Raw genomic sequence first — 70973 nt, forward strand, 5'->3', positions numbered from 1 at the left:
ATGGAAAAGGCTAAGCATGATAGCACGTACCTGTAACAGGCACTCATGAGGCAGAGGCAAGCATTCCAGGACAGCCTGGTCTACAGAGCAAGTTCCAAGCCAGCCAAGACCACACTGTCAGATCCTAAAAAGAAGCATGGTGGTTATCTTAGACGGCTACTCTCCAAGCCTCGACAGCTTTGACTACTTGGAAGTGTCCCTCAACGGCCTGTTGCTATCTCTTCACAGAAGGGTGGGTTGGACCCTCATTAGACCTTCACCCGAGAGCCCAACTCCTTCCTTCATCTCTCTCCGGGCCATACGGAACTCTATCAAGGCCTCTTGTAGACTCTCGGAGGCTAGAGGACATAGTGTGTCTTCATTGGGTTAACTCAAGGGGATCTCCATCTTTCACAGCTCAGAGGGGGAGTAGGAGGGGCTCAGTGTCACAGTGAGTTCTACAAGTCAGCCCAACAAACCCACTGGTTCTCCAAAATGAACTCTGGAGGAATCCTTACTTTGTTCTGTTGGTGGTGCCCTGTCTGGGATAAATGGGCATTTTTTTTTTTTCCTGGTTCTTTTTTTCGGAGCTGGGGACCGAACCCAGGGCCTTGCGCTTCCTAGGTAAGCGCTCTACCACTGAGCTAAATCCCCAGCCCATAAATGGGCATTTTATCTCCCCAGGAAAAGTTCATGAAATACTGATGGACTTATGCAATCCTAGCCCTCGGGAGACAAGGGGGTTGTAAACTAAAGCCACCCAGAGCTAACTAGGAAGGTTCTGTCTGAAAGAAGGAAAGAAGAAAGGAAGGAAGGAAGGAAGGGAGGGAGGGAGGAAGGAAGGGAGGAAGGAAGGAAAGAAGGAAGTAAAAGAAAAGAGATGGGAGGTGGCCTTTCCATGTAGCCCAGGCTAGCCTGAAACGCATGCTATACCAGCAGTTCTCAATCTATGGGTACTGATCCCTTTGGGGGAGTTGAATGACCCTCTCACAGGAACCACAGGTAGATATCTTGCGTATCAGATATTTGCATTACAATTGAGTCACGGCAGTAGCAAAATTACAGTTAAGAAATAACAAAGAAAATAATTTGCTGGTCGGGGTCACGACAACATGAGCAACTGTGTTAAAGGGTTGCAGCATTACGGAGGTTGAGAATCACCGCTCTATAGCCATCCTTAAACTTCTAATTCTGCTTTATCCCACAGTTGTTTCTCAAACACATAAATAGGTTTGATACAGGCCTATAGTACCAGCTAGGAGGAAGCTGGTGTGGGAGGATTAACTAAGCCCAGGAATTCAAGACCAGCCTAGGCAACGTAAGTCCCTGGCTCAAAGAAAGGAAGAGAGAACATGAAAAGTGCCGTAGTGGTTCGAAAGTGCTTGGCCCATGAGAAGTGACACTGTTAGGAAGTGCGGCCTTGTTGGAGGAAGTATGTCACTGTGGAGGTGGGCTTTGAGGTCCTATGCTTAAGCTCCGCCCAGTGTAGGGAAGTAGTAGTCTCCTCCTGGTTGCCTTGGGATCAAGATGTAGAATTCTCAGCTCTTCCAGCATCATGGCTGCCTGCACACTGCTATGCTTCTCACACACATGTGCTTCTCTATGATGATAATGGACTGAACCTCTGAAACTGTTAGCCAGTCCCAATTAAATGTTGCCCCAGTTAAGAGTTGCCCTGGTCATGGTGTTTCTTCACAGCAATGAAACCCTAACTAAGACAAGCACATGACTGTAATCCCAGCACTCAGGACGTAGAGATAAGGTTGCTAAAGATCCAATGGCTGGCCTACAAAGCGAGAGTTGGGGAGTCGGAGAAGGGATGAGAAGAAGCTTGGTAGTGTGGTTACTGAATAGGCATGAAGGCCTGGGTGTGATCTCTTTTACCCACATAAACCAGGCCTGGTGGCCCAGATCTGCAACCAGAGGTAGATGCAGGAACATCACTGAGCCCTGTTTGTTTTACTTGGTAAATTCCAGATTACCCTGAGTTCTATAGTGAAACTCTCAAAACCCAACACCCCAAGTTAACCAGCCAAACCTACCCAAGACAACCTCCTCTCCCCAAACAGGAAGGGAAACTCCACATCTACATGCCACTGTATGACTGCTGCCACTTGTGTAAAACTCCAGGAACTGTGATCACACTTACAAAGGGGACAGTGGCTGAAGGGGAGAGGAGAGTGAGTTTTCTCCAGTTGTGTCACTCTAGGGGTCTCTCCCGACTCCCTGGGGAAAGTGTGGAGCCTGAAGACCTGCATGTCAGCACCTTGACTCTTTCCCACTGCAGAGTTCCCCTCAGTCAATCTAGTCAGCTTGACCCGGTGCATGGGTGCAGCTGGCGGCCCCTAGTGGCCAAGACTGCACACGGTTCCCTCTCTGCAGTGGGAGTCCTAGTTTCCAGCAAAAGCAGTAGACTTGTCCCCGTTTGTAAAGTTAAAGCATATCTTTCCACTTCCAGTAACACTGGTTGCAAAGAAGAGGGTGGAGTTCTTTCCCCTTACACCCCATACATAGTTCACTGCTCAAGACTTAGAGTGTTAGTTTTTTGGTTTTTTTTTTTAATTAAAAACTAAACCGGAGTTAGTGATGCACAACTGTGATCTATTTCAGTTTCAGGAGACCTGGTGCCCTCTTCTGGATCCACTGGTACCAGGCACAGACATGGTACACACACACACACACACACACACACACACACACACACACACACACACACACACACACACACACACACACACAGGGTAAAACATGTATACACATAAAATAAAATAATTAAAACTGTTTTTTCAAGACAGGGTTTCTCTGTGTAGCTCTGGCTATCTTAGAACTAGCGATAAAGACCAGGCTGATCCCAAACTCAGAGATCTGCCTGTCTCTGCCTCACAAGTGCTAAGATTAAAGGCATGTGCCAATACACTCAGAAACCCCTTAGCCAAAACAAACAAACAAAACCAGCCGGGTGGTGGTCAGAGGCCTTTAATCCCAGCCCTGCAGAGGCAGAGGCAGAGGAATCTGAGTGTGAGGTCAGCCTGGTCTACCGAGGGAGTTCTAGTATGGCCAAGGCTACACAGAGAAACAATGTCTCAAAAAAACAAAAAGGCAAACAACACTCCTCTCATTTCCATAGGGCACAGGAACAGCTCTAAGAACAGAGTATTAAGCTGCCCTCTGAGGCCTGTGTGCTGTTTGTTGTTGTGGAGTAGCATTTCTTTCTTTTTTTTTTTTTTTATTTATTCATTTATTATATATAAGTACACTGTAGTTGTCTTCAGACACACCCAGAAGAGGGCATCAGATCTCTTTACAGATGGTTGTGAGCCACCATGTGGTTGCTGGGAATTGAACTCAGGACCTCTGGAAGAGTAGTCGGGTGCTCTTAACCGCTGAGCCATCTCTCCAGCCCGTGGAGTAGCATTTCTTTATGTCCCCAGTCTAGCCTCCATCCTCCTGCCTCAGTCTCCCAAGGAGGTATGCTTACATGGGTGCTACACTGTACTCGCTGGTACTTAGAGGTAGCTTGTGGGGCCAGCCTGGTCTTCATAGTTAGGGGTGTGTTGAATGGCCCAGGCTGGCCTGGAGTTAACTTGGTATGACAGGCTCCTCTTAGCCCTCAGCAGTCCTTTTCCTCAGTCTCGTAAGTGCCTGACCACAGACAAGAGCCACACTGGTTCTGGCTTAAGGCAGTAGAGAGAGGATGGGTGCAGATCAGTGTAAAAGTGCTTGTCTCCTAAATATTTCACTGTATAATGCCATTGTCACATCTGCCATATATATTAACTCCTGAACTGTCCCCATGTGCTGAATTACGTTTGTTAGATTTATTTTATTTTGTGTGTTTTTCCTACATGTAGATGTGTGCACCATGTGTGTGTCCCACATCCATGAAGGCCAGAAGAGGGAGAGAGATCACCCTGGAATGGAGTCATGGATGGCTATGAGTCACCATTTGAGTGCTGGGAATTGGAAATCTGGTAAGAGCAGCCAGTGCTCTTAACCACTGAGCATCTCTCCTACCCCACTTTCTTCTTTTTGAAACAAGGTCTCCATAGCTCAGGCTGGCAATTCTTCTGCCTCAGTCTCTCAAATGCTGGGACTACCATCATATGCTATCATGCTTGGCTCTCAAAATGTCCTGGGATGAAAGGCATGTGCCACCCGCGTGCCTTGCTTTGTATTGTCTCTAATTAGTCCACGAGGCCGGCTTTAGCTTGAGCAGTTACTTCCTGCTGGGCTCTCGTCTGACTTTGAACCAGCCCTGATGTCTGCACAGGACTCAAGGGAGCTCAAGCACTAGGTGTGTCTTCAATAAGATAATCTTGAGCAGGAATGAAAAAAAAAGATATCAATCACAACTGTTTTATAAATTACAAAAGTTCAATCACAGATTTAATTTAAGCAAATGAATCATCTCTTCCATCTGGTACTACAGAGGATGGGCAAACCGTCCACAGCGTTAGAGAAAACCAAGTACAGATACTTTCGTGAGAAGAATTCAGAAGCACAGAGCTCGGCGGGCAGAAGCTGCTCTATAGTCCTCGGAAGTTCTGGAATGTCACTTCAGCCACATCAACATCACGTTCCAGGATGAGACAGGAAACAGAAGTTCATTTTATTTCAGGTCCGAGCCTGAAATAGGAACTCTTTGGTATTTGGAACATTCAGAATCACCGTTAGCTGGACAAGTGGGGATTAGCTGGCCTGAAGGCTGATTCTAAGCCCAGGATGAAGTTCTCACAACTCCAGGACGGATTCTGCTCACGACCACAGCAACCACGTGTCACACAAGTGATGTTGAAGGCTCTGACACAGACAGCACAGCAGACTCTGAGCCAGCTCTGCTCACTCTGCTGAATGCTGGCACACTAGATCCCTCCGGCCTGGCTCTACTGTTTCTATACCAGGGCACTTACCGTCTTCTGGTATCTAAGTGTTTGCTTACATATTTTGGTACTGTTTGTTGGGACCCTCCAGCTAGAACAGGAGTTCTATTCTCGAAGGGGTCATCATCGGTTGCTCATCTGGGAGACACTTAGTAAGCACTGAAGAACTAATGAAGGTTGCCAACAGTGGGTGACATCACCTGAAGGGCTGCCACCTCAGTGGGCCTCCTGGTTCAGTTTCTTGAACTCCACTACTTGGAAGAAGATGTGCTCAAGGATATGTTTGGCATCCTGTTGATCTTTTGGAAGTTTGCTTGTTACTCCAAGAATGTCACCACACTTCCTGACATAGAATTCCAGGTCTTCATCAGTACCTAAACACAGAACAGTCTGGTTATCCCTTAACTTCCACTCTTGCCCGAATTCAGACATTGTGTTTGAAGTGTTCCCTTCTGTTCATTACTCAGTTCTTCCTACAGTGATGTCATCATGGATGTGCTGCTTTCATAGATAAGGGCAAGGGTGACATATTTTGTCATTCTTCAGTGAGACAGTCTCATGTCATAGCCCAGGCTGGCCTCAAGCCTGTACCAGTCTTCCTCCTTAGACAAGTTCCCTGAGTGCCGGGATCAGGAGGGAGCGGTAAGCCCAGCCTGGTCTGTTCTAGCCTCCCCAGCCCTAGTCAAGCCTGGTGCACCACAAAGCACAACAACGACCGAAGGGACTCAGGGCACCAGGTCCTAAATCCAAAGGCCACAGTGAAAAGGTCAGATACAAAGTTTACAGTAACATTTATGCCGACCACGGGGGTACATACCCAGAATCCCAGCATTTGGTTTGGTTTTGTTTTTTTCTTTTTTTTCTTTTTTTTTCCGGAGCTGGGGACCGAACCCAGGACCTTGCGCTTCCTAGGCAAGCGCTCTACCACTGAGCTAAATCCCCAACCCCGAATCCCAGCATTTGGGAAGCTGGGGAAAGAGGATTACAGATCTGAGCCTAGCCTAGGTGACACAGGATGACGCTGGCACATAAAAGAACCAGACCAGAGCCATGGCTGAGTGGTAGAGAGAGCACTGCACTGCAGTACTGGGGTCCAATCTCCAGCCCCCAGGGAGGAGGACTGCATTTAGAGAAAAGTGAGGTTGTGGGTTCAATCCTTAATAAACAGAAACAAACCCCCACCATTTACTGTACATTATCAGAGAACAGCAGGGCATGACACAGGGTGGCTCATACCTGTCCTCACAACATTGGAGAGGCTAAAACAGGTGTGTCATGAAGTTGAGGCCAGCTGAAGTGGCCCAGCTGAGTTTCAAGAGCCAGTTTATAATATATTGTGAAACCCTGTTTCAAAAAGCCAAAAAGAAGGGGTTGGGGATTTAGCTCAGCGGTAGAGCGCTTGTCTAGCAAGCGCAAGGCCCTGGGTTCAGTCCCCAGCTCCGAAAAAAAGAAAAGAAAAAAAAAAAGTTTCAAAATCGCTAATATATAAAAAGCCAAAAAGAAGCAGGGCCTGATGAGAGATGGATACAGAGAAGTCGGAGTTTAAAGTCAGTCTCGGTTAGCTATATGAACCCATCTCAACCCTCATCTCGGCCCCAGAAAATTAGAAAAATACAAAGAAAAATTTACCTGTCATAACAACAGTCTTCTATAAAGCCATTCCTAGTATTCCTAGATCTAAGTTGTGTAGTCATTACTGTTCTTCTTGAGATAGGATAGCACACTGGAGCCAAGGCTGGCCTTAAACTCAGTGATCCTCCTGTCTCAGCCTCCTGAGTGCTGGGAATATGTGAGCTGTTCTTACACCAAGCTCCATACTACAGATTAAATGTGAGACAAGTGACTCCCATTCCTTTGCTAGTTGCCATGAAGACTATTCCCAACTTCGTTGCTCTTTTTTCTTTGAGGGATGGGGTCTCTCACATAGTTCTGACTGTCCTGGAACTCACAGATCTGTCTGCCTCTGCCTCCTGAGTGCTGGGGTTAAAGACATCATTATAATGTACAGCTGGCTGTATTTTTAAAATAAATAATTTCATCTGTGCATGCTCATGTTTTTTCTTAAATTGTATTTTTAGAAGTGGGACCACTGCTTGCAGTGAATGGTTAATTTTATCTCTCTTGCCATTTGAGTGCAGGCTTTTTTGCTGTTAGAAGTAGAGCCTATCAGGAGGACCAACAGGCAGAAAGACACTCCAATTTGAAGTCTACAGAAGTCTTTTGGCCCTGACTCCTTTTTCTGTTCTTGTTTTTTAAAACGATACTTAATTGTTTTATTATTATTACCTGAATGTGTGTGCTGGGACAGTGGTTTGTTCACGGCACACATGTGGAGGTCAGAGGACAAATTTAGAGTTGGTTCTCTCCCTTCACCTGTAAGGGTTCCAGGACTGAAACTCAGGTAATCCAGCTTTCTCTACAAGCTCCTTTACCTGTGGAGCCATCTTGCCAGCCTGTGAATCTTTCTAATCTAAATGTTCCTGTGACCAGTGACCCAGGTCTACCAGGTAGACACCAGGGTTAGTATTCAATGTGGGTCATTTAGTCCATCAGAACTAAGAGGCTAAGGGGGTCAAAAGTGACCCTTCAGTTTTCGGCACCATGCTGGAATGCTCTGGATGAACTGACCTCAGAGGACCACATTCCCATGCAATGAAGACATGCTCAGCTTCATCCATCTACCAGATTCAGTTCTGCTGGAACCACCTTTAAGCTTTCTCTTTGAGCAAGTCACAGAGGTTTGTGGTAAATAAAATTCATAAGAGAAACAATGTAACCGGCCAGTACTCACACTTGTTGGTGATCTGAGCAAGGCGTGCCTTCTCAGAAGAGAACGTTTCATCTAGGTCAAACAGCTCCAGGGGAGGGGGTGGCAACTCCCGGAAACTTGGAGGGAAGACCTAGGGGAGATGCAGTCTTTCAGCCAAGAGTCTCTCAGAGCCTAGCAGTGATGCGAGCACAAGTAATGAGAAACTGACTGAGCCCGTTCCCTGTGAGGAACCGTCCCAGCTTCATCATTTCATCCATTAGGCCCAAGTATGGCTGAGTCTTCAGTAAGCAACCGAGCAGAACCAGCTTTAACCACACCACAAACTGACCAAGCCACTATAACAGCGCATGAATTCAGCCAAGCCTGGCACTCAGGGCTGTGTGGTGATGTCACAACTTGTTCCTATACACTCATGCCTTTCCTTGTTTTGAGACAGGATCTTGATATATATATATATATATATATATATCTCCATCCATTCATCCATCCATCCCAAGGTGGCCCCAAACTTCCGAGCCTCTTGCCACAGCCTCCTGAGTCCTGAATTACAGGCGTACCTCACTACAGTCAGTTAGCTCTTGTGTGTTCTTTAGGAACAGAAGTCACTGGGGAAGCACATGTATATTAGCATAGAAAGGGCTAAACTTAACATTCCTAGGTATGGACCATTGGTGAACTGGTAACTACCAGCTCTCATGACAAGTAACCTGACCTGTAGGATCTGCCATTTTTTAGGATATAAGCATCAGCATCACCAATTTCAAGCTAGAAACTGACCAATTAGCTCTTTAAAATCCCAGAATGTGTGCGTACCTTTAAGCCCAGAACTAGGGAGGCAGAGACAGGTGGATCTGAGTTCAAAGCTGACCTGGTCTACAAAGCAAGTTCAGAAAAACGAACAACCCTCCCCCCAAAAAAGATGAACAAACAAACAAACAAAAAGATCCCAGAATGTATGGGGCTAGGGAAAGATAGTGAACGTTCAGTTAATGCTGTACAGATGGCTGTTGTTCTATAGCTGTTGCTTCTCAACTAAAACATTACCCCAAGAAAGGAAAACAAAGACTCATAGGAGTCAGGAAACTTACAAGGTGTAGGAAGTTCATGAAGTTACAAGACTCACCAATCTATCTGGAGGTTAAACTAACAATAGAATGTGGGGGAAGGTGGGTGTTACTCTCAGGTGGAACTTCCTTGGGCAGACACTCCAAGATGCAGCTCGCTGAGAAGTCACCCTTTCCCTGACCTCCTGTGAATAACTCCTCACCATGCTCATGTAAGTAACTGATTAAAAATCTCTCTGGTTTACTAAAGTAGACTTGGGTGGAATCATGTTTCTGGTCTGTCATCAGTGTCCTCTAGGGTGAACATGGCTGTTCGTGTCTCCTCAGCAAGTCTGCAGCTGCCCCCAGGCTGTTAAAATCAAACTAAGGGTCTGAGTGCCCAATGCCTGGGAAGGCATCTCAAAGACTTTCAACCTCATTGCCCAATGTGGTGGTTTGAATGAGAATGCAACCACAGGCTCATGCATTGGTGTCCTGGGTCCTTAGTTGCTGGAACTACATTGAGAAGGATTAGGAGGTACGCCGCTGTTGGAGGAGGTCTGTCGCTGAGGGTTAGCTTTGAGGTTTCAAAAGCCCACACCAGGCCTGGTCTTGTGCTCTCTGCCTCCTACTTGTGGATCAGATGTAAGCTCTCAGCTGCTGCTCCAATGCCATGCCTGCTTGCAGACTGCCACTCCTTACCATGATGGTCATGAACTCGCCTTCTGAAACTGTAAGCAAGCTCCCAACACAATGCTTTCTTTCATAAGTTGCCTTAGTCAGTGTTTCTTCACAGCAATAGAAAAGTGACTAGGGCACGCAGGCAGTCTCATATATGCCTTCCAACCCCATACCCTCAAGGTGGAAAGGTTCAATAGCCAGGAAAGCCCATACTCTGAGGCTCGGGCACTTTCCCACACGGAAGCCCCTACAGCAGGCTAACAGATGTGGTGTCTGAGTGTGCTTAGAGGGCGTGCATTGGAACTCCATGAGGGCGCCATGCACAGTACAAAGGTCCACAGGGAGGGCAAGCAGTGGAGCTCTGCAGCAGGCACCCATGACACACTCACCGCAGGCTGAAGGGCTGGCAGCGGCATCTCAAACTGAGGTTGGACGAGCTGCAGTGGTTCATGCTTCACATTTAGCTCCTCGTGAGCCCTGGGTTAGTGAAAAGACAAAAACATGGGAATACAGGTAAGACCTGGTAAAGCACAGCTACCCGCTCACACTGTGGGTGCATCAACACTATGCAAAAAACGCACAAAGTGTGTCTGTCGTTCTAAAGGGCTTAGAAAACAGCTCAGTAACAGGGCCAACACATGTGAAGCCTCACTGCTTCCAGAAAGCCAAACAAAACACCTGTTCTGGACTGATGAGATGGCTCAACAGGTAAAAAATCCACACGGTAGAAAGAGAGAATGACTCCTGTAAGTTGTACACACACACACACACACACACACACACACACACACACACACACACACACACCCGCCATGTGGGAAGACGCTATTGATAAAGGAAGTCCCAGCCCGCTGTGGACTGTACCAACCTCTGAGCACACTGTCCAGGGTTTTTTTGTTTTTTAAGATTTATTTATTTATTATGTATAGTAGCTGTCTTCAGACACACCAGAAGAGGGCATCCGACTCCATTACAGATGGTTGTGAGCCACCATGTGGTTGCTGGAAATTGAACTCAGGACCTCTGGAAGAGGAGTCAGTGCTCTTAACCGCTGAGTCATCTCTCCAGCCCTGATGTCCAGATTTTTTTTTTTTTTAAAAAGCAAGTTTGCTGAGCATGAGCCAGAGGGAGCAAGCCAGAAAAAAAAAAAAAAAAAAAAAAAAAAAAAAAAAAAAAAGAAAAGAAAAACATTCCTCTGTGGTTTCTGCTTCAAACTCCTTTCTTGAGCTCCTGCCCTGACTTCCCTCAGTGATGAATTGTGACTTGGAAGTGTAAGATTAAATAATCCCTTTCCTCTCCAAGCTGCGTTGGGTCATGTGTTTATCACAGAAACAGAAACCAAACTATAACATACAAAACTAGATAAAATGTAATACCAAGGAAAAGTAATGTAAGAGTGCTACTCTCCAGAGTCATCTTTAAAGACCTTCTCTTTACTCCCACAGTCCTGTCTGAGCTGAGAGAGCTCCCTTTGCCGTTTAATCCCATCGGGCTTTGGTCGTTACCCAGGTGCACGGTGAGCCCTGTAGCTCACGGCATTTTCTGACTTGGTTTCCCTACTGGAGACCGTGGTCCAGTATGAACTGCTTCTGGTGAGTGAGCACACTGAGGATATGAACTCCCATGTGTTCACTTTCCTCACAAGTACTCACTGCATGTCTGCTGTGGACCAGACACAGCACTGTGGCAACAAGAAACCAAGGAGGCTCCTCTGAGACTTAGACTCTAGAGAAGAGACACAGGGCACACAGAACACCAGGTAATGCACCAGGTATCGGTGAGTAGTATGAAAAACACCAACCAAGGATAGAGAGACAGAAAGGGGGCTGAAGTAGGGCTGGTCAGAGGAGTCTGAGTAAGAGAGGGGGGGAAGTTACCTTGAAAAGTATCCTAAACTGAGTCAGGCATGTGTAGCCCATGACTGTAATCCCAGTACCCAAAAGGCTATGGCAGAAAGGTCATTCAAGGCCAGCTTGGGCTACATTTTAAGTTTTAGGCCAACCTGCAGCACAAAGTAAAATTAATTTTAAGAAAAAGAGTTTAAGGAGGCAGCAGACTAGGCAGACAGGGCTAGAGTCCTTCATCGTCACAGCGCACTGGAGAACAGTGAGGGGGCATTAGAGACTCAAGGGCCAAGCTCAAGGGGCTGCTATGGCTTCTGCTCTGTCTTCACTGTCTTTTTGTACTGTAAGGTGATTCTGCAAGCTAACTCCTAGTCCAGTCTACTCTGTCTCCTTTTCCTATTCACTTGGGTTTTTTGAGACAGACTCTCACTTGTCTTGAACATGTAATCCTCCTATCCCAGTCTCATAAATGTGAACAGGCCTGGCAGCTCTGTGCCTCGCCCCACACGAACATGTGATTCATATCTGTGGCCTTTCAAAATTAAGTGAGAGAAGCACAAGCCAGTGAGGGACAACTTCAGGCAGGAGTGAGGTCTGTGTCTGTAGAGAGGTGATCAGCTGAGTTACTGCTACCAATCACTGCCTCCGTATTCTCAGGACCAGAGGGAGAACCTGTCCTAGGAATGAGGATTACGGGTTCAAGACAAATCAGACACTGCCTCAAACAACTGAAGGAACAGAATAAGGAGAAAAGTCAAAGTGGACTAGGAGTTGCGTGAGCTCGTAGTTACGTATAGTAAAAAGGACACATTCCCAAGAAGGGAAGACACCTGCCTCCTACATGCCACACGTTTGACCCTGTACCCAACTCTCTTTATTTAGGCCTCAAGACACTTTTTAGACTGTGGCATAATTCCTGAAGGTAATAGGTGTGGGGACTTGAAGTAGCTTCCAAGGCTGATTTTTAAGGACAGGCAAGATGACTCTCCTTATGTAGCTTGGGCTGAGTTTGAACTCAGTCTTCCTCCTCCAGGCTCTCCACAGCCCATGCTGATTGAGATTCCAAGGCTGGACCAGCACATCCTGCTCAACAGTGCTTCTTTAACCTGTGTCTGCTAAGCTGTGCTCTGCGTGCTGTCTGGGATGAGAATGGTTTTAGGAACTGAATCCACTGGGATAGGGCACTCTGGGCAAGCACCATTGTCTAAGCAAAGGCCTGGAAATTTTCCCTTGTGGTCTAAGTCCTGGCAAGGGAACAGTTGAGATGCAGGGCCAGGGTCCAATCTTTGAGAAACTAGGAAAGACCTCTAGCACAAGTGCACGCTCTAATCTGTTTTCCAAAACCAGACAAAACATTTTTTTTCAGTATCAGGAATAGAACTGAGAGCCTTACGTGTTAGGTGGGCGCTTTTGCACCAAGCTGTACACACAATCCACACCAGTCTGTCACTAATCACTAACTGAGTAGATGAAGAATATTGATGGGTGGAGCTAGGAAGTGTAGCTGAGCTTTAAAGGATCTCCAGGAGAAAGAGGCCACCAGCACGTGCCTAATAGGCTGTGATGAACAAGCCCCAAGAGCCTCAGCGGTTTCTGACGTGTTTAAGTGCTTCTAAGGAACCACACACATCTGTTACTAAGTTCCTGGAACCAGGACTCTGTTAACCCAGAAAAGCTGTTGGCAAAGTGTTAACGGCTTGGCTACTCTAATGCCCTACAGTTCCTGGAACACAGAGGATTGAAACCAAGAGCAGTCCTCCTATGTCATCCATACACCCAACACCAATTTCCTTACTGGCTTCCACAGATCTGAGAATGTCATCCTGCTACACTTGTGTGACCTAACTACTATCGCCACCCTCATGTTTTCAAGCCAAACAGAGTGGAGTGCAGTGGACAGCCCAGGCAGCCTCAGTACTAACTTGATGACCTTGGGGAGGCAGGTGGTGTCCAGCTGGTAAATGGACAGGTCAAAGAGGGTGGTAAAGTCACGGGGGTTCTCATCGCCTTCCTGGAGACACACTCGGAGCTGCTCTGAAAGGGTGGCTGTGTCTGGCACCATCGTGTAGTCGGAAATCTAAAAGCCAAGAGAGAGTTCCTTTCAGCACAAGTAAATGGGAGTTTAATCTGTCGAGCATCTACCATCTTGAGTCTTAATCTACAGAAACTCTATTTGCTTGCCGAGAGACCCCCCCACTAGTCATCACTGACAACTGAACCTTCCATCAGCCACCACTTTATGCAGAAAAAGAACAAAGCTCGCTGGGCCAGCAGAGTCCAAGTCTCCAACGACTCGCACCGTGAACGCAGCTGGAGGCAGGCTGACTGACTGTACCCCTTTACTGTCATGGTCATTCTTCAATTCTTGGCAGTCAACTCTTGCTCTCAAAGGTACTCACATCTTCACCTTTATCCATCAACATCCTTTGTAATCACTTCAACTTTGTCGAAAACAATTCTCCTTACGGTTATTTTAATGAACAGCTTTTTTATTTTTTATTATGGTGAGAAATTGGAAGTGATAAGAGAAAGCTCATAAACCCCCACTACAACATATACACACCGCCCGCATCTGGGCTGGGCCTGCTTCCTCCCCTTGCACATCACATCTAAGTCCTTCTCCCCAGCCAAGGATATCCCCAGCACTGCTCAGAATCAGAGCTGACATGTACTCCGAGCCGGTAATGGTAAAAGACCAGGAGAATCAAAATCTCCACTCTGGATTTCCATCTCAACAGGACACTGTTAAATGCAGTGCTCAGTGCTGAGAACTTTTCAGAGGACTGGAATTTGGTTCCAGCACCCATGTCAGGTGGCTCCCAAACAGTTGTTACTCCAGCTCCATGATGCCTTCTTCTAGCTCTGCTCCCACCTCCTGCATGCTGGAACCGCAGGTATATGCCATCACGTCTAGCTCCAACAGTAATTTAAAGGTGTGAAGTAGTGTACTTACAGTGTGCGCAATATCACCTGCATAAAAGATGAGGGAAGAGAGTGCACACATAGATGAGCCTACCTAAGTATCAACTGTCTCTGAAGAACCTATGGGACATTATAGTTGATCATGTGAGGGAAATGTTAAAAGGGCATGCTTGAAAGACAGAAGAAAGGCTGTTCACCGTGTATGATCTTCTTAACTCAGAACTATGTGAATGCATCACCTATTACTGTATGCCTGCAACCTCATCACTCTGAAATAGTTTAAAACTGCGCTCAGGCTCAGGGAAGCTCCAGGAAGAGGGAGCAGAAGACTGTAAGAAGCTATGACTTTGTTGGTTCCTCAACAAAGTAGTAACCTAAGTAAGACCTGAACAGTGACAAGACCAATAGACAGGTAATTTGGAAGGGGTCCCATCTAACAAAGAACTGCAGAGAGCAGGAGAATTAGCTGGTCCCAAGGTTGAGCTCCCTAACTGTTTATCCAACCAAAAAAACATGTGAAACTTAAACAAACAAAAAAGCCCTGATATGGAGCCAGATGTGACAGAACAGCCTGTGATCTCAGCACTCGGGAGGCTGAGACAAGAAGACTGCTGTGAGCTCAAGACAAACACTGAGCGTGCAGGGACACTCCATCTCAAATAGAGAACAACAAAAGCTCTGGTCGTCTGAAGGACCCCGATGGACGGCTCAGACATTGACAGGTTAGCATACAGGAAACTCCACCACGAAACAAACAAACCAAACAGCTAGACCTGTTTCACAAAATCTTTAGCTTTAGCACAGGAGATTAGACTGAGCATTATAGGAATAATAAGATAGATTCACTTTTTTTTTTTCTGTAGCCCTAGGATCAATTTAATCCCAGTACTTGAGAGGCAGAGGCAGGTGGCTCTCTGTGAGTTCAAGGATAGTCTCCATTTTGAGTTCCAGGTTAGCCAAGACTATGCCATGAAACCCAGACTAAACAAAACAAACAAACAAACAAAAAAAGGAAAACAAGCAAACAACCTCTCCCAATCCTCAAACTTTTTTTAAATAAAAAAATAAGCAGATAAATGCCCTTCCCAGCAACATGTGACCTCTTTAGAGACTGAGTCTCTGACAGGATGGTGGGCAGAGTAAGAGTACTGACAAGGAGGCTAACGCCTCCATGACACATCCCACCACACAGCTCAGAGACGGCAAACAGGCCTTCCATGAAATCCTAGCTCAGAAAGTTTTCAAGGCTTAGACATCCAAACAGAAACATCAGAGTGCTCCCCGATGACTAGTTGTCCTAACTTGCTCTCTTTTTACATTTATTTTGCACTTTGTTTATTTATTGTATGAGTGGGGACCCCTGTGCCAAGGCATGCACGTGGCAGTAAGAGGACAATGTGTAGGGGCTGGCACTCTCCTTCCATCATGTGGATTCCTGGGACTGAACTAAGGCTGTCAGGCTTGGCAACATCCCTTTAGCTGAGCAATCTTCCAGAGAGCAAACGTTAAATCCTGGTGTTTATATGGAAGCATTCAATCAATCCTATTACTAATTAACTAGTCCCCAAGTAGCATCTCTTTCTTTCTTTCTTTTATTTATGTGAGTACATTTAAGAGGGCATCAGATCCCATTACGGATGGTTGTGAGCCACCATGTGGTTGCTGGGAATTGAACTCAGTACCTCTGGAAGTACAGTCAGTGCTCTTAATCGCTAAGCCATCTCCCTAGCCCCTCTTCCAACTGTCTTAGGAGTAAGTTAAGAGACATCTTTCTGTTCCTTTGGAAATGTTTCTAAGAGGCTGACCCCATTTTCCACTTCAGTCTTCTATGGTTCAGTCTCCTACCTCTGGGTCCTCAGCATCAATCTGATTTAGGTGGATGTCTCCTGTTGTAAGCCACTGGAACACAACATCCTGCATTTGAAACGATAAATATAGTTAGACCCCCTAGCTACTTGGGAATGCTGAAGGTCAGGCTAGACAAAATAATTATGGTGGGGGGGAAAAGACAATGAAAATTCAAAATAGGATGATCAGCCTTCTATTGGTAAAATCTTGTGAAACTAGTGAGAATGTTGGTTTAAAAACCCAGTCATGTTATGTGAGAATTTAGTTTTAATCGTAGGTCTGGGATAAGAGGCTGCTTCACAGCAGGTGGTTATGATTTGCCTCCTGCACTGGCAGGGATGTGATTTGTGCCAGCTGCAGATAGTTTAATTGTGGGGACTCTGTTGAGGGTATAAATGGGAGAGCCCCAAGAGGTCCTGGCGGCTGCTGCTCCTTCTGCTGGTTCCTCTTGCTGTAGTTTGTCGAGTGGTCATGAGTAAAGAGAGAAGAAGAAATCGGAGATATCCTAACGAGAAAATTGGATTTGCCCCAAGGAACCTGACACCCCTAAATCAACAGGAAGTAGTCTAAAGTATTCTACACACCCTTTCCCCTCTAACCTTTCTCTTCTAACTAGTGTTGGGGGTTGGAAGGGAATTGGGTGGAGAAAGTTAGAAGTGTGGTAGGTAATAAGAACCCAATAAAACAGACAGAAGAGTATGCCAGCTAATGGATGTTCTTCAGTCTAATGCTCCCTTTATTATCAGACACTTACCACTTACCTCAGAGCATTCTAACATGTAACAAGTCCAAACTTACTAAACGTTCCCAATCCTAAAACCACCTCTGTTTACTGTGATAGTCTAAACTTTTAAAAACACACCTTTTCATCTCTGGCAACTGCAATATGACAAAATCATCTATATACACATACTATATATATATACATACTATATACATATACATACTATATATATATATATACACACACACATACTATATATACATACATACTATACACACACACACACATACTATATATACATACATACTATATATACACACACACACACACACACACACACACCCAGCCTTCAAAAGCAAACATTTAGGTTTCAGAACACAGTGAGAGTCACTGGAGCTCCAGGCAGACCTGTTAATCCACCTCCCACTACTGTAAGACTAGAAGGGCTCATTCCACTAGCAGAGTCCAGGCACACACCCTCCTGTGGCAGGTGAGTTGCTACAGTTCCAGTGTTCAGGTCTAGCAGCTCTAGGAAAATGCTTGCTTCCCCATTATCATCCTCACAAGCCATGAGCTCTTCCAGCCACGCTGATAGCAAAGCCACACTCTGACCTGGTTCCTCATCAGTGATCAGCCCTATACATAACTCTTGCTACCCAGGCTGCCACCCTCACCACCTCACTAGTCACCACCTTCATTTAGTTGGCATCCTCGCCTGCCTGCCTGCCAGCCTCTGGTTGGCCTCTCCCTGTCTACCTTCCACACAACAGAGGGTGGTCTGAGTACCACCAGACAGCGTGAAACCCCAGCGGAGCTCCGGAGGTTAGTCAAAGGCTATGTACTGTAATGCTAAATTCTCACATTTACAAGCTTTTATTGAGTGACTTCTCCTGTTTACAAGCTTTTGTTGTGCAAACTTGTTCCTTGATTTATAACTCTGGGTTAAATTAAATTGCCTGCAGCCAATTGGGGGGGGATGTTGAGGGGACTAAAGGTTTGGAGTGACCTGGTTGGAGGAAGAGAAAAGAGGAGGAACAAGAGAGAAGGAGGAAGCCACCATGAGGAGAGAGGAACCATGAGCACAAGGCCAGGAGAAACAGCAGTATCTGGGGTACACCGCTGGGGAGGTAGCCAGGCCTGCAGTTAGAATAGTAGATTAGGGGATGACCCCCAGTAATTGTCAAAGCCAAATAAAATAACCATTTATTTATAAGCTCATTTATTTATAAGCTCAAGGGGGATATGCTGAAATTGTATGTACCACATCTCTGAGCTTAAGCTACTCAATGTACAAGTGAGACCCCTCTTCCTCACCACTTTCCCAGAGTCAGCTACCTCTCTAATTCAGCAATGCTTTTTCTACATTAACTCATCTGTATGTCACTGTCAGTGAGCAAGGCTATGGCTGACTCAACTTTGTATTGTCAGTGCCTACCATCTAATATGTTTAGCATATTATGAGTAATATATATACTTATCAGGACTTTCTTTTATTTAAAGATTTATTTATTATACAGAAGTGTACTGTAGCTGTCTTCAGACACACCAGAAGAGGGCATCAGATCTCATTACAGATGGTTGTGAGCCACCATGTGGTTGCTGGGAATTGAACTCAGGACCTCTGGAAGAGCAGCCAGTGCTCTTAACCACTGAGCCATCTCTCCAGCCCTCATCAGGATTTTCTAATGATATGGAAGTCATACTTACATAGTGTGATTACTTTGATAAAAGAAAAAAGCTTACCATAATTTTGCTATTTTCTTCTTTATCTAAATATTGGTCACTGAACATATGACACGAGCCCAGCACCGCCAGCTTTCCAAAACCTTGGTTCTGTTGGTGACAAAGCCATGTCAGATACTTAGATCCCAAACACAGTGGTTGTATCATTTATCACATCAGCAACCATCTGATACACCAATAAATGCCAATGCACACATAGTTAACTTTTAAAAAAATCAAAACAATTTCCCTTTACTGTTATTTCTATTGAAAGACTTACCCATTTTTCATTTATGTACATGAGTGCCTCAGCTACAGGAAAACACATGCAGCAAGTGCATGTATGAGTCTGCAGGCTGAGGAGGGCATCAGATGCCCTGGAACTGGAGGTAGGTTTGAGCTCCCAAGTGGGCTGTGAGCCTCTAAGTGGGTTCTGAGACCTGAATGGGTCTCTGCAAAGGCAACAAGTGCTCCTAACTACTGAACCATCCCTCCACCCCTACAATATGACAAAGTATCTTTGCCTTTCTGATGAATATGAAAAAGTGGTGATCACCAGTGTTGGTTAGGTCTCAGTGAGCGAGTCTTTCACCACACTGCTACTAAAATTGTCAACGTCTGCAGCTGAAGCTGGAGAGCGCTTGGTGGGAAAGGTGCTTGTGTGAGCACCACAGAAAGCCAGCTGGGGTAGCTGTCCATAAGCACAGCACTCCCGTATGCTCATCGGGGTAGAGGTGGAGAAAAGAAAATCCCTGGGCCTCTGTGAGCCGACTAGCCTGGCAGACACAGCAGGAACAAAACGAGACCATCTCCAACCCAGGCCAGGTGAAGGCCAGCTTCCAAGCTTGTCCTCTGACCTCCATGTGTGCCATGGAACACATGTGCCATATTCCCACACACACATGCAGATACATGGGGCATGCACGCGCAGGCATCCCCCACACCCCATACATACATACATACATACATACATACATACATATATACATACATACATACACACACACATACACATAAAGGCAAAACAAAATTTAAAGAAGAAAAAACCGAAGCCCTGCAACCGACCATCTGAAGCATACGGGATTCTGTGTGATAATCGTAATTATGAGTAATAGAAATAGACCCAATTGTTCAGTGGGGAAACAGACTCCAGCGGCTGCCTCATTAAAAGCAAATGCTTCACAGGAAAACTACAACTATTTTGTTGTTGTTTTTTGTTTTGTTTTTTTCTTTTTTTCGGAGCTGGGGACTGAACCCAGTGCCTTGCGTTTGCTAGGTAAGCGCTCTACCACTGAGCTAAATCCCCAACCCCTGTTTTTTCTTTTCAGGGCATCATTATGTGCCCTTGGCTGGCCTGGAACTCCACTCGCAGAGCTCCGTCTGCCTCTACCCCCGTACTGGGGTTAGAGTCGTGTGCCTTCCACAAAGTGGTTCTATACTTCAACAACATAGCCATACCCCGTATCTAAGAAAGCAATACCTTTGAGTGATAGAAAGCCAGAATGGGCCTGTTCAGTGGGAAGCAGACAGAGCCTGTGGACAGAACAGCCACCGCTGGTTTCATGACGCTCAATGTGGCACCATAAGGGTAGACAAAGGTGAGAGCCCTGTAAGAAAGCAGACACCGAGTGATTGCACAGTGGGTTTTCAGAGCAGGAGATGGCTCCGCAGGTACACTTGCCTCCAATCCGCAGAGCCCACACACAGCAGAAGGGCAGAAGTAAGAACGGCAAGCTCTTCTCTACGTTCCACACGCATGCTAGTATACATGTGTCTACCCACCGCACAGACAATAAGTAAAACCCCCGTGCTCACGGCCTGACACAAAGAGACTGAGGCCAGCTCACACACGACATAGCAGGTTCCAGGCCAGCCGGTGACACAAAGCTTTGTCTAAAATTAAAAAAAAAAAAAAAAAAAAAAGACTCTGGCGCCTACTAGGTGGGTCTGGATCTAAGTCTGACAATACATTAGACATGTGAGGTCGGACAATTACCTCTACCTCCATCACTGCTTAGATAAGTCAGAATGCAGCCAATCCAATCCCGTCATTTAAAAAATAAAGTACTTAGATCATTATATTCAGGGAAGACCTAGAAAACTCCATCCTCATAAGATACAATGACCCTCTCGGGGAGGGGCACAGATTTTCAGTGCAGAATCACTACTTTGCTTCCTTTGGAGCTATATCATGGGTCGGGGTTTCTGTTTTATTTACATCCCAACCTTAGTTTTCCTTCCCTCCCCTCCTCTCAGCCTTCCTCCCATCCACCATTCCTCAGTTTCTCTTCAGAAAAGGGTAGGCCTCTCAAGGAGATCAACCAAGCATGGCGTATAGGTCGTAGTAAGACTAGGTACCTCCCCTGTATTAAAGCTAGACGAGGCAACCCAGAGACATTACCTCAGAGTAAAGGGTTAGAAAAAGATTTTCCAAGCAAATAGACCCAAGATGCAAGCTGGTGTAGCAATTCTAGTATCTGTCAAAATAAACTTCCAACGAAAATTAATCAAAAGAGATGGGGAAGGACACTTCATACCAATCAAAGGAAAAATCCACCAAGATGATGTTTCAATTCTTAACATCTATTCTCCAAATGCAAGGGCACCCGTATTTGTAAAAGAAACATTACTAAAGCTTAAGTCATACATTGAACCCCACACATGAATAGTGGGAGATTTCAATACCTGAGTCTCAAATGAACAGGTCATCCAGACAGAAAGTAAACAGAAATGAGGGAACTCACAGTGACTGAAACAGACCTAACAGCTATCTACAAAACATTCATCCCACAAACTGACCACATACTCAGTCACAGAGTAAGTCTCAACAGGGACAAGACAACTGAAATAACTCTATGTTCCTCAGATCGTCATGATTAATTACAGTGTTTCCCTTTGGTTTTAGCTGTGCATATGCATGTGTACAGTACCCACAGTCCAGAGCAGGACTTCAGATGCCTTGAGCTGCAGGAGACTGCGAGCTTCCTGACATGGAAGCTGAGAACCGACCTTAGGTCCTGTAAGAACTGTATGCTCTTTTAACCATCTCTCCGGCTCCCAATTTGGTTTTTGTTGGTAATGGGTTTGGCGTTCTTTTGGTGAGAATTACTTTTATAAGCAGAAAACTCTTCATTTTGAAAAAGGCAACTCTTGGGAGATCAAGTGCCTTCCTCCTCAGGGAGCTGCAGAAACACTCACTGGGCATTGTTTCCACTGTTCTCTTCATCAATGACTCCAGGCACAGCCTTCCCTGCAGCTCGGCTAATCTCTCTAAAAGAAAAACATTAAAATCTAATAAGCAAAAGGTTGGGGGACATCACACTGCCTTTATCAACAGTAAATGTGTACAACACAAGGACTCTGTACTTTGGCGGTTTTTAAAAATTGATAAAAGCATACCCGCAAACCTACATTCTTCTCAGATATTTGCAAAAATTTAAAGAAATTAGGCTTGAACCAGGCATGGTGGTGCAGGCCTTTACTCCCAGTACTTGGTAAGCAAAGGCAGATGGATCTCTGAGTTTCAGTCAAACCTGACCTACAGAGTGAGTTCTCAGCTACCTAAGGCTAAAGGTATACAATGGCTCTCAAACAAAAAAGCAGGGCAGTGGTGGTGCACACCTCTAATCTCAGCACTCAGGAAGAAGAAGTAGGTAGATCCTTATGAGTTGGAGGCCAGCCTGGTCTACAGAGCAATGGAGTCTGAGGTACAGCCAAGGCTCCAGAAATAAACCAACAGAATGACAGTAACAACAGGAACCCAGGCTTGGGTGGGATATAGCCCAGTTGAAAGAGTGCTAGCCTAGCATGGTCCAGGCCCTGGGTTCAGTCCCTAGGAACACATACACAGGCTGTGGTGGTACACTCAACACTTGAGAGTGAGGGAGAGAGGCAGAAAGATTGGGAGTTCAAAGCTAGTTTGGGCTATGTGAACCTGACTAAAAAACATGAGAAAAAAACTAGATAAATGTTCAGTTCCCTTGCTGTGCTTTAGGAAGAGGGTCTTACAAAAGGGAGGACACAAAGTTGGGAGGTGTGAGAAGATGGGTGGGTCTGGGAAGAATTAGGGGAGGAGTTGGGAGGAATATGATCAAAGGATAGTATATGAAATTCTCAAAGAATGAACGTAGGAAAGGGAGGGGAGAAGGAAGTCTTTCCATGTAGCACTGGATGGTATGGTTGGTTCTCACTATTTAGCCCAGTCTGGCCTCAAAATGAGACCAGTCCTCTACAGTAGACTAAGTGTGGGGATCCCAGGTGTGTATAACCATGCCCTCAGTTCCTCCATCTTGAGTCCTGAGGAAAGGTCTGCGACCTGAGATCCACATTCTACACTGTATAAGCAAGGTCAGCAGAGTACCCACATGCAGCAAGTTCAAGTGTGGGATGAGTAAATTACCACACAGGAAGTAGCCATCAGATACAGCCATCTCAGACACTCACTTCCTAATTCCCAAAGCCCCTCGTCTGTTAGGATTTAGAGCAATAAAAGCTGACTCGGTCTCGGTCTCCATGAGGGGAAATCAGGGTCAGTCCGCAGTGGGCACGGGGCCTAGGATGGCTCAAACAGCAAACCTTGGACTACTCTTGAGGGAATGGTGAGACCAAATCATATTACGCTATCTCTAGACAGTGTGGCAAGTAGCCGTGAGTCGGGGAACTGTTAATGCCTGCTGCAATCTGGCTAAAGCAGCGCACACTTATAATCCAAGTACTGGAGAGAGTAAGGCAGGAAGTTTGAGGCCAGACTGGGCTACAAATGGAGACCTAGTTAAAAAAAACTTTTTAAAAGGGGGCAGGGGGAAGATAATGACTTTTAACAGACAAACCAACCAAGATCTTCAGCTACCCAAAGAGGAATGCAAATCTGAGAACAATGGGGTCCTTGTGCTGTGACTCCTTCAGTCTGTCCATACTCCACCCTACCCTGCTTCCAGGCTTTCCATGGTTTAATCCCACTTGGATGGACTTTCCTCTTTCTTGGAGTGGAAGGTACCCTGACCAAAGGTAAATGAGCAGCTTTCCAAAGCTGGAAAAATATCATTTGAGGAATAAGAAATAAATAAGCGGGCTGGGGATTTAGCTCAGTGGTAGAGCGGTTACCTAGGAAGTGCAAGGCCCTGGGTTCGGTCCCTAGCTCCAAAAAAAAAAAAAAAAAAAAAAAAAAAAAAAAGAACCAAGAAATAAATAAGCAAGAGGGCTGAGAAGCGAGGTGTGGCAGTGAGGGTGTGTGAAGGGCGGAGGCTTCAACACTCTTACCTGTTCAACACTCCGTCTGAAACCAGAGCTTCCTTAGGATGGAAATACTTGTAATACACATTTCTAACCACAGCATCTTATGGAGCAAAACAGGAAAATACATTTTAGATTAGAAAGAAGCCTGACATAGAGACTCATTCAAATTTTGTAATGAAAAAAAACAAAAACAAAAACAAAATCAAAACTAGAACTCTGTCCAAAGACCTTCCATTTTCTCAAAGGTCCAGTCTACTGTAAGCTCAGAATGTCCAACCATGTCACCCTGGCAAGAGGTTTTTCCCACTATACCAGCAGATCAAGAGAGCAATGATAAAATACTAAACAGGCAATCAATTCCTTTGTTTAATAATTATCGAACCAAAGATGGCTCAGTGAATAGGGGTGCTTGCCACCAGGCCTGAAAGCCTGAGGCTGAACCTTGAAATCCACAGGGTGGAAGGAGAGAGCCAACTCCACCCCGTTGTCCCCAACCTCCATACATCCACGAGGCACACTCGTCGACAAACCAACAAATAAAATGTGGTAAGATAACACTCACCATTATTAACCATGATTCCATATTCTTCTAGAAGGAAGTTAATATTGGTATCAAATCTGGATTCTCCCCCTTCTCCCAGCATCACAAGGATGTCCCCACCACTGTCAAGGTACTTCTTCAGGACTTCAAACTACAAAAGGAAAAGACAAGGAATACAGTCAAAGGATTTTTGTTAAAATACCTACACCATGAATAACGTATTAACTTCAAATCATACTTCAAATCTGCTAGCCACTTAAATGGTCATAGGACAGTATAAGACTTTCTCAATATCATGGTTTCAGACCCTTGCTGGCCCTGGCCTCCCTTGGTGTCTACATGAACATTCCTTACCTCTGCAGCAGTAAACTTTTCCCTTGGTCCAGCTGTGATCCATAGTTTCACCCCAATTAACTTCTCAGAAGTGATTTCATCTTTTAAGCTGGAAAGTGATTTTAAAAATAAGTTAGAGCCATAATTTAAGCCAACTTATGAGTTACTGTAGCCTTTTGACTATTTAGAACCATAAAGGTTGAGACAGAAGCTTAGAATAGCCTATGTTCAGAAACTCCCAATAAGCAAAGAGTTCAAGTTAACCCCCACCTAAAGTACAAAGAAATCTTCCAAATTCAATCAACTCTTCCATTACTTTATCTATATTTTAAGACAGAGACTTACAGCCAAGACTGGCCCCAAACTTAAGATATAGCCAAGTCTAACCGTGAAGTCCTACTGCAACCTCCCAAGTGCCGAGACCCCAGGCACAGGCCACAAAGCCTGGCTCTAACTTAACCTCATACAACTACATGTTTTCACTCACTAAAGACAAAACCAAAGCTGTAACTTAGTGGTAGAGTACTTGTATAGGGTATGAGGGTCAGCCTTGTGACCACAAGGGGGGAAAGACATTTAAAGAAAGCACATTGAAAAACAAAGACATTTCCATTTATTTCTCACTTTTCCTTCCCTAAGCTTAAGTGTTAAACAAACTTAAAATATGTCTGTCTCTTAGCCAAAGTTAAGTATAAAATACAGAGAGAATGTCTGATACCTTAAAATATTATATATGCATAATTATAATGAACCTTTGTTTTTTATTGGAAGGCAACTTAGTAATATGCTGACTAATCTTCAAACTATTGACGAGGTCCACCATCAGGCCACCATTAACACTCAGAAAGCAGTGCCCAAGATCATGATCACCTCTGAATCTTCCAATTACTCCGAAGTCTTTTCTGCAAAGATTTGTAGCCAGTGTTGGTGGTAAACACCTCCTTTTTGTATGCATTGAAAAGAATGGTACTCCTCAGCTCCTTCTCCATGGTTACCTTCGAGATAAAAGACAAACCAAAGAAGCAGGCATTTAAAAGTGCCCTCTAAAGCTGGGGAAGGACACACAGCTGCACATACCTTTAAACCCTAAAGATTCTCAAAGGCTAAGAGTGAAAACCAATGGCCAAACCCAACGCAGCCTGAACCTCGCCTTAACTCTCAGGCTGTACCACCGGCTCTCGTGCCTGCCGCCTGTCATGACTTTGCCTACCATCACCCTCCTGTCCTATACCAAGACTGCTCACTACTGACAAGTGTAGGGCAAACCTCTCTAGATTATTTTAGGCATAACTTACAGTTTATTTTTTAAAATAAGATCTTACCATAAATGCTATTCTAAAACACTTTGTATATATGACAACCATTTATGTATGCATCAATTTTTCCAAATAACTACATAGCATTCTGTTTTAAGGACATAATACAACTATTTAAACCAATCATAAACTTAATGAATTTTTTCAATTTTCTTTGCTAGTAAAATACTAAACTAAACTTGTTTTTTAATTTTATCTAGATTCATTTTAAAGTTTTGTCTGTATGTCTATCTCTCTATCTCTCTATCTGAGACAAGGTCTCACTATGTAGCTCTGGCTGTTCTGACACTCAGTATGTGGACCAAGCTGGCCTCAAACTCACAGAGACCCACCTGCCTCTGTCTCCAAATGTTGGGATTACAGGTCTGCATCCACATGCCCAGCTACAGTCATTTAAATTTTACTTATATATGTGTATGTGCATGTACATGTGCCAGAAGGCAGATTCCCTAGAAGAAGCAGACTTACAGACGGTTATATGCTACCTGATGTGAGTGCTGGGAACCAAACCAGGGTCCTCTGCCAGAGCCACCTGTCCATTTCCCTAAAAGCATATGAATGTGGTGCTCTGTGTATTTTGCAGCATTAGACTACTATCTGTTGAATGGTTAAAGAAATGTACAAACAACCCCTCGAAACACTGATAACTCATATTTCTATTAACCATTTGTTTCCACATCACCACTACTGTCCAGTCTTTGTCATCTTTAATCAACAAAACAGCAAAGGCTCCTTATCCATTGCTTTGCTTTTCAAGGGGGTCTAGTTTTACCAGAGGCTAAATATGGTCTGAAATTTTAAATGGAAAGTTCTAGAAATAAGAACCATTCTACAATCTCAATCTCTCTCTCTCTCTCTCTCTCTCTCTCTCTCTCTCTCTCTCTCTCTCTCTCTGTGTGTGTGTGTGTCCTTGGCTGTCCTGGAACCAGCTATGTAGACTAGGCTGGCCTCAAACTCAGCCACTGCCTCCTGAGTAGTAGAATTAAAGGTATGTCCCTTCAAGCTTTTATGATCAAATCTTAACACTATCCTACACTACCTTGCCCTGGACATGAGTCATATCTTTGTGTAGCCTATGCTATACATATTACCTAGCTATTAGTCACTCAGTTACCAATTCTGTCAACCAGGTTGATGGATGGTCTTGGTATCATAGGGCTCTATTCAATGCCACACAGGCACTGAATTATCTCAACCACAAGGGTATGCCTAGAATAAGGTATTTTGAGAGGAACTTTATTCATCTAACTTTTGCTTTGTAATATCAGTTTGCTTATTTGTTTATTCACTTAAGAGTGCTCTATCTGCATGTATGCCTGCATGCCAGAAGACATCAGATCCCATTACAGATGGTCGTGAGCCACCATGTGGTTGCTGGGGACTGAACTCAGGACTTCTGCAAGAGCAGTCAGTGCTCTTAACCACTGAGCCATCTCTCCAGTCCCAGTATTATCAGTTCTTATAAACACACACACACACACAATTTGATACTCTTTGTAGTCCCAGGCACCTTAGAATAGCTGCTACAGATAAGGGGAAACTACCACACTGGCCATTGGCCATTTGTATTTCTTCTCATTTTCCTGTCTGCCCTCTAAGGCATTTTTTTCCATGGGGTTTTATAATTTTCTAATCAGTCATCAAACAAGGTTTTCAAAAGTTTATTTGCGGGGTTGGGGATTTAGCTCAGTGGTACAGCGCTTGCCTTAGGAAGCGCAAGGCCCTGGGTTCGGTCCCCAGCTCCAAAAAAGAACCAAAAAAAAAAAAAAAAAAAAAAAAAAAGGTTATTTGCCTTTAGTCTTGTTCTAGTAATTTTTTGACTTAATTTTGCAAGTCATTCATTTTATTAATCCAAAAGTACTAATCTTTCTCCTTCTGGCTTCTGGATGGCACGATGCATCTAGAAGAGCTTGCCCAGTGGTAGGATTTTTAAGTGTTTCTGATGATGTTTTTTTCTTGGGCTTTTGTGATATAATTCCTTTTTATTAAGACTTTCATTAGCACCTATTAATGAGACAATTTCATGAATGCACATAACGTGTTTGTATCATCCATCTCCCTTTGTACTCTTCTCCCCTCCCAGTAACTCCCTTCTTCCCAGACAGTCTTCTCTCAACTTTCATGTCTTTTTTTAAAAAAATAAGTTTGGTTAGGTTTGCTTATGGGAATGTGAGTAATGTGTGGAAATGCTTTACCATCGAAGAAAATGTCTTCGCTGCCACAGCAACTTTTAAGTGCCCACAGGGCCTCAGTCGGGGACAAGGCAGTACTGGGATATATAATATATACATACATACATATATATATATATATATATATATACACACACACACATATATATATATACATATTTACACACACATATATATACACATATATACATATATATACATATACTTTTGAGACGTATTTGGGGCGGGAGCAGATTTTTGGGAAAAGTGAGTAACCTCCCTTGAGTATTGAATGGCTCTTAATGGAAGAATACACTTTGCGGTAACAGTTTATTATAGTTTAGCACCACCACCACCTTCTGAGGGAGCAGTATATTTGGGGCCCCGTCTTATTAGAATTAGAAATGAGTTTCCCTAAGAATAGGATAAAGCTTAAAAATCAATAAAAACAAGAATATTAAAACAATATTTGGGTAACACTGTCCAACCATTCTCTTATTTTCTCTTCAATAACCTAGCAAAGTATATTAAATTTTGCCAGGGTGACGAAAAAACAAAAACAAAAAACAAGCGTGGTTGCAATGACAGCTGAGTCTGACTTGACGACTCCTCGCCCAGGGTTTTTTTCATACTCTGCAAGACTACGACAAATTCGCGCAGTCTGAGGAGCTAGAAATTCTACATCATTTCCAGGACCAGCTCCTAGCCCATTTACGCGCCCTCATATTACCTCTACCGACCTCGGGATTCCCACAAGGTTGGCCTAGGGGTCTCCAGAGCGGCATGGCGAGGCCATCATCATCTCCAGCCAGCCCAACGACCTGGCGGCCCGTACAACCCGACCTCTCCTTACCTGAGGCCAGAGGCCGCCAGGTATCCAAGGCCGCGCGCCGAGAAGGCGTGGCTCCGGCCCCGAGCGACTTCCGTCGCGGTGTGATGACGACAGAGCGACAGAAGGGCTGTGCCAGGTGGCAGGGAACTCGAGGGGGCTGTTGGGTAGGGGTCGGGGCTAGCGCCGGACTGGCTCGCTTCCCCGGTGAGGGATGTCTCCAAGCTTAAGGAGTCATTTTTCAATAAGAAGCTCATTTTGTTCATTTACTAACATGCTATTAAAGACTGATAAAGATGGTAGATCCCCAGGCCGCGAGCTCCGGCCTTCCCGTGGGCGGAGACTGCTGCAGCAAGCCACGCCCCGGCCTGGCCAGGACTGCGGCGCTGGACTTATGGTCAGGCTCGGAGCAGGTACCTGCAGAGTGGCTATCAGGAGACCTGAAGTGCTAGATCTTACCAAAACTTAGAAGTAGAAACTGGCGTGGGGAGTTGTGAGGCGCCGGAGATGTAGTGGAGCTGGGGAAGCGTTTCCGCCAGAGGTAGTTGCCTGTGCAAATGATTGTCATGGTAACGGGAAACACGCTTGCATCAGCAGACACTTCACCGAGAAGGCTGTGGATTTGTGTTCAAAGCGGCAGCAACCTCAAAGCTTGGAGCAAGTACATGTAGGAAGCCCAGCAGTTTTGATTTTCGTCCTTGTCTTAAAAAGAGCACTATGCGTTTAGGATATTAAAACACACAACCCGTCTGGCACTTTCAAAACTGTGGTTACGACGATTTTAGAAAATGGGAAAGAGTGTGAAGGAGAACTATCTCTTCTCTCCCACTGAAGATCAAACCCAGTGCCTTCCACATCATGAGCTGTACCATTAAATTAATCCCCAGTCTGGAGACTATTCTAGAGGAGTGCTGCAAAATTGAATGTAGTGTGCAGTTAATGCAAATGAACGTGATCTGGACTTGGGCAGTAAGTGTAGTAGAAGTGCTAGTTCACCAGAACGAGAGCACCTCCTAGAGCATTCCTTGCACTGTACCAGGTTGCAGAAGGAGCTCGAGAGTTTTAGAGTCAGCTACTCCAAAGTCCAGTTTCTGAAAATGACTTGTATCTGGCGAACTTGGACATGCTGCTTGATCTGAGTACGTCTACACGAAAATTGAAAATAAATCCTAAAGGTTTATTCTGAGGATTATATGGAATTGGGATGGAGCCTTTGAGATGGCTCAGTGGGTAAAAAAAGGCTGAGTCTGACACCCCAAGTTAAACTCCCCCGAGTCCCACATAATGGAAGTAGAGAAAATAGTCCTCTAACCCCTACATGTACTCTGTGGCATGTTTATGCACACACACACACACACACACACACACACACACACACACACACACACGCGCACACACGCACACAAATACAAATTTTTAAAAAGATTTACTATGTATACAGTGTTCTGCCTACGTGTAAGACTGCACACCAGAAGAGGGTACCAGATCTCAATATTATGAGTCACCATGTGGTTGCTGGGAATTGAACTCAGGACCTGTGGAAGAACAGCCAGTGCTCTTAACCTCTGAGCCATCTCTTCAGGCCCCACAAATACAAATTTTAAATGGGATATTCTAATATATATAGATATACATCTCACAATCAATTTCATAGTGTACTTGTTCATTTTCTATCCTGGTAACTTTAAAATCTTAGAACAGAACCAGCTAACTGTGGACTTTTGACAGCATGTTCAGGTTTCTGACAGTCACCCTCCTGTAAGAGGGAAGATTTGTCCCTTCTGTGGGTCCCACCTCTAGCCGTTAACCCACACTAGGTAAGATAAAAATCAGTTCCTTTCCAGTATCAAAGCTTAAGAGTAATTCTTGCCTGAGCTTTGATCTCCAGAACAGTGTTACTGGTGCTTTCTATGGTGGTTTTTATGTGTCCCACCCTTGCCTCCCCTCTTAATTCCTAGAGCAGGGACAAAGGGGACAACACTGAGAGGAAAGGAGTAGGACCAAGTATGGAAGAAAAGCCAGTAAAAATCACCAGCATACACTGATTCAAAGAAAGTCCTCCCATTGTCCCCAATCCAGCGGGCTAACAGGGCTGCCCTGAAGTATGTGCCAGGAGTCAGTGGGAAAGAAATGAAGCAGAATAATGTACCCAACATGGGCAGTGTCCTGAGCACACGTCACATGCCCACGTCTGGCTAGTGAATTACCTTCTGAAATGATGAATTGGGAACGCCTATTGCTTAGTCGCTAGCCAGGGTATTGGCCTCCAAGATCAGCTCTGCCCTTAAGGTAAAGCACATGAACTTGATAACCAGGCCCAGACCTGGAGTGAGGGTCTCATCAAGACCCTTCTTTATCACTCTCTGGTTCGTTCTAGCCAATTCTTGCTTTATTCTAAGAGAATTTCTTTTTTCGAGATACAGTCTCATTGAGCCCCCCTGAATGCCTGGAACTCACTTTGTAGACCAGGCTGCCCTGGAACCCACGGATCCACACATCTTGGCCTCCCTGGTCTTCCGGGCATGTGCACTATTCCCATCCCCCATGAGAAATGCTGACTTATTTCTTGGCCCTGAGAGCCCAAGGGAGGAATAGACCTGACACAGGTTACAAGGTAGAGCCCTAGGTCAAATATAATTCACCATCCCAGCCTGATAGTGGTGTGGCTTCCAAGCCACAGGAGCAGTTTTCCTGACCTTGTCTTTTCATTGGAGAAAGAAGGGGACGTAATCACGACCTTAGGGTCATCTGGATGAAGACCGCTAACAGATATGGACATCAGCTCTACAACTTGTCCAAGAGACATGCTCTGAGGCTGACTTTGGGCAACTAAGTAAAAAGGGAGTGTGTTAAAGACTTTGAAATCTTTGAAGGAAAGCTGGAGGCTGCTACAGTCTGCACTGTTGGCCCTTGTTTACAGTCCCATCCTTGGGCCCAGCTATGGCACACATGCATCTCTGGACCACAAGCCTCACTCGTGCTAAGAGGAGGATGAGGCAGAATCTACCATTCCCTGCAGTTCTAAATGGAGGTTGTCACCCCCCTCCCCGTTCTGAGACAGAGGCTCAAAAGTAGGGAATTCCTTGACTACTGTAAGGTGTTGAGGCAACCATACCAGTAACAAATATCCAGTGTGTTTAATACCACCTCAAACAAAGACACCACCCACAGAGCAATGTGAAACCGAAGGCAACACATGACAGGCTCGCTACATTTCATCAATTTATACACCGAAATAAAAATCCAGCTACCAAGAGGTCCTCTCCCAGAGTGCCAGTCGCCTCCGCCACATTCTCCCCTCTCCCTCAGCATTTGAACCCTCTTACTAAGAGAGGTAGCTTGTGCCCAGGCTCCATTCCAGTAGAGCTGGAGAATTTATGACACACTAAAAGAAGCCACCAGACCCGGCTTCCAGGCAACCCACTTCTGTCCCATTCCTCCTTTTCTCTTGCTTAGAACACAAAAGTGACCGGCAGACCACTTTGTGATCTTGTAACCCAATATTCAAAGCCACCGTGCTTCTGATCTGAAGTGTTTTCTTTTTTTTTTTTTTTTTTTGGAGCTGGGGACCGAACCCAGGGCCTTGCGCTTGCTAGGCAAGCGCTCTACCACTGAGCTAAATCCCCAACCCCTGAAGTGTTTTCTGATGGTTGCCGTGTTCAGCTGATAAGGCCTTTCGTAACTGATTGGATCACTATGCAATGAGGGAGGGGCTCAGGCTTCCTCAGCAAGTTAGTCCATTCACAGATTTGTAATTTTATAGCACGGAGAGGTGATAACTAGGACATGGGCCCCGCTGGAAGGGAGTGGGTCACTCAGAAATATCTTATCAGAAGGTATCTTATTCCCAGCCCAGACTCAGTTTCTGCTTCCTGCTAGGCATAGGGTAAGCCACTCCTTCCAGCAAGATGACTCAACTTCGGCTAAAGAGCACAGCAATGGGTCAGCCAACTGTGGGCTGAACCTTCTGAAACTGTGAGCCGAAATAGATGTTCTTTACATTACTTTTCTTACAGCCTCAGCAACAACAAACAAAACCAAAAATGAAAAACCAAGCACAGAAGTCATTTCTCAAGAAGGGCAAGTCACAACCGCAGACGGCTGGGTACTCGGGAGCCTAGCCAGCCAGCCTGAGCCCTGCACTGTTCTTTTATGGGATGGAAAACGCTCCCCTCTTCCCTGAGCTACCGCGTCTGACTTCTTCAGGACTCGTCGTGTCTTAGTGCAGCAGAAGGTAGTTCCTGCAGGTCCCAACTGGGCTTGGTGGCTTTCCAAGCATTTGGCTCTCAAGAGTCCAAGATGTCATCATCATCCTGTGCATAGGAGAATCCGAGGAATGCACTTGAGGCCCCAGAACTGCTGGACATGGTGTCAGGGGTGCAGCCAATGGACTTGGACACAGCCTCCTGGGTGAACTCTGGGTCAAAGTGTTTCAAGTCAGCGGGTCCCTCCTGCCAATAGAAGTCAAAGATGAGAAGGGAGGCAGGGATCAGAGCCAACTAAGGATTTCAGAGCTGGGAGAGGGGTGTCAGGCCTTCCTGTCTCAGTGCCTCCTGGTCCTTCCTATTTAAGAGTCACTGTCTCACACTCCACACCATCGTCAGATGGGCCATTACTCATGCATATGTCTCTTTTTTTTTTCCTTTCTTTTTTTCGGAGCTGGGGACCGAACCCAGGGCCTTGTGCTAGGCAAGCGCTCTACCACTAAGCTAAATCCCCAACCCCTCATGTATATGTCTTAAATGCTTGCTGTATGCTCAGCTCATATCACCGGGGATATGAGAGGACAAAGCAGAGGAAACCTCTACATTCAAGGAAGACATATGACAGAGGAGAGTAAGAGGGATCATTTATAGGGCGGATAACATCCTAGATAACAGAGGCAAAATAAGGCAATGTGGTAGAGATACTGGACTGCTAGGCCATATCGGAGGGAGATCTATAAAGGAAATGGGAAAAAAAAAAGATCACAGACAAACTGCTGAGTGTGGTGGTGCACATTTGAAATCCCAGCTCTTGGGAGGGGGAGGCAGGAGGATCAGAACTTCCAGGTTATCCTTGGTACAAGGTAAGTTTGAGCTTATCCAGGTGTACATAAGATATTGTCTTTAAAAAGACACAATGCTGGCCATAGTGGCTGTACACCCTTAATCCAAAGACTAGTGGGGCAGAGAGGTGGCTCCTTATGAGTTTCAGGCCAGCTGGTCTACTGGTCTACCTATATGAAGAGTTCTAGGACGATAGCCAGGGACAGAGATACATAGTTAAACCCTGGGGGATGGGGGGGGAGAGAGGGAGAGAGAGAGAGAGAGAGAGAGAGAGAGAGAGAGAGAGAGAGAGAGAGAGAGAGAGTAGGTTCTCCATTTTCACTAAAGGGATAGAATATATATTTCTATCTTTTTGACATAGGCTAGTCATTTGACTGCCCAATCAGGTTTGAAAAAGGTTGGGGGTTGTCTCTCTTGATACTCTAGGGCCACTGTATACACAAACTCAGAACTGGCTTGATGGAAGTGAAGAGGACTCAGGAGAAAACCACAAGTGAGATAATTCCAGACCATCGGCGTCAACTGTTTGATTGCTAGCCACAGATTGAGGCACCACAGAGAGATGCTAGCCTGGTATACTCTGAAAAACCCATAGACTCCAGGTAGAAGCTTGTTCAGGGGCCAGAGAGATGGCTCAGCAGGTAAGAGTGCTTGGTGCTCTTGCAAAGGACTTAGGTTTGGTTTCCAGCACCCTCTGAAAAGCTACACAACCACCTGTAACTCCAACTCCAGGGGATCTAATGCCCTCTTCTGGCCTCCGCTGGTCCCTGCATGCACGTATCCACCTACACATGGACTCAGTTAAAATAAATAAACAAAATCTTTTTAAAAAGATTGTCCTGGGGGTTGGGGATTTAGCTCAGTGGAAGAGCGCTTGCCTAGCAAGCGCAGGCCCTGGGTTCGGTCCCCAGCTCTGGAAAAAAAAAATGGTTGTCCTTCAGAGGGCAGGAGCAAAGCACTACTGTGTTCCTATAGAGGCGGCGACACTTCTCCTGGGGTTTATGACATAAGCTGGTGAGTGGGTAGTGGAAGGATCTGCAGGTCTACCTTAGCATGCTGGTCTTGGATTGAGGAAACAAACGAGCCATGCTTCTCAGAAGGGCCACAGGGTGCAGTGGTCCAGCCCTGGCTCAGAGTTCCTAGACCAGAATGTGAATTCCTGTCATGTTCCTTGCCTACTATTAGCTATGTAGCTTTTGACAGCCAAATAGTTTCCAGTTTCTACAAATGAAGAATGTGGTATTAAAGAGGTGTGTACAAGGTCTCATCAGTAGTAGCAGAACCAGGAGTCCTCCCCCGTGTCTCCCTCGAAGGCTCATACATCCTTATATTTTCCTTTATCTCTTCCTAGGATTCTGCGAGCATTCCCTCTTGTGAACCAACATTCCTGATAGGAACTGTACTTCCCGTCGGTCTGATTACCTGATTATAACCTCAGCAATTATGGGGAGGTTGGAATGTTGCAGGTCTAGAGCCTAACTACAATTTACCTTGGGCTATCATTAGCCACTCCTCTCCCTTATCGTCATTCCTTAGCCCACCTCTGTCTGACCTAGCATCCTGTGGCTAACAGATAAAACTTTTGGAATGTATAAACACCATAAGAATGTCTTCAGGGGGCACTAAGGCCTATGGCGGAGACTTCCCATCCTGCTGCAACCCACATACCGAATGTTTTCACCAGAATATTTGAAGAGTGCCTTGATTTCTGACTTTCTTTGTTCTTTTATTATCAAATGTTCATGAAACTGTCACCATACTATCTTCGTTATCACTTTAAGTCCCAAGAAATAAAAGACTGGGGTGTAACTCACCGATAGAGTACTTGCCTAACATGTGAGGCTCGGTTCCATTCCCAAGACAAAAATAAAATCGTAAAAGAAAGTAACGGCTCAGGACCCTGTGCTATATCCTAACTGACCATTTTTTTTTTTATCAAGAACCTGGTGCTAGAACCTAGTCCCCAACAAGCAGTGTCTCGGACTGGTGGCCTTGTGTGAGCCCTGGAGTCTGCAGTCTTTCTGTTAGTCAGGACGAGCCAGACTAGTCAGAGGTGGACAAGACCGACTCTTCAAAACTGAGTATCAAAGAGAAGAAAACAGTCCAGCAAAGAAAACGCCAGGAGGAGAAAGCATCCAGACATCATCAAACGATCTTGTCTCAAGAGCAAGCCTGAGGCGGGGCGGAGGGGGCTTGGTCTAGGTTTGTCTTGGAGACTGTATTTGTAGAGATTTTAGGAACGTGATCATAGCTTCACATCTATGCTGTCAGGCCAGGGGCAGAAGCAGCCCTTGTTTTCAAACACCCCAGTGGTGTGTGAATCCCACTGTCAAGAGTCTCACCGTTGTTGGTCTTGGCGGGTGTAGTCCTTCCTCTCTACAGGGCAAGCAAACCTTAGCCTGTGTGGGCACCTTCAACTGCTGTCATCTTCATGAAGTTGCCTGCTTTTGCAGCTCCCCTCCTCAAATTCATGCTCATTTCCGATGTATCATTGAATTAAATATAATCCCATGCAAAGAGTGGTGCTGCTTGCCTTTAATCCCGGCGCTTGGGAGACAGAGGCAGGTGGATCTCTGACTTGTACATAGTGAATTTCAGAATAGGCAGGGCTACATACAGAATCCCCATCTTAAAAAATGTGTATGTGTGTGTGTATGTATGTATGTATGTATGTATGTATGTATGTATGTATGTGCACACACACAAAACTGGTGCTAGCTGGCCACAGTGCTTGGTTTGAAGCCAGTCAGGCATACATGGGGTGAGATAGTATCTAGACTCCTGGAAAAATAAGGAAAAAATAAATCTAGTGTCATATTCGTGGGCAGGAACTTCCACAAAGGAAAAATGTAACTAGTGAATGAATCCCAGTAGTGTTTGGGTGTGGAAGGAGGTCTGCCAACGGTGGTTTCTGTTGTCTGGTGAGATACCAAGCCGTTTCCCCATTGCTGCTTTCAGTTTCGTTAGACACACTTTGTACAAGACATACATGTAACTTTCATCATTAGGAAAAGGTCTAAAGATACGGCTCTGCCTGGGTGTATTGTTGTGACACAGAACACTATAAAACTCTGTACAGGTACTGGGTGATGGTGGCAGGTGCCTGTAATCCCAGTATTTGGAAGACTGCATGGGAGGATCTTACACTGAAGGCTGATACATCGTATCAGCTTTGTGGGGTTACGGTGCTGGATTTGAAACATGAAGGAGCAGTCTGTGGTTCATTCTCCTAAGGCCGAACTGGCCTCCAGAGGCTAACGCGAGTTCTGATTCTTGCTACTTTGCACAAATCAATGGGACTCTCCAGTCCTTGGCTTTACCAGCTATATAAAGATAGTTGGCCTAGATTTTACCAGCCCTGGGAATCAAGAAGCCAAAATCTGGAGAGACCCCTGTGCTTGCTTACCACGTTTGGGTTGAAGGGTGGAGTCAGTCTCTTGTGGTACAGATCATCCCAATTTATAGGACTGAAGAACATGTGGTTCTTTATGTCGAGCTGCGGGAAGAAGACACTGGTCAGAAGCAGTCCTCGCCACAGCTGCTCCCCTACTGGCACCCACTATTGGTCACCAACTAGTTAGACCTTTGCAGCTCTGGCTAGTCTGCTCAGCCAGGAGAGCATTCTGTCAACAGACATTTCACCCTCCACATCATCTCAACCTAAATTCTTCCCTTCAGCACAGGTTCCTTTCACAGTTAGATCTCAGCACCCATACTGTACCAGGGTCTGGAGACATTTCTGTGAGCAAGGCTGCGGAACTGGTTATAGAAGGCTAGGGTAAGCAGAGGGGGGGGTTGCGCTTGAAGACAGCCTCCCACTTCCACGAGCGTTAATACATCTTGACTCTTCCAGAATGCAATTCAGAAAAATAGAGCAAACCCACTCACTAATGAAGACATGAGGACTAAAGGCCCAAGAAGAGCTGCAGATTTCCCGAGACCCAGAAGTGAGGAGTGAATCCTGGGCATGATTCCCCAGTTCTTTCCTAACCCCGCTTCCCTTCCGGCAGGGTCCTCCCTCTGTCTGCTTCACTCTGAACAGTTCCATAATTCCTTCCATCAGTATGGCCTTCCTGAAGTTTGATTTATGCAAACACAGCATAATTTAATCTAAAGAGTCACAGGCATGTTCTTAGATGCAAACTCCTCTTTGGAAGGAAGGGATCTGTCATCATAGAAGTCTGGAACTTCAAGCCAAAACGTTCCCACACATCACAGTTCCTGGCATGAAGACCTTTTAGTGTATGTGATGCTTACAAACCCACGTTGTATGCTAGACATGGGTCAAAAGCTGTGCTATTCATAGAGGTGTGTGTGGGAGGCAGTCCTGGCCTTTAGATGCTGGGGCTGTCTGGACTGCAGTCACTTCCTCCTTGCTTGAGACAGATCATACTCTACAGCATGGCCAGTCTTTTTAGACCAGGCTGGTCTAAAACTCACAGAGACCTGACTGCCTCTGCCACAGGTGGAGGTCAGAGAACAACTCTGGGGAGTCAGTTCTCTTCTGCTATCTGGATCCTGGAGATTGAACTCAGACTCAACAGCAGGCACCTTACACCCGAACTATCTTGCTGGCCCTGAAATGATCTTACAGGGAGTAATGAATAAGGTTGTCTTTAAAGTGATGCCTTAAATTTTTTTTAAAGAAACATGCATGTGTGAGGGAAGCAGATTATGCACTCTATGAATTATTTGTCTCCATATCTTGTGCCCAACGGGCGTCTGGCAATGTGGATTGCTCAGGTATTTATGAAAAGCAAGATATCTGCGAAGTCCCCCTCCGTCCGGAAGCAGAAGAAGGAAGCTTCTAGAAAACTTAGATCATACCATTCCTCTGCCCAGCAAACACACGCTGCTTCTTGCCATTCTCCTTGTTCATACCACAGGACTCTTGCACATGCTGTGCCTATGGCTGGGGAGCCTTCTGGTTCTTTGCATGGCTCCTCATACTCCAAGTTCAGCCTGTCGCCTCCTTAGGGAGGGCATGTCCGGCCACACCAGTGTGAAGTAGCATGGTCCCCTTACACTCTTGTTTTCTATCTCTGCTCATCGTCCATCCCCTTTCTGAAACTTCCTGTCACACTTGGTGACGACTGCACAGAGGTTCTGTTTTCTGTCGGTCTTCTTCCACCTTCAAGCTTAGCCAGGTCTGAGACCCAGGCTATTAAATCCCTAGCACCTAGCTTGATGCTGGTACAAACGAGGGTTTAGCAAATGCTGGTGGGCTACAAAATTCTGTATTCTTAAAAACACAGGGGCTAGAGAGATGGCTCAGTTGGTAAAGTGCTTGAGGACCCAAGTCTGCATCGCTAGCACTTAGGTGAAGGCTGAGAAGGAGGGCTTATTCTCCAATCTCAGAACTGAGGAGGCAAAGACAGGAGGCTCCCCGGGGGCCACTGGGCAGCCAGTGTAGTGAGCTACATGTTCAGGAAGAAGCCCCAACCCAAGAAATAAAGTAGACAACTGGAGAAAACAATTGACATCAATGTCTGCCCCACACACACACACACACACACACACACACACACACACACACACACACACACACACACACACACAGAGAGAGAGAGAGAGAGAGAGACAGACAGACAGACAGACAGACCGAGACAGACAGACAGACAGACAGACCGAGACAGACAGAGAGACAGACAGAGACAGACAGAGAGAGACAGAGAGACAGACAAAGAGAGACAGAGAGAGATAGAATTCATTCATTCAAATGGCAAAAAGGTAATTTCTAGGCAAATGCACTAGCAGCCCCTAGGTTTACGGGGCAGCAGAAGACAATCCCACCCCAGGTCCTTCTGAGCTGTCTCTGCAGGAAGGGACCAGTGCTCTTCTGCTTGGTCACCTACAAAGTCTTCCTTGGAGCCCAGCCGCTGCCTCTGGTCCTTGTGGAGAAGACCCTGCAGGAGGTCACAGGCAGCCACTGTTCGGCCTCCAGGGATCTGTAGCGGCTGATGCAAAATGTTCTCATACATCTGGGCCACGTCTGTGTTGAAGAAGGGGGGCTGGGGAGACAGGGAGAAAGGCTGGAGGTTCAGTCATGAAGCCATGGAAAGGGGTCTCATAGAGTGTTAGAGCAAGCTGGATAGCATGGAGGATGTGTCCAGGCCTGTGTCCAGGGCCACAGCTCATGGGGCAGGTAAAGGACTCCAGCGTAGGAGAAAGGATTGCTGAGAAACTCACAGGGTTTCCCCATCAACGGAGGCTCCCGGAGGTCCTTGGACCACCTGTGCACCAAGTATTTTACTCTCTCCTTCCTCAATTCTTCCTGGCCTCACAGCCATCTTCTGCCAGAGGCTTCCGGCAGATGAGAGAAGACAAGGCTAGAGACCGTTAAACCATAGAGCTAAGAAAAGAACAGGGCGGGCTGGAGAGATGGCTCAGTGGTTAAGAGCTCTGACTGCTCTTTCAGAGGTCCTGAGTTCAATTCCCAGCAACCACATGGTGGCTCACAACCATCTGTAATGGGATCTGATGCCCTCTTCTGCTGTGTCTGAAGACAGCTACGGTGAACTCACATACATAAAATAAATAATATTTTTAAAAAAGAAAAGAGCAGACCTCTAAACTACCTTCACAGTCTACCTCTCTTTACTCTTCCTCCGGCTCCTCCACCCCCTGGTCCTTCTACCTACTCAGAGCTGACTCTTTCTGCAGCACCATGCCATGCTGGAGATCCCAGCCCAGAGGAAAGCCAGCCTCAGGAAGGTACACACAGGATTCCACCCAAGCAAACAGTACAGGGTGGTTCCCAGTCTATCAGCACTGTGACCTTTCAGCCTCAGTTTCCCTCTCGGTACAATAAAAGTAACTCCATACTCTGCAGAGGGGTGGGTTATAAATGGAAGATGCTAAAATCACATTATTTTTTTAAAGATTTATTTTATGTATGTGAGTACACTGTCGCTGTCTTGCTGTCTTCAGACACACAAGAAGAGGACATCGGATCCCATTACAGATGGATGTGAGCCATTATGTGGTTGCTGGGAATTGAACTCAGGACCTCTGGAAGAGCAGTCAGTGCTCTTAACCAGCTCTCCAGCACCAACATTATTTTAAAAGATATTTATGTTCCTTATTTTCTTTGACCTCATCTCTACCCCAGGGTGGACAGATAGCTCATTTAATTCCCCATGCAAAGCCAGAGTAAGCTACATAAAACGGGGACCACCCTCAGCTTTCCCAAGCCACACGTGCCCTGTAGACACAGATGTCCACTCACCAGGCCGTGCAGCATCTCGTAGAGGACGGCCCCTAAGCACCACCAGTCGACTGCTCGATCGTAAGGCTCTTTACGAAGGACTTCTGGAGCCAAGTACTGTGGAGGAAGTAATAGTTATTTGAGGACCCCTAGCCTCCATTTCTCTATCTATAAACAAGGCACTCAAAGGAGAACATCAGCAGGGGTTGTTCCTGCCATCAAACGTCATAGCTTTCTCCTGCGTTCATCAGTATTCGCTCACTAGAGGTCTGGTTGGTGACGAGCCCTTTGCAGTGTACTGGGACGTACCAGGAATCAGAGAAGACTGTAGTGCAAGGTTATGCATGTTTCACACCTCACAAGAGAGCCAGCCAAAGGGGTAAAGGGAACCACAACCTGTCTGTTACCTACTCGCTGATCAGATCTGCAGTTCAGAAGCCTTCTTATTTGTATGTGGTCACCTGTAGGCTACCTGTGTCCTCAGTCTGGAAAATCCCTGACAGCACCTCACAGTGCATCGAGGTGACAAAGGGGCAAAGCTAAAGGAATGTGGCGCACCCTTGTTCTGGAGACCTTAATGCCAGGGGAGAGGGTCAGAAAGAGAGAGGTGCATTCCAGGCCATCCTGATGGGAGCAATGCCAGGGAACCATGCCTGGCACAGGGAAAGAAACAGGCCTTGCTGCATTTCTGCCTATGCCAGGAGCTTGGTGATCTCTTAGCCTGGAGTTCTTTGCTGCTAAGGAATGGAGTCCCGGCAACAGACACAGCGGCCCTGAAGGACTCTGTGGATCTGTGGAAAGGGAAGAGAACCATACAGCCCTGAGCCGTCTTCAGTGTATGGGTCTAAGAGCATTTGACCTGCCAGAACTTTGGCTTCCTTATCCTTCAATGGAAAGATGATCAAAGTGGTAGCCACAGCAGTCACATACAAGCCAGGTGAGATGGCTTGCCTTTGTAGCTCCAGTGATATGGCGTAGGGTCAGGGTAGGTAGAAGCAGATTGTCAGGGTGGACACAAGATTGTCGGCCAGCTAGCCTAGCCAAACGGGTGGACTCCAGGTTCAGTTTGGAACATTGCCTCAAAAGAAGAATGTGGAGAGTGGTTAGGGAGGACACCTCACGCCACCTACTGACCTCTGTACGCATGTGCACAGGAACCTGTCCATATCCACATGAATATGTATGTGCCCATACTACACATACTACACATACTACACACACACACACACACACACACACACACACACACACACACACAGACACGGAGTAAAAAAAAAGTGGGGGGGACATGGAGTCCCTACTGGGGACACAGGAGGAACAAAGGTAGGAACTCTTGTCTGTGTGCCTGGGACTTCAGCAGTGACATTTCTAGAAGGAATATCTCTTACATGAGTAGCAATTCCGTATCTCTCTGTCCCCTGTTGCTAGTCGTACCCAAGAAAGGACTGACTGCTGTCAGGCTTTGGCTTTGGGGGTCAGCCTCATCCAGCACCCCATGTACAAACGCAGCTAATGGTCCCTGCTGGGAGAGGTCACCTGACCATCAGCTCCCTGAGTACCAACCGGAGGAACCCATCTGAAGGTCCAGAACAACTTTGCAGGTGAATGGAGACAAAGAGGGAGGCTCTAAGTCCTGCCCCAGGGTGAACAGAGAGGAGCAGCTCCACTTTGTAGCTTCAACTCTTTCCTCTCTGATGCCTGCTCGAGTTACAGGGGCCCTCCTGGTTCAGGGTTCAACATCCAAGACTGGTGGATACTCAAGGAAAGGTTTATGCCCAAAGCAAATCAGATAGACATATGAATTCCTGCACAGACATGCAATATTTACTGATCGATTGATCAATTGATCGATCGATCGATTGATTGGTTGATTCATCTGTGATCCTGGAGGTTGAACTCAAGGCTTCATGCATGCCACACAGCCTAATTATTATGTTGAGGTAGTGTCTTACAATCCCCCTGCCTCATCCTCTCAATGAGGGTAAGAGTGGGGGTGGGGGTGGGGAATACAGAAATTCAAACATTTTAACTTCCTAGGATCTCAGAGAGAGGGAGGTAGACTTATGTTTAATACTTCCAAACAGTACCATCCAATACAGTAGCCTCCGGTCACGTGTGGCTATCAAACAATTGCTTTTGCAGACGATGAAGATCTGCGTCTATTGAAATGTGACTAATCACTGCTGAGGTGGACTGTAAATGTAAACCATTCTCACATGCTAGATTGTAAGCAGAAAAATTCATCATTTCAACAATTTTACATTTACGTGTGCGTGCACGCGTGCATATGCATATAGAGAGAGGCCAGAGGACCAACTTAGAAAAATCAGTTCTAAGAACCTACCGTGTGGGTTCTGGGTATTGAAATCAGGCCCTTACATTTGACGAAAAGTGCCCTTACATGTTAAGCCATCTTGACAGCCCTAGTTCACAAATTTATACTGAGTATGTGTTAAAATGAGAATATTTGATATGTATTAAGTGAAATACATTGTATTATTAAAATTAGTTTCACCAATTTCTCCTTACATAAAACACACACCGAGGCAAATCCTAACTACATAACCTGGCTGGCCTGGAATCTCTTGTGTAGTCCAGGCTGGTCACAGAGATCCCCCTGCCTCACCTTTCAAACTCTGGGTTTAGCAGCACGTGCCAGCATGCCCCAGCACTACCCGTTTCTTTTTCCTTTGTGTGTGTATGGGGTGCTGGGAATCTAACCCAGGGCCTTGACAAGTGCTCTACCAGCAAGCTGCAGTGCCGTTCCTGTCTCTTTTGCTTTTCGTAAGGATTTATTTAATTTTATTTTATGTATATAGGTGTTTTGCCTACATGTATGTCTGTGTACCCCATGTGTGTAGTGCCCACAAAGGCCAAAAGAGGGTGTCATATTGTCTGGAACTGGAGTTACAGATGGCCGGTGAGCTGCCATGGGGGTGGTGAGACCCAATTCCTGATCCTCTGTAAGAGGGACAAATGCTCTTAACTTCTGAGATATCTCTTCATCCCTGTCTTTATACATACATACATACATACATACATACACACATACACACATGTACACACACACACACACATACATATATATGATTTATTTCAATTTTGTATGTATGGCTGTTTTGCTTGCACCACTTATATGCAGCCCCCTGGAGGCCAGAAGAGGGCATTGAATCCTTTGGACCTGAAGTTATAAACAGTCAAGAGCTGCCATATGTTTGCTGGGAACCAAACCCAGGTTCTTTGGAAGAGAAACCACTGCTCTTACCACGGGACCATCTCTCCAGCACGTCATTTTACTTTTTTTTTTTAAATATATAGTTTCCTAGCATGCCCGAGGCTCTGAGTTCAACCCCTAACATCACGATAGATAGATAGATAGATAGATAGATAGATAGATAGATAGATAGATAGATAGATAAGTTTACATGTATTTGGTTTTGGTTTCATGAAGTTCCCAGCTGACCTGGAACCTACTATATAATTGAGGCTGGCTTCCTGTGCCCTCTTCCCAAGCGTTGGGATTGCGGGCGTGCAAGCCCACATCCAGCTATAGTTGACCTATTTCCTCTAGGCGACAGCTGAATTCACCAGAGGTAGCTGGGTCCCCAAAAGCTGGCTCCCTGACATTCACAAGGAAATGAAAACTGAGCACTGGGTTGGTTCAGGGAAGAGCTTGGGAGAATAAAGTAAGGCCCTTCCGCTGTAGCATGGTTGTGTTTAGAGCCTGCGTCCTCAGCCATTCATAGTCTGCTTTCTCCACAGATCTTCCACATACCTCAGGGGTGCCGCAGAAGGTGGATGTAGTCTCCTCGGGCTCTACACATTCCTTGCAAAGGCCGAAATCTGTCAGTACCACGTGACCCTGTGTGGGTGAGAGATGTGGTCAAAAATCACACTCCACACCCTAGAGCAGTGACACAGTATGGTGAGGAGACACAAGCTGCGTGCTTTATGCTGACACAGAGTTTGTGGCCCGGATGCCAGGAGACCTCAGGGCACAGGCCGGGGACATGGCGCTCTGCGATCTTCCCTAGTTCATCATGATTCAGGCCTGTTCCTCCAACAGTGGCAACTCCAGGATGCTCTTGTTGGGTAGCAGTCCTTTTGATGGTGGGCAGGAGTCAGACAAGCCCTCCAGCGCTAGCTGGATGTGAGGATGGAGAAGGCAGAGAGATACTGAGGGGCTCTTATGAGACTCCCGGAGCTGCCTTGCTTAATCCTCACTGTTGGGACTGTACTGTTTTCCAACGTTATGCTGCCCCCTAGAGGACAATCCACATCCAGCAACTGAGCGCTGAGGGTACTGGAGGCCCTTGTCTCAATTTATTCCCATCCTAAAGAACAATCCCTGCTTAGGCCTCAATCCTCTGAGGTTTGTTGAGAGCTCTCTTGCAACCACACTGTGCCAGTTCTGTATATGCATAAGATATGGATGTAGAATATGTATATGTATATGTGTGTATGTGTGTGTATGTGTATATTCTGCACTGATATCCGCATATGCACAGACTCCTGTACACATAAATCTATACATACATATGTACAAGATTACATATGTAAGCATACACACACAAGAATGAATGCTACCATGTGCATCCATAGGTAATACATAAATGCCAATGTATACAGACCATGTTTAGAGAACACAGATTTGAGCTTCATGTATAAACACACACGCACACGCACACGCACGCACACACACAGCTCACATACCTGGCAGTCCAAGAGAATGTTTTCTGGCTTCAGGTCTCTGCAGGAAATAAGAAAAAACAGCTATTTATTGAGTGAATTGGGGACTCGGGTCCTAACAGGAGAACTACTCACGGAAGCTCCCACAGGAGAATAAGGAAAACCCAGGGAGGCTAGGTTGACTCTGCAAATGGAGGACAGTCTCGGAAAAGCTTCAAAAAGAGGAGAGTCCTCCTCAGTTAAAGGACCAAGTTCACTGGGGCGTCATGGCCCACACAATCCCTGCCTGGTGGAGCGAGAAGGTTCTGGGACTGATCACGAGGCAAGAGCAGGCTTCACCTGTAGATGATATTGAGAGAGTGAAGGTAACCAATGGCGCTTGCCACCTCTGCCGTGTAGAACCGGGCCCGGGGCTCCAGGAACCTGCGTTCCCGCTGGAGATGGAAGAAGAGCTAGGAGAGAGGAGAGAGGGATGGTGGCTGGATTCCAGCTCCCGCTGCACAAGACAGGGGCAGTCAAGACCCTCTACTTTGCGCAGGCCACTTGCCCTATTCTAAACTGCAGTGTAAATGAACCAAGAGACGGACGGCATGCTGACTCCGCCCCTCGGGGCACTTGGGCTCTCCATGGCTCCAACAGCATAGTTAATCAGCTACTGTGTTCCAGGCTGCAAATCAGGCCCCTTCATGCCTTTTATTTAATCCTCATGACCATCTTCAAGATCTCTACTGTGATGTCCCTTTCATGTCAGAGAAGGAGGAGTTAAGTGTTTTGTCTAAGGTCCCACAATTCTGAGTTGACAGAGCTGGAACTTGAAGCCAGGTAGTTCAAGACATAATTTGTGTGTGTGCATGTGTGTGTCGGGGGCGGGTGTGTTAGGGCAGGGAGTAGACTCTATGTAACCCAGACTGGCCTTGAACTCACAATCCTCCTACCTCTGTATCCCCTGCGTTGGGATTACAGGGGTGAGGCACCATGCCCAGCAAAAATGTGCTTTTCCTCTCATCTAAGCATTAGATGTCACACAGCTCAGTTTAGATCTCCCTGTCTTTGTAAGTTGCAAAGCCATCATTTAGGGATGTGCAGGATGAAGCCTCCCCTGCTGAACTCAGGCTGAAAAACATTTCGTTACAGGTGAAACCTGGTGCAACTGAGGAGAGCCCCACTAAATCTTGGCCCTTATTCAGGGAGACAAAGCAAGGCCCAAGATTGTGCCCAGCTTGTCCCTGCCCTGTTTTGGGGTTAGCAGGTGGCTCAGGTCTCTACTGAGGCAGTGACATCAGGATAGAGAGATGACTCGGAGGTTAAAGTGCTTGCCATGCAGGTATGAGGACCTGTGATAGTTCCCATGTGCTTGGCCCAGGGAGTGGCAGGATTAGAAGGTGTGGCCCTATTGGAGTAGGTGTGTCACTGTGGGTGTGGGCTTTACGACCCTCATCCTAGCTGCCTGGAAGCCAGTATTCTGCTAGCAGCCTTCACATGAAGATGTAGAACTCTCAGTTCCTTCTGCACCATGCCTACCTGGATGCTGCCATGCCCCTACCTTGGCGATAATGGACTGAACCTCTGAACTTGTAAGCCAGCCCCAATTAAATGAGACTCCTTATAAGAGTTGCTTTGGTCATGGTGTCTGTTCACAGCAATAAAACCCCAACTTAGACAGGACCTGAGTCCAGATCCCCAGAAAACAATTTAAATGCCATGTGGTCGTGGCTGCCTATCTGTAATTCTAGCCTCAAAGATGGAGACAGAGGGACATCAGAGTAAGCTGGCTAGCAAGACTACCTACAATGCCAAGCTCTGGGTTTGCTTAAGAGACCCTGACTTGATGAAAAAGATGGATGATAACCTGGAGGTGACTTTTGACATCAATCTCTGGCCTCCGTGTGCAAATGCACATACACTCACATGTTTGTCCTGCACATAAAAATGCATGTGTGCAGTATACATACATGGAAATAAATGAGATTTTTTTTTATTTTTCCCTTTTTCTTCTTTTTTTCCCCTTTGTTTTTTCAAGACAGGGTCTCTGTGTAGCCTTGGCTATCCTGGAACTCACTCTTTAGACCAGGCTGGCCTCAAATTCACAGAAATATACCTGCCTCTGCCTCCCAAGTGCTGGGATTAAAAACATGCACCACTACTGCCAGCTAAGTAAGATTTTTAAGGAAATGATAGTGATAGTTCATCTCTATTCTGTGGCCTGGGTGTGGGAAATATCAGCATTGGAAATAATGACCACTCGTTTCCCTTGGAGGTGACCTTTCCTAGAGTCTATGGGAGTGAGTCTGAGCCACCTTGTGTGGGAAAGGCAAGAAAGTAAAACAGTAGGCATGAAAAGGACCCACGTGGTATAGACTGGGTTGTCTTGAGAAGTGACCTTCTGAGCTCAGCCTCTGTTTCTTGGGCTACCAAGTGGGTCTGTTGTAGGGGTGCAGTGGGGTACACGGTGGGCATGTGGGAGAGCAGCTCCCTTCACGCGGTCCACTCACCTCTCCCCCGTTGACATAGTCGAGCACAAAGTAGAGCTTCTCTGGGGTCTGGAAGGAGTAGCGCAGGCCCACAAGGAAGGGGTGCCGCACGTTCTTCAGTAGCACGTTGCGTTCTGCCATGATGTGGCTCTGCTGTGGAGTGACAGACCGGCCCACGTCACAGTTCTGTACATTCCAGGCGGCTTTGCTTATGGAGGTGTCCTGCCCAAGACATTCTCCTTGCTTTGGTTCAAATGCCTACATGGGCTCTTAATCGTCCCCAGCCTCCTTGTCTAGTACTTAGAAGTCAGTGTCCTGAGCCTCGACCCTCGCCACTTCATACCAGTGTAACTTCAGAAAGCCCTGCCCTGGGTGACAAGCAAAGCACATACTATGGCGAGACTCATGACTTTGATTCTGCTATTTTACCCATCTGAAAAGCCCGGCCTCCCTCCCTCCCTCTCTCCCTCCTCCATGCTCTGCGTCTGTGTGTGTTCCAGAGCATCTGTAGTAAAGTTGATGACAGATGCTTCCCTCACCCCCTCTTCACCATAGCCTTTGAGACAGGTTCTCACCGGACCTGTCTCCCTCCACAGTATTGGGATTACAGAGAAACGCTGCCATGCTTAACTTTTTACGTGGGTTCTAGATTCAGGTCCTCCTGCTTGCACAGAGAGCCCTTTCCTGCCTTAGCTGGCCTCCCAGCCCCTGAACATGCCACCTTTATTTCTCAAACTATCAGAGTGCTATTTACTGTCAGGGTCCAGTCAAGGCCATTCGTGCAGGAAGACCTCCCTTCCAAGCTGGCCGTGCTGAAGGGTCCTTTGAAGAGGGTATGGTGTGAGCCTACAGTTGGGAGCCTGATACCTAGAGAGGGCAGAGAGTTGATCCATCAGAGGACCCTGTTAATGATAGGCCTTCTCATCCTCTGTGAGGCTCCTAGGGTGCCTCCCTAGGCTGGAGGTCAAGAAGCAGGAAAGGAAGTGAGCTTTCTCGAGCTCCGGTACCTCTTTGTTCTTTAAGATGGACTTCTTCTGCAGCACCTTCACAGCATAGAAGGCTCCGTCTGACTTGCGCTTGGCCAGTAGGACCTAAAAAAAGAGTAAAGTTACCAGACATCAGGGATGATGGGGCTCCCCTGGCAGTCCCTACACCCATTCTGTGAGAGGTGGCACAGGAGCCTTGGCTTGCCCATGCTAATGGAGACAGCAGGCAGGAGGGAGAGGGCCAGCCTCCCAAGTTCTTACTTACCCTCCCATAGTTCCCTTTGCCAATGACTTTGAGGAAATCAAAGTCTGTGGGTCGGGCACTGTGGACAGGAGAAGAGCAAAGATTAGCATTTGGAAGCGCAGACAGCCGGGACTCTGGTTAACTTCAGACCTGGAAAAGGCAGGTGTCTTGGCAGAAGCCTCATGGCCTTGCCACTGAAGAAAATGTCTCAGAACCCGAAGAAACTTAAAAGACTCAGCCTCGCACACCTCCCCCTACCCAGCTCACAGACCAGTTAATATCAGGGGCGACAGATCAGGTACATGGTGCAGGAGGCAGTCTGCCCCTCCGTCCCCCACTCCTGCCCTTGCCCCCACACCCAGTAGGAGAAGGGCCCAGAGAGTTGCTGACAGTACAGATGTTTGGGGTCATTCCAGGCAGAAGGCTCAACCTGGGTCAAAGCAGGGAAGTTAATGAGAGATGAAGCAGAGTGGGCGTAGGGGAAGGAGGGATCCTGGGCCAGCTGGCAAAGGTTTTGAGGATACCAGGGACCTTAGATTTTATTTCTGAGGAGAACCAGCCGTGGGACAGCCAGGTAGGAATTTTGTCTTTGAAACCAGAACTCACTTTGGGTTGGCTGATGGCCCCAGGTTGATATTCCCATTGGCCCTAGAGGGCTGAAGACATATAAAGAAAGAAGCAGTGAAGATCGGCAAGCCAGCTCTCCTTCCTTTGACCTAGGCCCCAGTTCTGCCATCATCACTACTAGCTTACCCCTCCCCCACCCTCCCCACCTCCCATTCCTCTTCGGGTTTTTGTCCCTTGTGCCCACCCAGTCACTCCTCCATCTAACCATTCGCATTAAGCTTGCTTCTTCTAACAAATCATGACAATTATAAAGGGAGAAACCAGAAACCAGAGAGGAGTTGCTCAAGACCTTACAGGCAGCGGGGGTGGGACTTGAGCTTACGGATGTTCAAAACCAAATGTCATATTTTTTTCTAACTAACTCTTTTTCTTATAACCCCTAAATCTCTCTTCAGTTTTCCTTGCAAATGGCCATCCCAGGGAACTCACGGTCACCTGGAAGAGCCAAGTTCTGGCTGAAAGCCCATAGGGCTGGTCAAGATCTCTACAGATTTCCTCAGCCTTGGCAGAAAGTGAGACTCTGGTGCAGGGTACCGGGTATTGGGAGGATTAAGAACCACTTACCTGGGGGCTAGGAACTCCAACTGGGCTGGAGGCCATTCTATAGCTATGATCTGATAGGCTCTGGGAGCACAGGAAAGAACATTGATTAATTAATTGAATAATTAATTAATGCGAGTACACTGTCACTCTCTTCAGACACCAGAAGAGGGCATTGGAGCCACCATGTGGTTGATGGGAATTGAACTTAGGACCTCTGGAAGAGCAGTCAGTGCTCTTAACTGCTGAGCCATCTCTCTAGCCCCCCTTGCCTTTCGAATACAACCTTAGCAGCTCCCACCCCAAAGGTCAGCAGTCCATGTATGGCTGTAACACGTGACATTTGCCAGCCCAGCCTTTCACATCAAACAATCCAGTGGGATGGAAAGGGCCAGATAGGGTGGCCCTTGCCTGTTGGGGGTCTTTGCAAAGGTTGGGGACACGCCGGATAGGAAGACCCTTGTGGTTCATAGAAGTTCCAGAACTCCAAGGTGGCCAGAGCAGGAAGGACCCTTGCAGGCCTAAAGCTGAATGTTTCCCTGTACCTCTCAGTGAGGTACCCCAACCCTTTTAAAAGGCCTTATGTGGTTTTGTTTCTCTATTGTTTTAGACAGGGTCTGGCTCTGGAGCCCATGCTGGCCTTGAGCTTGGCCTATATATCCCAGGCTGGCCTAGAACTGCCTGCCTTAGGCTCCCAAATGGTTTCCATATTCATTCCAAAAGAATATGGAAAGGGGCTACCACACCTGATTTAGAAAAGGACTTTCTAGGGTCCCACCGTTTGTGGGTAGACTGGGCTTTCCAGACTCCTACCTAGGCATGTTGGCAGCCCTGAATTTTTTTTTTTTTTTTTTTTTTTTTCTTTTTTTTTTTTTTTGAGCTGGGACTGAACCCAGGGCCTTGGGCTTGGTAGGCAAGCGCTCTACCACTGAGCTAAATCCCCACCCCGGCAGCCCTGAATTCTTGTGGGTACTCCCTGGTTAAGCGAAGCTCTCTCTGTGTTGAAGACAATAACCTTCTGGCCCATGTACTTTCTCCGGTGTCCAGTAACAGCAGCTGCATCGGGGACTTTGGACCAGAATCCCAGAATTCCCCAAGTAGCCAGTGTCTACATGAGGTCAAATGGTAAAGCAGTGGGCAGCTGGTCTATGTAGCCAGCAGCACAGTGGAAGTAGCCGACTGTCTAGGACTTGGTTCAGGGCCTTGGAACCTCATAAACCCTACTCCTCCCATAGGGGTAAATGCAAGCATAAAGACCCCAGTTTGGGTGGCTGTGGGCCCTGGGCTACACAGCCCGGCATCTCTCCAGGGAAGGTCTTAGAGGCACCACTCCTGTGGGTGGGTGGGACACTGAAACCCATTCATCTGTAGCCAGGAATTCCCATCAAGTCAGAGGCCACCACCGACAGAGAAAGGAGCTTCAGGGGAAGGGAGGGTATTCCCCCAGCAAGGCTGATCTAGAGGATCAGCCCGGTCAAAGTCCTGCACAGCTGCGGAATTAACTCCACCAGAGGGAGTGCATTTGGGCCTCTCTGATGCACACCAGGCTGGGCTCCCACAGCCAGGCTGTGACACCACCGCCCCTCCCCAGGTGGTCCCCCATGGGCCCAGTGCCTGGCCCTGGCTGCCCCCCGACCCACATACCTATGCGGCCTGGGCAGAGCAGAGCCTCTGGGAGATGCAGCAGTTGGAGCAGAGCACAGGCCGTGGACAAGAGAGACTCTCTCTGTTCTCGCAACAAGAGCCAAGTGTCAGTGCCTGGTGCCCCCAGCACAGAGCTCAGAGCTTCCAGCAGTGGCAGCAGCGAGGGGACTGGTGATGTCACGCAGGATCCAGCAGCTTAGGATGGGATGGGAGACCTCTGTTCCCACGGGGTCACCATTTCTCCCTAAGGAATGAAGGAGCATGCGGCAGTCACAGAAGAACCTGGGGACCACTGGGGACTGTAAAAATGTCTGTGTGACTGTGTAGGTCAGGGTATGTGCTCTCTGCAAGAGTTTTGTGCAGGGGTTGGGGATTTAGCTCAGTGGTAGAGCGCTTGCCTAGGAAGCCCAAGGCCCTGGGTTCGGTCCCCAGCTCAAAAAAAAAAAAAAAAAAGAGTTTTGTGCAGAGATGTGCTTTGTTGTGTCTGGTGTGTCACTGTCGCCCCCAGACCTCAGATATTTCTCTCTCTCTCTCTCTCTCTCTCTCTCTCTCTCTCTCTCTCTCTCTCTCTCTCTCTCTCTTTCTCTACATATATACATATATGTATATATGTGTGTGTGCATGTATTTATATGTATATATATTCTGTTTACTAGAGAGTAAGTGTGTGAGTCTGCTTTGAGTGTCCATGTGTCTGTCTTTAGACAAGAAGCACATCTAGTAATGTGTGTACATTGACTATGTAGCCACATATATAAGTCTATGTGTATATCTATATGTATATGTGTTTACATATACACACACACATACACACACACATACACACACACACACACACACACACACACACACACACACACACACCATCTGTTAGAACCAGGGGCCCATCCAGGCACCATAAATACTATGTGATCTAGAGGTCCAGGGACCTGAGCTATGGCTGCAGAGAACAATCCTCCTGCCAAAACCCTGTAGATGCTTCAGGAAAGCTGGCTGGAGCTGGTTGGTTCTCCATCCAGCTTGCTACGGTCTTGAACTACTGAGCCCTTGACTACCTAGGTCTTCAAGAGCTCTGGCCCACTGCCCCTAAAGCTGACCTGGCTGGTTCACAGCTCTTTTGCTGTGTGAAAGTTCACATCTCAAGAACTCACAAAGGTCTGGCTGTTAGGCGTGACCATTAAGTTCTCACAGGGTCCTGATCCTCACAGGGGATCGGGAGGGGTAGACAGGCATTCTGAGGAAGGAAGGAATGTATGGGATCAACATAGCAACCATCTCCTAGAGCTTTCTGTGGCTATTCAGTCAGCCTAGGGAGGGAACATAATTGGCAGAGAGTGGGTGGGTCAGGCATTCTTATAGATTCTACACTTTAAGGGACCTGGAGATGTTGGCCCACGAATACTGCAGTAAACAGTACCAAAGTCTTTCGTTTTCCCACCAAATAGAAATGTTGAACCAATACACAAGTCCGCAAGGTGACGTGTTGACAAAACACATGTCTTTCCAAGGACATTTCAGTAACAAGAACCCCATGGGATCTTCACTGGGCAGAAGCTAAGGACAGCCTAAGTGTCCCCACCTGGCACTGAGAAACACCTCAAACCACGCTGGCCCTGCTCCTCACTTTGCATCCCGGCTAGACTCTTTCTTCATTAAACTCCTCTAAAGAGTTGTCTGCCTTCCTCATCTCACTCCTTTTCTGTTCTGCTCCTGTGCCCATCTCAGGTTCGTCCCAGCATCCTAAGGGGTCAGTGGACAGTGGATGACTGTCTACAAGTGTGCCGGTGATGACACCGGTGTCCTCATCTTGCTCAGCCAGCTAAGGCTTTGACAACCTACCAGTCACTCTCCCTTTACCCACTCTGCTCTGAGATGTCCTGTGGTCTCTTTTGGCTCAGTCCCCTTACTGGACTCTCCTCCTCTTCTCCTTCGACCCTGGCGCAGTCCTTGGATCTCCATTTATTTCTTACACCCATAACCAGTTCAATGGCGCCAGACATCACATGGTTGACTTCCAATAACATGGCAGAGACCTCGATCTCAGCGGCACCTCTAGGCCCCTGTGCTGACTGATGTCAAGTGATGGGTTGTCTTGGACTGTCTGGGGTTTAGGGCTTCCGGTGCTGAGCCTCTGCAGACCTGTGCAAACCCTGATGCTTGCCCCAGGCCTCCACGGTGGCTGCCCTGTCCTCTGGCTTTGTTTCCTTGTCTCTCTTCCCTTCATCTGTGTCACTAGTCAAGCGCTCAAACTAGAGCATCTGCTCATGGAGGCAGACTCTTCTTGCTTGGTACTGAATTCTCTACCTCTAGAACAGGCCTGAAATATAGGCGCTTTTCACGACACGTTTGACTAATGAAGTCAAGGAATGGAACAGTCGATCGTGGTATACATGCAAAGTGAAAAATTGTATAACTCAAACCTCTGTCTATAGACGCCTATGTGGATCAAAAGGGGGGCACACAGCTGGTACAATTTTCAAGGAGAAAGCAAATTTAGGAATGGTGGTGCACTGGGGGTGGGTAGTCATTTATTAAAGTGGAAAAAAAAAGACAACGGGAATTTGCATGAATAGCTACAACAAAGGCAGGAAGCCTCGAGCACCATGGTTAGACTATTTGATTTTAACTTTGAACTATTGCAGAACATTTCTCACAGTGTCACTGTTTAAAGTGCTAAGCCTCAGCAGCCCTTCAAAATGTCCCCTGCCCACTCTCCCTGTCACCTTGACGAAGATCCCACACCTGCAGAGTTCCTTTGATCCTGTATTCCTGTCTTGTGATACAACCTGGTCCAACTTGGAATCAGTGTGTGTGTGTGTGTGTGTGTGTGTGTGTGTATTAGAGGACAACTTGCAGGTGTCAATTCTCTTCTCCCACCACGAGGGTGCCTGAGATCAAACTGAGGTCATCAGGCTTGGCGGCAAGTGTCTTTGCCCAGTGAGCCATCTCAGTAGCCCTTCTCTTATCGGTGAGCCCTTAGCCCTTCTCTTACCCATGAGCCCTTAATTCGATCCCTCCCATCACCTGCTACTGCTTAGGTGTGCCTTCCTCTGGCCATGTTTGTAGGCCTGCTTCCACATCCCTAGACCTGCTTGATGGGCTAGGTAGGAACAACATACGGATCTCTCTCTTGAGAGCATCTCCCAACCCACATGGCCTGCCTGCCTAGCCCTTTCATGGGTCCTCATTACCACCTCTAAAAACTTTGCCCACTGTTCCTTCCTCCTATCTGTTTCTGTCATCGGACCTGCCTTCACTCCATTGGAATGTCATTTACCTGCCTTCTTAGCTCAAGGGCTGGCTTGACCTTCTTTTGTCCCTATAAACCCCACAGGATAGGAACTATCATCATCCACGCTGTGTGTGTGTGTGTGTGTGTGTGTGTGTGTGTGTGTGTGTGTATGTACCTGTGTGTATGCGTGTGTACCTGTGTATATGTGTGTGCATGTACTTGTGTATATGTGCATATATGTGTGCTTGTATATATGTGTGTATACCTGTGTATATGTGTGTATGTGTGTACATGTGTGTACCTGTGTATATGTGTGTATGTGTGTGTACCTGTGTATATGTGTGTATGTATGTACTTGTATATATGTGTATATATGTGGCTTGTGTATATGTGTGTATACCTGTGTATATGTATGTATATGTGTGTACCTTTGTATATGTGTGTATGTGTGTACCTGTGTATATGTGTGTATGTGTGTGTACCTGTGTATATGTGTGTATGTATGTACTTGTGTATAAGTGTATATATGTGTGCTTGTGTATATGTGTGTATACCTGTGTATATATGTGTATGTGTGTATACCTGTGTATATGTGTGTATACTTGTGTATATGTGTGTATTCTGCATACCTGTGTATGTGTGTATGTGTGTATATCTGTGTATATGTGTGTGTATGTTGTATATGTGTGTACCTGTGTATGTGTATGTACCTTTGTATGTGTGTGTACCTCTGTATATGTGCATGTATGTGTGTGTGTTGCTGAAGAGTGAATCCAGCACTGCTAACCAAGTTCTCTACCTGTAAGCTCCACCCCCATCCCTATGATCCCTGTTTCAATGAGGAGCAAATTAAGGCATGGCAAAGAGAAATGACACGAGATACCATGCTAGTAAGTGATCTAAACTGGATTTGAACTCAGGCAAGATGACCCCCAAACCCACAGCCTAGAACCTCCAGAAGAGTCTAGACAGTTAGAAATAATGAAAGTGGAGAGGAAGGGAAGATGTGATGGACTGGTTCATTAAGAAAGCAGAAATTTCAAAGTCAGTTGGTTGGAAAGAAAGCCATAGCCAGACTTCCACTGCTTTGTGGGTTCTTTTCTCTTCCACCCTTCTCCACCCCTCTTCTTCCACCCTTTTAACTCCTACACTTAATAAGGAGAAAAGAAGGATAGACGGAAAAAGGGGGTGGCAGTATCATTAGTCTACATCCTGTTGATTAGGGGGCATGGAGTTCCTTGGGGCAAGTTTGATCTTCATAGTCAGGATATCTAATTTCTTCTTGTTGTTTCTTCTTTGTGCACAGCTACTTGACAGACTGCAGCAAATAACAGCAATCAACGAAACAACACACACAGCCTCTGGGGCCCTGGCATTTATGTACCCTCTGAAAAGCCTCCAGAATTTCAAACATCACACAGTAACAAAAAAACCTCTCTGTAGCTGGCAAAACCATGCCCCCTGCTAGAGCACGAGGCAAATCATAGTCAGCTGCTGTGGACAATCTGAAGCAGCCTCATCCCACACCCGAGATTAAAATGAACACACATTCTTAGGAGAGTTCTGTCTTTTTAGAGAAATCAAAAGTCACACTTCAGAAAGGAGAGAGGATTTAGGGAGTAAGAAAACTTGGATAGAAGAAAAGGAGGAACGGAGAGATGAAGTTAGGGAGGAAAAGGGGGAGAAGGGTATGAAAAAGAAAAGGTGTGTAGCTTGCAAACAATCTAGCCTAGGTTGGAATAACTCAGACGCTGTTTAAGCTGAGAGTAAGGGAGGTACCCTCCGGGAAGCTCCTCACCTGGAAACCCCCAGGTTCCAGCGCAGGTCCTGGAGAATAATGTTCTCTCCCTCTGCACCGTCCTTCTGACCTGAAACCCAATCCTGACTCACCCTACAACCTTCCTAAGCAGGAGTGACCTGTCACCCACTCGCCTGACTCTCAAACCAGCACAGGTCCAGCCTCCCAGCCCTGCCAGCTGACAGCCAGCTTCGCGACCTTCCGGTTACTAATTAACTGCTGGACTGAATCACCATGGTTGCTGTACCACTGGCTCCCGGACAGCTGTGCCCTGGGGACCCTCCGAACTGTTAAAAACAGCAAACTTAAGCTGTGTGACCTTGGGCAAATGACTCCAGCTCCCGGAGCCTCACGTGAATCCCCGAGCCTCCATGAAGGCTCTCCTAAGTCTCTTGGAACACTGTAACAACTTCTTTCTTGAAATCACCCCCTCTCCATAGTCCAGCCGGGAATTTGGTTTGACCACTTAACCCTCCCAGATGCCACCATCTGAGTCACTTCCCCCTTCTCCTGGAACGTGGAGAACGGACAATAAAAAGACCTGTTTCCTCCCTCTCCCTACACCATTTCCCTGAGGAGGACTGCCTGCCTCTGGGTGCAGCCTTCTTCCTTGGTGGCTTTCCGGAATGGGCAGCTCGTTCTTGCTGCATTGCCAGTCTCCTCTCATTCTCTCTTGTATTGAGCTGACGCCGAGCCACCCAGGATTCACCTACCCAGACATCATTTTAGGAGAATGATGTGGGGTGGAACCGAGATCCCGCTCTGAATGTTGGAAATCTGAGGGCCAAGCATCGCACCAGGGTTCAGCTAAACTGAAGGATATTTTTTGTGAATGATCTGAAGCCGCCGGCCAGGCAATTCTGACTCAGGCAGGGGGCAGGGCCAGGCAACTAGGCAGGTGGGGACAAGTTCTGCCAAGTGACCTTTCTGAAGTGTTTGATTTTGATTTCAGCGTTTAGAGTTTGATTTCACTCTGTTTAAAACAGCATGCCACGTATCCTTAGCTGGCCTGGAACTCCCTATATAACTGGGACCAATTTTGAACTTCCGGTTCCCCCATTCCACCTCTCAAGTGCTGGGATAACGGATGGTACCATCATGCCTGGAACTTATGTGGTGCTGGGGAATCAAAGCCAGCACCCTGCATGTGCGAAGGGAGTACTCTATACAAGCTACTTCCACGGTTGTTTGCCATTGACTCTGTTAAAAAAAAACAAAAACAAAAAACCAACAACTTGGGGCTGGAGAGATGGCGGTTAAGAGCACTGACTGCTCTTCCAGAGGTCCTGAGTTCAAATCCCAGCAACCACATGGTGGCTCACAACCATCTGTAATGGGATCCGGTGCCCTCCTCTGGTGTGTCTGAAGACAGCGACAGTGTACTCATAAATAAAATAAATACATCTTTTTTTTTTTTTTTTTTTTTTTTGGCTGGGGACCGAACCCAGGGCCTACCCAAGCGCTCTACCGCTGAGCTAAATCCCCAACCCCTACATCTTTAAAATTAAAAAAAAAAAAAAATGCCAACAACTCAATGGTCAAGCTTAGTGCCTTAAAAATTACTACGCCCGGGCTGTGCAGAGCGCTCTGGTCGCCTCAATTCACTACTTTTTCCAAGACACACAGCAGCACACGTCGGGCCCTGGTCCAGAGAGGGGAGGCAGCTGCTGCTGGCCTGAGTGTACTGAGCAAATCAGGACTCTGGCCAGGGCTCTACCTCTTTCCCTTGCAGCCTCTGCCAAGCTCCTCCCCGATTCCCAGAGCTGTCAAAAAAAAAAAAAAAAAAAAAAAAAAAAAAAGCCATTCACACAATGGCATTGATTGTGCAGACCGAGCGCAAGAAGAATGCTAAACTGAAAGTGAAAGCATCCGTCATAATCCCTCATATCCTCAGATTTCTAGAGGTATTGCTGTTAATTAAACAGCGACAGCTCCTCCAGACTCTGGTCTGTGCCCTAGTGGACATATCTGCCATTCGAGTCTCAGGAATTTATTTTCTCAGGTATATCTTTCCACAGTGACACGGGTTCAATTTTTTTCTTTTTTTAAAAAAAAATATGTGTACGTGTGCCTGAGTGTATATGTACTCCATGCATCAGGTGCCTGAAGAGGTCAGAAGGGCGTCTGGCCCCCTGCTACTGGAGTTATAGTGGCTGTGTGCTGTCTGGTGTGGGAGTTAAATGGGAACCAAACCTTCGCCCTCCGCTCTTAAGTGAGGAGTCATCGCACCACCTCTTACAATGGGAGGTCAGAAGGTTCTGGGAGTTGACTCTCTCCTCTCCCCTTTCACTTTTCCTTGGCTTCTGGGGACCAACCTGAAGTCATCAGACCTGTGTGGCCAATGCCTTCACCCACCAAGACTTTTTTTTAAAAAGATTTATTTATTTATTTATTTATTTATTTATTTATTTATTTATTTATTTATTGTATGTGAATACACTGTCGCTGTCTTCAGACACACCAGAAGAGGACATCAGATCCCATTACAGATGGTTGTGAGCCACCATGTGGTTGACTGGGATTTGAACTCAGGACCTCTGGAAGAGCAGTCAGTGCTCTTAACCGCTGAGCCGTCTCTCCAGCCCACACTGAGTTGTCTTGCCAGCTGAACTCTATCCTTTCCTATCAGATGCAGCACTCTGTGTAGTGTGGGGTTACTTTCATGGTTCCTCGTCTCAGTTCTTTGTCGTTAAGCATTCGTGCTGTTACTAGTTTCATGATACTTTAAACGAGACCCCAGAGAAGAGCTGCGGTCCTGTACTAACACTTCTGCGTGCCCTGTAACTGGGTAAGCTGGATGATTTTTAACCCACCCACCAACTTACTACACCAATCACCATGGTTGTCATCTTCTGTGACCTGCAGCGAATAGCCAAGATAGTTCCTGTGTTGCCATACACACCTTCTCTTGGCTTTTCTCCCTTCTTCCTTTCCCTTCCCTCCTCCTTGCATGGATTCTCTTGCGTGGGTATGAAGGTCAAAGGTACACTCTGGGTTGGATAGCTCAGTGGTTAAGAGCCCTGATTGCAGAGGACCTAAGTTCAGTTTCCAGCGTCCATGTGGCAGCTTAAAATATCTGCAACTTCAGTTCTGGAGGATACCCTCTTCCTGGCGCTCTTAACATACAAGCAAAACACTCCCATGGATAGAGTGAAAAATAAATTTAACAAAAAGATATAGTCCCGGGGACAAAGATGGGGACCCAAGACACCACGCCAGTGCGGACGTATCTCCATGAATACTCTCCCTAACTTGACATGCTCAGTTACGCTTTGTCCTTTGGCCCGACTTCTCCACCCTCCACTAGGGCCGCCTGCAGACTCATCCACAGGCTGAGTGAGTCACATGTTCACATTCAGTCCAGAAGACTTCTACCCCGTCAGCCCAGAAAACTGTGACCCTTGTGAGCTGGAAACAGAGCCCTCGAGATAACAGATGTACACACAGTAAGAAAGGACATTTTTCTGTTCTGAGAAAACAAACAAACAAACAAACATGCAAACTACAAATAAAAGATGTACAAAGTTAAAAACCAAATAGGTCTGCCAGGCAGGAGTGGCCCACACCTTTAATCCCAGCACTGACGGGGCAGAGGCAGGTCGATCTCTGAGTCCAGGCCAGCCTGGTCTACAGAATAACTACCAGGACAGCAAGGGCTACACAGAGAAACCCTGTTTTGGAAACAAAAAAATTCAAATAGGCCTATTAGGAAAATAAGGAACCACCTCGTCTTTTCCCATACCTCATGCAGCAGTCACTTCCGTGTGTCTAAATAATTGGCATGTGTTTTTCCTTCTTCCGTCTTCTAGTTTGGAACCTCACCAAGTTGCTTCCTCCCCACTCCTGAGCCTGGGTGTTTAGGTCTTCTCCATCCAATCACACATTTCTGATTCTTTCCACAAATTAACCTATGGTTGCCTCAACTGTTGGTTGCTTTTTCTTATCAACTGGACACAAACCTACATGTATCTAGAAAGAGGGAATTTAATTGATACAATGTCTCTGTAAGTTTGGCCTCTAGGTGGATCTGTGGGTGTTGCAGTGATGGGTGGTTGGTATAGGAGGGTCTTGTTCATTGTGGGTGGTGCTACCCTGAGCTAGTGCTCCTTAATGGTTTAAGAAAGAAGACTGCAGAAGCCGTGGGCAGCAAGCCAGATACGAGTGTCCCTTCATGGCCTCTGCCTCAGTTCCTGCCCTGATTTCCCTCAGTGATGGACTGTTATCTGGAAGCGTAAGATGAAGTAAGCTGGGCTGGAGTTAAGAGCACTGACTGCTCTTCCAGAGGTCCTGAGTTCAATTCCCAGCAACCACATGTGGCTCACAACCATCTGTAATGGGATCTGTGCCCTCTTCTGGTGTGTCTGAGGACAGCTACAGTGTACTCATAAAAAAAGATCAATGGCTTGAAAAATTGCCTGTGTGCAGCATATACATATACATATATGGTCAGTATATGTAGGGAGAGCATACATATATCACAGATTACTTGATGAATATATGATCTGAGATGTGTGTTATTTGGTCTTTGATGAGGATCATAGAGTATCTTCCATAAACTAAGACAGACATGGTGTTATTAGACTTAATGTTGTGCGATCAATTGCCCTAACTACGGTAGAATTATTGAACATGATGTCACCGTGTAGTGCATGACTGCATATTGAGCATTCTTACCCAGAATTATACATTACCATACACAATTCTGATAAAAAACAGTCTATTCTCATCTGTCGGTCTGAGTCTATTCAGATCTCTCCCATCTTTTCTGGTCCTTCTCATTCTATTGTTCTTCATGGACAGTGTCCGGCATCACACTGGTCCTTCCTTTCCCATCAGTGTATCTCTCTTGTTTAACATCCTCAGTGGAGTCTATTACTGCCCCTTACAGAGGCCTGCTCAATGGAGTCTACGCATTCCCCTTACCGATTATTTTATTGTGAACTAGGGAGGTGGCCCCGTGGGTAAGGTGATGGCTAAATAGGCCTGAGGCGTCAAGTTTGGTCCCCAAACCAAGTAAAAGCTGGACAAAGTAACTTGAGTCTCTGCCATCCCAATGAGGCAGAACTGGGGACTGGATAACCAGAAGCTCCCAGGCCGGCTAACGAGCGATATCCTGTCTCAAACAAGGCAGAAGGTGAGGATTGACACCCAAGACTAGCCTCCGACCTTCAAACACTCACTCCAGTTGTCGTGTGCATGCCGGCACTCGCATTCACAAACAAATTACACAACTGTTGTTGTTATGCCCAAGTCGCAGGGACCCCAAAGACCACCGACGCAAAAACATAAGGGTCTTTATTAGGAGTTCGTAAGCATGGACTCACCATATCACCACAGCGGGTCAGAAGTGAGAACCTCAAGTTTAGGGGTGCAGGGTATTTATTGAAGGTACAGCAAACTTGGGGAATTTCCAAATGGGTCGACAAGTTACTATTTTAAAAACTGCATTTCCGGCATAGTCTGCAGGAACCAAACATGGGGGCAAAGCCACTTGACAAACAGGATGGCTAGGTTATCTATTTTCTGCGGATGTCTTATGTTATCTATATGTACCTTGGCCCTGCTGTGGTAGCATGACTGGCTGTTGCTAAGGGGGGAGGGTCTTGGCCCTGGTCTTGTAGCCTGACTGGCTGTTGCTAAGGGGGGAGGGTCTTGGCCCTGCTGTTGTAGTCTGACTGGCTGTTGCTAAGGGAGCAGGGGGAAGGGGTTGCCATAGGATGTTTGCGCAAGTGGACTTTGTGGTATTCCTCCTGGAATTGGAATTTAGCCCCTTTACACAAAATGGAGATTCTTCTAAAAAAAAAAAAAAAATGGAGTTGGTTGGGCTTTACAGTGGTGAATATATATTTGTAACCAGCCCTACCGTGCATTTCAGTGGCATTTAAGAGCCGCTGACTTTGAAAGGAAAATCCCCTCCGTGCTTTGGTATGGGATAAATAGTACGGCAGAGGGATGCTGACACAGTTTTGGGCTGGTCATTGCAGGTGGATAAAAACGTAACTGATTTTTGCGTGTCGATCGTCTTTCTCTGATGGACTAGCTTGATAGTTCTGCACCCTAACGGTGGCTCCCTACTGATTCAGGACGTCTCTAGAAATACGGTCATATTATTTCTGAACATAATTCTACTTCTTCTTTTCCGACGTGGATTTTTTTTTTAATTTATTTTTCTTATCTAGTTTCTCTGGCTGAAACCTCTACTAGGCGGCAGAATAGCAGCAGGCGAAGCAGGAGTCTCGTCCTTGGCCTTCGACAGAAATGTTTGGCTTTTCACCGCCGAGTGTGACACTAACTGTGGACTTGGTGCGGGTGGCCTTTTCCATGTGGCGGAGGTTTACTTTCATGCTTTTCTGAACGTTTTTCTCACGGGAGAACGTTGGATTTTGTCAGATGCTTTTTTGTGTCGTTTGAGATTATCACGTGATTACGTCATGTTTTATTAATCATCACCTAAATCTTCCTTTCGGGTTTTCGAGACTCTGGAGGCAGAAACAGGCAGATCTCTGTGAGTTCGAGGCCAGCCTGGTCCATGGAGTGAGTTCCAGGACAGCCAGTACTACCCAGAGAAACCCTGTTTCAGAATACCACTATAATACTGTTATCCCCGCTTTCTCTTTCTCTTTCTCTTTCTCTCTCTCTCTCTCTATATATATATATATTTGTGTCTCTCTCTCTTCTTTTGAGGTGGGAAGTCTTTGAGAGACAGGGTCTCACCAGGTAACTCTGGCAGTCACGGAACTTTTTACACAGACCAGGCTGGCCTCAAACTCACAGAGCTCTGCCTGCCTCAACTTCCCAAGTGCTTGGATTTAAAGGCAGGGGCCACCATGGCCAGCTCCTTTCAAATTTTAATGACGCGCATCGCCCTGAGGACAGGTACACAGGAGGTAAAGTCTGAGGAGTTGTGCACTTATAAATGTTCTTCTGCCTTTGTGACTGACCGGCAACCTCACCTTGGGTACACACGTCTCTTCAACCATATTTTTTTTTTTCTTCCTTTTCCTTGATGGTAACTGGGTCCAGGGCTTCATGCCTGAGACATGACATATTCCACCCCTAGAACTACTTCCCCATTCTCTCTTCTCCTTTAAACTAATTAAGATGCTGTTCTCCTGTTGTGTCAGCAACTGCTGTAGAGAAACCCGATGACATTGTCATTCATGTTGTCCCATGGTATTACTCCCCCTGGAAGCTTTCCTACCTTCTTTTTTTCCTATCTATCTATCTATCTATCTATCTATCTATCTATCTATCTATCTATCTATCTATCTATCTATTGTTTACAGTACTGCTGTATGCTATTGCTCCCTGTCCTGGCGCTCAGTGTGACCTCTCAGTTTGGACACTAGCAGATCTCAGCTCTAGAATAGTTCCTTTCTCCCTTAGTTTTATTTTTTTTAATGTGTGTGGATGTTCTGCCTGCATGTAGGTCTGTGTACCACATACATACCTGGGGCCCCAAGGAGGCCGGAAGAGGGTGTCGGTTCCTCTGAAACTATTGTCACAGACGCTTGTAGCCTTGAACACAGGTCCTGTGCTTTAACCACTGAGCCATCGCACCAGCCCCCAACCTTGTTTATTAAAATAATTCAGTCTGCCTATTTTCAAATATTTTTCCTACTTTCATCTCACTGTTTTTGTGTTTGGAGACAGACTATCCTTGAACTTGTAGTCTCCCTGCCTCTGCCTCCTGAGGGGGTGGATCTCTAGTTAACAGGGTTGCGGGCACCCTCTCACCCCATATTCGTTCTAGGAGGTGACCTCTGCTTTCCCATTTGACCCATATATTAACAGTTTATTTCTGCAATCACATTGGGTTGTCCCAAAGCCTTTCCTCGTGTGTCAGTGTTTCTTTTATTGCAGCTAGCTGGTCAAGGATTAGTTTCAGGAAGAAGGAGGAGGAGGAGGAGGAGGAGGAAGAGGAGGAGGAGAAGGAGGAGGAGGAAGAATCATCGACTTGTCCACCTCGATAGAAAAGGAGAAGAGATGGTAGCAGGGAGGTGCAAGCATTGTTTCCTATGACGTTGTCGGCGAGGCTGTACAGGAGATGATGGGAAACATTGTGGAGAGGAGCCTTGAGGTCCATGTAAAGGGAGGTTGGAGCCAAGCTCCTACAGGCACAGCTGCCCCTTAGATAGCCACGCAAGCTCCATTCACAGAAGCCTGAGGCCATCCGTCTGCCTGGACACCAACCTGTCCAGTCTGGGAAGTTCCTGCTCTGGAGGAGGAAGCTGAGCTCTTAGACAGCTCCATGGTTGCTGTTCTTTTTTTCTTTTTTTCGGAGCTGAGGACCAAACCCAGGGCCTTGTGCTTTCTAGGCAAGCGCTCTACCACCGAGCTAAATCCCCAATCCCCATGGTTGCTGTTCTTAGTCAAGTGGTTTGGAAAGGCAGTGGAGCAAAGGAATTAAAGGTTTTGATGAGACGGTTACAGTGACCGTGCATGACTGGTGACCATCAAGTTGAGCCCTCCAGGTTGACATTTCAGCACCAGAAACCTTCGGGCTAATTTTAAAACCGGAGGTGCCATTGAATTCTCTATAAAATGTTATTAGACCCCAGGGGTTCTCATTGCTTATGTTTTTAATTTTTTTAAAAAAATGTATGCATGTGGGTGTGTGTAGCTGGGGTAGGTGGCCAAAGAGAAACCCTGTGTTAGTCCTAGGCCTTAGGTGTTTATCAAGTGGGCTAGACTAGCTGACCAATAAGCTTCCAGGAATCTGAACTTAGATCTGTCTTGCTAGGCAGGCACTTTATTGACTGAGTCATCTCCCCAGCCCTGTGCTTTATACTTTCTTTTTAAAGTGGGGATTTAGGGGCTGGAGAGACGGCTCAGTGGTTAAGAGCATTGACTGCTCTTCCAGAGGTCCTGAGTTCAAATCCCGGCAACCACATGGTGGCTCACAACCATCTGTAATGGGGTCCTGTGCCCTCTTCTGGTGTGTCTGAAGATAGCTACAGTGTACTTACATACAATAAATAAATAAGTCTTAAAAAAGATAAAGTGGGGATTTAATTATTCAACAGATAATTATTGCGAACACGCTTCTCTGTGCCATGCAGTGATTTTACATGTTTTTTCTTGTATGTATATATGTATATCTGTTCGGTGAGTGGAAGGGCCAGAAAAGGGCGTCAGATCACCCAGACCTGGAGTTAGAGACAGTTGGGAGCTGCCATGTGCATGCTGGGAATTGAACTTGGGATCTCTACAAGAACAGTCATGTTCTTCACCACCGAGGCGTCTCTCCAGCCCCAGCTGAATGCACTTTTCTAAAAAAAGGATTTATTTTATATACTTGACTACACTGTAGCTGTCTTCAGACACACCAGAAGAGGGCATCAGATCCTGTGACAGATGGTTGTGAGCCACCATGTGGTTTCTGGGAATTGAACTCAGGACCTCTCTCTCTGGATTACACTTTTAAGATAAGCAGGTATGTAGTTATTATTGTTCTCTTTCTCTTTTTCCCTTAGATCATTTCATGAGAACTAACCTCAAACTTGTTATGTAGTAAAATGGCCTCCACTTCTCATCCTCTGCCTCCACCTTCCCGGTGCCAGGGATTTAGAGGTACAACCCCCAGACTGGCTTCATGTGGTGCTGGGGCTCAATCTCTGGCCTTCTGTATGCTAGGCAAGCGCTCTACTAAACGGCCCCCACTCTCTGCTAACACCAAATCCCAAAGCTCCACCCGTATCTGACATCTGCAGCTCTTGATGGAACCCTCTGGGCTCTCCCAGCCTTCAGCACCCCAGCATCTCCGACTCTGCTGCCTGGGACCCAGATAACTGTCTTAGCCTAGTTCTACTTCAGACCTGTAGCTGTCCTTGGTAGGGATCCCACAGTCCTGGCATCTCAAACAATCTTGATGCCTTCATTGTAACTTGGGGTCGGCCTTTATCAATTCATACAATGGCTGCCCGAGGCCTCCTAGAAAATCTAGCCCTATAGTACACGGTCTGGCCTTGGAGCAAGTTTCCACGACCCCACCACAATTATATCTCTTCCGCATGCAAAACCAGTGCCAAGGTCCCCTGTCTGAGATGTAGTCTGGCTCACTTTACCACAGCCTCTGTCACCTCGGTGGGCTTCTGTGAGAACACGTTCCTAGGCAGGTGTTTCTAAGCAGGGAATCCCTTCGACAGCAGTCTCAACTCAGCTTTCTCCTTTCCACACATTTGTGTTTTTATAAACTGGATCCTTTCAAGTGTAAAATTCATATTCTCTAGGGCAGTAGTTCTCAACATTTTTAACGCTGTGACCCCACAGGTCCCTCGTGTGGTGACCCCCAGCCTCAACATTATTTTCATCGCTACCTTATAACTCTGCCTCCGTCGTGAATCGTAACATCTGTGGTTTGCAGTGGTCTTAGGCGACCCCTGTGAAAGGGCTGTTCTAATCACAAAGGGGTCACAAGCCACAGGTTGAGAACCAGTGCTCTAAGACCTCTGCCTAGCAGCAGAAGGAAGGAATAAGTCTCCTCAGACATGGCAGCACTGATGTTCACCTGTGTGTTCTGGGCACTTTACCGCAAAAGAGAAACAGACTCTGAATACAGACTGGACAACCATTTTATTTTTTTGTGTTGTTTCAATACACAGACAAATCTCACTATATTTTCTTTGTTACTGTTTCCTCTCTCAAGAGTTACTTTAGTTTAAACCAGAGGATTTTCTTTAAGAATGTACACTTGAGAGCACACACACACACACACAGACACACACACACACACACACACAGAGACACACACGCAGTGTAAGTAAAAAAAAAAGTAACCCCGTGTCATGGTGCGTGTGAATGAATTTGCAAACAGGTTTCACTGTCAGACTCTGGAACCATTCTCTCTGCCTTGGAAATTAAACAGAGTTCATCTCTGTCCTAGGCCAGGGCTGGGCCGAGGCGGGACAAGCCTGTTGAGGACAAAGGGTGAGTAGTTCCTGTTGCTAGTGGTCAGGGTACAAGGGCCAGAAACACCCGCCCACTGCCTGCGCTCCCAGGTTAAGGTGCAATGGTCTCGTCTGGGGACTCAGTGTCGTGGATGGGTGGGGGATGGTTGGACGGCAGGTTTGACTTTTTTAAGATTTGGTTTCTGATATTATTGTGGAAGGGGTGAGTCTTCTTCTCCAAGGCCGTCAGTCCGTCTGGTCTTTCCCACAGGCGGTCATCAGTGGCAGAGCTGAACAGTCCCTTCCTTGGGAGCTGTGTGGTGTCACAGCACCAGCCAAAGAACACAGAACGTTTGCTGCCTCAGACCAGTCAGCGTGTGGCAGGGCAGACTAAAGGCCGGGGGGTGGTAGGTTCCACCGCAGCCCAGACAACCGAGATTGGAGAGAGATTGGCAAAGGGGCAGTGATGTCACATCTGTCACCCACCCCACTTGGCCAGCCTTGTCCGGTGCCCTCCTAGAAAGATTATGCTCAGAGCTCAGAGTTACCCCCGAGGGCTGAGAGGGAAAGGAAATCTGAGCCTCTGCCAGGCTAGCTGGGTGCCACTGGGCTGTTCCCCAGAAGCTGTCTGGCCTAGGGCGGGGAGGTCCCCAAAGCACTGGAGAAAGGACTTTTGGCTTCCCATTTCTGAGGAAATAATAAAGCCTCACAGTTTAACAGTCGCCCTTAATAGTCCCAACACTGCACCTGACAGACACTGCTGAATGACCAACACCTGTACACACACACACACACACACACACACACACACACAAAGACATACACCACACGACTTATAAGTATACCGGACTGGGGGACGACCCTGCTCTTCAGCCTGCGGGCCCACCTCAGCACCAGATGATGCTTGGCACTGGTTCCCACCTATTGGGCTCTGGCACTCCCCACTTAGGCTGGGAGGCGGGTTTGGCAGTAATTGAGCAGAGGCTGAATCTCTACTTGGACGGAAAGGTCCAAGTCCTAGAGCCCCAGCAGGAACCTAGCTGGCAGTGAGAGACTGTTGGAGACTGGCAGGAAAGGCCAGGAGAGGGGACCTTTCCAACTTTCTACTGTAAGTGGCCTTTGTTAGTCTTAAGAGCAAAATGAGAAACGTTTAAGGGACAGGGTGGACGTGATGTCACAGGGGTTGTGTGCTGGACGGTGCTACGCTCTACTGGCAGGCTGGGCTGGCAGGGGCCTCTCCCTCATGTGTGATATCTTGGCTGAGATCCACAGACGCAGAGAGAAGGATGCTGCTGTCGAGCTTTCTGGAGCTACTCTTCAGGTCAAAGACGCCGATGTGTCTGACGACGTCCTAGCCTGGACTACGTACGTCCTAGCCTGGACTGCTAATCAGGCCAGGCTTCTCCTCACACCCAACAGGGAAAGCATCAGGGGACTTAGCCCCTGCTTGTTATGACAGGGGCTCTAACCATCTGCTCTCTCCGTATGCCCACTTCAGTGCTCAGTGATCCTGAACTGAATGTGTTCCGGAAGGTGCCTTGGCTCTGAATCTCTGCCTAGACAGCCAGAGGCTCCTAGTAGGAAGCTCCCATATTTCTGAGACTTAAGCATCTACAGGGGAAGAGCCATGGGGCCTGGCTGGACCATGAATGGGGAGCAAGGGTACACAGCTACCAGCAGAAAGGGAGAGGCACCTTTCATGTGTAAATACGTATGCCAAGGTCATGGTCACTTCTTAATAGGAAGAGAGGGTCCGAGGAGGAGAAAGGGCATCGAGATGCCAAGAAGGACATAGGTCTGAATAGAGACTGCCTACCATGTCCTTCTATTTCCTAAGACGATAACCAAGGTGGCTGAGGATGTGGACTGCCCTAGTCAGGATACGTGCAGCCCTTTCTGTCAGCCAGGCCTCAGTTTAGTCACACCCTCCCTGGGGCAACTGGAGACAAATGAACTCCAGGACTGAGGGCTTAGATCCTCTTCCCCGGGCTCCTCTGCTCCCATACACCTAGTCAGACAGTGAGGGCAGGGGTGCAGAACTCAAGTTGGGAGAGAAGCACCATCTGCAGAGGGAGCCCAGCGAGGGTGGGAGGAGCGTTCCACCCCACCCCCCCGTCAGTCACTTAAAGACATCGTCATTGTTTTTGAACATGAGAATGGCATTATAGATCTTCAAAGCTGGGCCCAGCTTGACACTCATGATCTTCACAATATCCGCCTGTGTCAGCAAAAGGAAGGCCTCGCCGTCAATCATCTGAGGGGGTGGGAGAGTGAGGAGGCGATCGGAGGGGCGGGGGAAGGCATGTGGGGGAGGTCAGGTATGGGGGTGAGGTGAAAGGAAGGTAGAGGCGGATATGACGGATATGACGGGAAGTATGGGGAGGGGAGAAAGGGCATGTGGCAGGTGGGGAAGGGAGGAGGAGGGGGGCAAAGAGAAAGGACAAAGGAGGGAAAAAGGAGAGAAGGAAGACAACAATGGGGACGGAGAAGGAAAGCAAGAAGCCTGGTCCCCGAGTCACACACATACAGGCTTTCTCTGTCTTTCTTCTGACTCGTCTGTGTCAGCATCTACACTGGAAAACCGTCTGGAGCTCTTACACACAGTAGCTTCGAGAAACCAGTTGCTGCTGACACAGTGGTGGGGCTTGCTACCAAACGAAAACTCAGAGCTCCTTGTCTGAAAGTTAGCACGGATTTCAAAATATAGCCGAGCACAGAGCCAACTGCCAGGCTCTCCTGAGCACAGGGCCCCAGGATGTTG

At 46.8% G+C, this 70973-nt stretch overlaps 3 protein-coding genes across 5 annotated transcripts in view; all 3 read right to left on the minus strand.

The window, feature by feature from the left end:
• Positions 1 to 4334: 4334 nt before the first annotated feature.
• Positions 4335 to 28927, minus strand: Ift52 (intraflagellar transport 52). Of its 3 annotated transcripts, XM_032904905.1 has the most exons (13): positions 28750 to 28856; positions 25393 to 25517; positions 24544 to 24631; positions 24211 to 24340; positions 23673 to 23748; positions 21612 to 21683; positions 19894 to 20020; positions 18435 to 18524; positions 15965 to 16033; positions 13120 to 13274; positions 9743 to 9830; positions 7651 to 7759; positions 4335 to 5233 (listed from the first exon to the last, which is right to left on the minus strand). In XM_032904905.1, the coding sequence occupies exons 1-13, from the start codon at positions 28792 to 28794 to the stop codon at positions 5076 to 5078; spliced, it is 1332 nt and encodes a 443-aa protein (XP_032760796.1). In that variant the 5' UTR covers positions 28795 to 28856; the 3' UTR covers positions 4335 to 5075. The 3 variants fall into 3 exon arrangements, with proteins under 3 accessions (XP_032760796.1, XP_032760795.1, XP_032760794.1); XM_032904904.1 differs by lacking the exons at positions 15965 to 16033; positions 28750 to 28856 and adding an exon at positions 28863 to 28927; XM_032904903.1 differs by lacking the exon at positions 15965 to 16033.
• A 3547-nt stretch (positions 28928 to 32474) lies between these two features.
• On the minus strand, positions 32475 to 50730 carry Sgk2 (serum/glucocorticoid regulated kinase 2). Its single transcript, XM_032904906.1, has 12 exons — positions 50675 to 50730; positions 50090 to 50139; positions 49505 to 49562; positions 49261 to 49344; positions 48275 to 48406; positions 46122 to 46234; positions 45807 to 45843; positions 44869 to 44955; positions 41115 to 41210; positions 39742 to 39897; positions 37293 to 37382; positions 32475 to 33289 (listed from the first exon to the last, which is right to left on the minus strand). The coding sequence occupies exons 1-12, from the start codon at positions 50708 to 50710 to the stop codon at positions 33125 to 33127; spliced, it is 1104 nt and encodes a 367-aa protein (XP_032760797.1). The 5' UTR covers positions 50711 to 50730; the 3' UTR covers positions 32475 to 33124.
• Positions 50731 to 70320: 19590 nt separating this feature from the next.
• Positions 70321 to 70973, minus strand: part of L3mbtl1 (L3MBTL histone methyl-lysine binding protein 1) — a 26395-nt gene continuing 25742 nt past the window's right edge. Inside the window, exon 21 of the mRNA XM_032904908.1 lies at positions 70321 to 70466. Coding sequence (XP_032760799.1) covers positions 70332 to 70466 — 135 coding nt within the window. The 3' untranslated portion in view covers positions 70321 to 70331. The remainder of the gene's footprint in view (positions 70467 to 70973) is intronic.

Source organism: Rattus rattus, chromosome 5 (genome assembly GCF_011064425.1).
Source record: "Rattus rattus isolate New Zealand chromosome 5, Rrattus_CSIRO_v1, whole genome shotgun sequence".
Lineage (NCBI taxonomy): Eukaryota > Metazoa > Chordata > Mammalia > Rodentia > Muridae > Rattus > Rattus rattus.

Coding starts and splice junctions, on each gene's coding strand:
- Sgk2 (XM_032904906.1), bottom strand. CDS start 50,710: ATGGCCTCCAGCCCAGTTGGAGTTCCTAGCCCCCAG. Junction 46,235..48,274: donor ACTATGTCAACGGGGGAGAG/GTGAGTGGACCG, acceptor CCTCTCTCCTAG/CTCTTCTTCCATCTCCAGCG. Junction 41,211..44,868: donor CCTTCTGCGGCACCCCTGAG/GTATGTGGAAGA, acceptor CTTCCTCCACAG/TACTTGGCTCCAGAAGTCCT.
- Ift52 (XM_032904905.1), bottom strand. CDS start 28,794: ATGCCGCTCTGGAGACCCCTAGGCCAACCTTGTGGGAATCCCGAG. Junction 24,632..25,392: donor AGTAATTGGAAGATTCAGAG/GTGATCATGATC, acceptor ATCACTTTCCAG/CTTAAAAGATGAAATCACTT. Junction 20,021..21,611: donor AACAGTGGAAACAATGCCCA/GTGAGTGTTTCT, acceptor GCTTTCTTACAG/GGCTCTCACCTTTGTCTACC.